The sequence below is a fragment of the Sylvia atricapilla genome, chromosome 5 (genome assembly GCF_009819655.1).
Source record: "Sylvia atricapilla isolate bSylAtr1 chromosome 5, bSylAtr1.pri, whole genome shotgun sequence".
Lineage (NCBI taxonomy): Eukaryota > Metazoa > Chordata > Aves > Passeriformes > Sylviidae > Sylvia > Sylvia atricapilla.
This window is the reverse complement of record NC_089144.1, coordinates 34,025,371-34,097,459: the sequence shown is the minus strand read 5'-3', so window position 1 is coordinate 34,097,459 and position 72,089 is coordinate 34,025,371. Positions and strand designations below refer to the sequence as shown.

The window sequence follows — 72,089 nt, the reverse complement described above, 5'->3', positions numbered from 1 at the left end:
ACCGTCAGAAAAATCTCTTTCATCATCCATGAAAGTTGCTTTCACTCACCCACCTCAAAGGGTGCTTTCCCCACAGAGTACCCAGAATAAACAATCTGAGGAAGGATGGTCATGCAGCAAGATGGTGTTTCCACTTCCACAAGAGGAAAAGGGGGTTCACACTGCCCCTCTTCCTGTTTCCTTTCGTTTTGCACATCACATGTCCTTGAAGACCGAGACCGTCTTTCTACACTGCATGAGACCTCTGCCATGACTGGCTTAACCAAGTGCCATTGAATCAAAACACTAGTAGCAGTACATTTCTAATAATGAGACTTATGGAAAAACTCCCCTTGCCTTTTACAAGCACCTTACTACCTGGACCTAAATTATATTAAGAATTTATATTTTCTTTCACTAGAGATTGTGAAAACCTTCAGACTTTGGAATCACAATGAATAAATACTGCTATGTGCTCATGAGAGGTGTGTATGCTCCTATACATACACACAAAGGCCCTCAATGTTTAGGCTTACCGATCCTCTTATTAAAAATTAAGACCAGTTTTTAATAAAGATTTCTCATCAGAATTCACCAATATCTTGAATTTATTTTAATATTTATTTAGAACAACTGTGACCTTTCAGAGGCTCACTCAAGAGCTTATTACATTTTTTAACCAAAATGAATTTTTTTTAATTTTAAGGCTTTATTGTTGTTACAAAGATGAGGAATGGCAGGGTACAATCAACTGTAATATGGCCGAATGCAATAAAAATGGTTTAGTGTAGAGGCTGACTGAAGTGACCCATGATACACAACACTGAATGAAAGCAAGCATTTTCCAATGGAGAGAATAACTAGCAAAGGTCTTCCAGCAAGTGAAAGAACCAGGGAAGGCACACTGAGTATTGAACTTGCCTCTATCACCTTCCAAAGCTAAGAAGGGAGAGGAACAGTGAAAGTTTTCATCTGAGGATGTGCTGTGGAAGCAGTATGATAGGATGCACATGCCATCAGTTTGACAAAGCTTTATGGACACCCTGGTATCAGCATGTCTCAGGTAGGTTTGTGTCAGCATTACCCAATTAGTGTACACAGTGAGGTTTTTCATTCGACGTTTTTTAAAATTTCAATCTGACTTCCTCTTTTTTTTTCAAAATGCAAGATCCTAGGAGATCTGAGGCAGCCTGGCAGAAAGGCTGCCAGCTTTCTGGCTGTGTTTTGGCAGAGGTTTGCTGACACATTTATGCAAAACCTTTTAGTTTTCCTGCAACATTGTTGGGTGGCTCTAACAAACAAATCCAGCTTCTTGCTTTCCTTGCTACTATCCAGTGATACGCAGGTCTCTATGGAAATACAGAGGGAACATACACTTATTTGAGAGCAGAGACTGTGATTCTTTTTTCTGAATACTTTCAAAGGAATCTTTTCTGGAAAAAAGGCTTTTGTCCCTGGAAAACACTTCGTTGTTGTGGGGAGCAGGCTAGCCCTAAGCAATACCTTGACCTCACCTCTGGCTCATTCTGTCAGTGCAGCAGCTGGAGACTCCTTCAGCCAGAGGGAACAGTTTCACTCCAGGGCTGGAGAACTGCAAGCATATTTATTCACTGAATATGAATAATCTCCATGTGTTATGCAGTTTGACTATCCAATGTCAGTACTCGGCACAGAAGGTAATAACTTGAAGAGACCCATCCCTGCCAAATCTAACAATCAAAAATTCGCTTCCTCTTCCATATTACAAACTAAATCCTGTATTTTAAAAACCTCATCTGTCTATCAGTATATTTACCACATTCTGTATTCATCGCATTGTCTGCTGAACAGTTACTTATCAAAGCAGTTGTCCATAAAGAGGTAAAAAAATGCATTTAATTTTGATCTTTAAAGAAAAGGGGAAATGCTTAAGTGTCAGACTGGGTTGCAAATAGGACAGAGAGCCTTTGCCCTTTGCACTGCCATCTAAAATGAGCAGCTTGTGGAGGTCTTTGGTGAGCTCAATCAAATCTGCAGCAGACAGCTGTCTGGACTGCATCAGGCAGATTGCTATAGGGCTGTGAGACGGCTGCAATCCATCTCCCTGGCTTCTTCCTAGGGACAGACTGCTCCAAACTGAGATGGGGCTGTTTGGATTAGCTGGGCTGCACTTCTACTGTGAAGGGGCTGAGTGGATTCAGTGAGAAGCCGGAAGGTGTCAGCCTCTGAAAAAATGCAGAGTTGGGGCTACTGCAGTACCTTTCCAGAGCTCAGCCTAGGGGTCAAGAAAGATCACAAAGAGAGCCTATGTGAAGCACACAGTGAGAAGTTATTGACAGAATTGTTATTGCCTTCTTCCATTTCAAAGCATGAGACTTAATTTCCTCCTTACACCTCTGATATAATTTTTCAGTGTTCAGCACTCTGTGGGGACTGTTGATATATAAAAAACTAATTAGATAAGGCTCCATTTATCCCGGAAAGCTGCAGCCTTCTGAAGACAGGCTCACATCAGAGCAGGGACTGCATGAGTTGTGTAACACACTCCTGGCTTTTGAAAGAAAGCCAGGCCAAGCCCTCTATCACTTTGTTGACTGAAGGCATACTTCTCCAAAAAAAATCAAAGCTGAAGTTGGATTCCCAAGCCTGTGTTTGAGCTTCAGAAGTGCAGCTGGATTTTCAATCTACCAATAGCCTTGAAGCTTGTGTGTGTTCCAAGTATGCTGGAAGTCAGAGGAGTTATGTAGGAGCCAAGGTCTGGCAGCATAGCCAAGATGTCCAGAATGCTCTTCAGTGTTTCAGAGGTATGCAGGAAGCCTTAGTTAAAAATCCCAGCCAAGACATGGGCAACCATGATGTTTTTCTTGACTTCCCTAATACAAGAAGGGTTTAGGTGAAAACAGTCCTCAGAATTTCTTGTGCCCTCATTGCTCTGAGAACTGTCCATCTCTGGTGAATCACATACAGGGTATGGTCTCTGTTTCAGACTCTGTTATGTTTCAGACTCAGCCCTGGGACTTTAGGCACAGAGGGTGGGAAAGGGGAGAGTTATGAAAGCGTTAGCTAAAGTAAAAAATTAGAAGAAAACTCTGGCAGCTACCGAGCTAGATTTGCCATATATTTCTCTGTCAGAGAAAGGATTTAAAAGTAAAAATTAAAAAATCTACAAAATCCAGCTTGAGAAAGCCTGTCTCCAATTACACATTCTCTCTGTTGCCAGAAAACATTACAGTGAGTAAGGGGAGAAAATTCCCTACCCCTAAAAAAGTATTTCTTACTAAAAAAAAATTGCTCTGATCATTTTTGGGGATTGAAGGTTGACAAGGAAGCAGCAGAGTCTTTCACAGATCTTTAAAGACAGGTCTATGACACAAGAATGTCTGAAATCAAGGACAATTTTTGTCTCTGTCTCAGTCCTCAGCAATGAACACAAATCAAAAGGCATTAGACTCAAACGATGTCTGCCCAGAGAGGTTTTTAAAAGGATCTGGAGGTGGGAGAGTGCCTCCAGACAACCTATAAAGACCACCTTTCAGAGAAGTTTTGGGAAAGAAGGGACTTACTTTGGTTTGCAGAAGGCCCAACAGCAGAAAGGCATCCGGTGCCTTCAGTACCAAATTGCCTGTGCTGTCAGAGCTTGCCCGAAGCAGCTGCCCAGGACCTGGCCTTATTGGCTGAGAGCTTTATAGATGAGCAGATGAAAATCTGTCTGCTAACTCTCAATTCTGGTAAAGAAGGTTATCTCTGCTGGATGTACTCTTTGCTGTATAGGCACTGAACATTCACTTAGCTATGATGTCCCCCCATGCCTAGTGTCCTGCAGTGCCTCTTGGAGCACTGCCTTCTCTTACCCCTTGAATGTTTTCTACACTTTTTTAAAATTTACTTCATAATGCTATGCTACCATGATGAGGATGTTTCCTGTTTTGTATCACTTATCATTGAGACAGAGCAAGGAAGTTAAAAGCCAAAGAAATACAAACCAATTCTGTCATAGCAAACTAAAAATAAATTGTATCTAGAGCTGGACACAGCTGGACTGCAGACTCTGCACTGGTAGCTGCCACAGGGGAAGCTGTAAGGATCCCACGCGTCCTGTTGGTTGAGGTGAAAATACTGATAAAATAAGTCTTCAACAAGAAGGCAGGTCCACCCTACAATGATCTATCTGCAAGATGAAGTGTATGCAATACTTAAAATGGGCCAAGATCTGACAATATGCTCTTCCCGACACTCCTCAGAAGAGCAGATGAGAACACCCATTATTTGCAGAAGCTGGGCGGGTGGGTAGATGGGTTTCACACTGAGACTGCAACTGTTGTGTTCCCCTCCCTGCACAGAGGTGTGTGATGGGGCAGGGGGTGTAGGCCAATGTTGTGCTAGCTTGGGGCTAGCACTGGGCCTCATGCAAGAGACAGATGGGCTGGAAGAACAAGCCATGTCACACAGCACCAGTTTGGCAGCAGTCACTGGAGCTTGGTGAGTGCAGAGATATCTTCTGGTGTTCACAGGATGTGCTGCAATGACTGCCCTGGCAAAAGGCACCCCTCTCCTTAGCGAGTCGTGAAACTTAGGGTAGACATCAGCAAAGCACCAGTAGCTGCTGGCAAGTGTCCTTTAAACCCTTCTGAAAAGAGCTTATTGGGCATGAAGGGCATGGTTTTATATATCCTTTCAGCCCTTATATTCTTCATTCAGTCTGCTAGAAAAGTTGACAAGCAGTTCCAATGACCTTGGCAGCTCTGTGACACAGGTGACATTATTGGACCGAGATGAAGAGCTGATTTCAAATAGTCCAAGTAGCCCTACAGTTAAACAACTTCCAACTCCACCAGTACAGACACAGCAGTTGGAGCCTGGTGCCCCATTGCATGCAAGTCTTACATCCAGCCTGTTTGTCCAAACACTGGGCATGAGTTGCCACAAAATAAAATCTAACTAGACATTGTGGTGGGGGGGTTGAAATCACCACAGGATGAATAAACACTAGAGTGGGTATCCAGAGGGGCTGTAGAGCCTCCACCCTTGAAGATAATCAAAACCCACAAAACAAATAAGCAATGTGATCTAAGTTGAATGAGGTCTGAGCAGGGGATTGGCACAGTCTCAAAAGGTCCATCCAACATAAATTATTGTCATTCTTCTATAATTTCTTGAAGACTTATGATAAAATTACCTAGGTCTAAAGTAGACAGCTTGGGGATATTGGGACTTTCCTACAGGAAAGCATCTCTTTGCATTTGTGAGTTGCAGCATTGGAGAGCATTTATGCAGTGCAGTCCAAAGGCAGTTACATGACAAGAAGGTCGTAGAAAGCTATTTTCTCCTGGAAGATTGAAAGATTATGTCAGATAGAGTGAATTTTGGCACTCTCACATGGATCTTTTGCACAGACATGGATGTTGTCAGGATCTATCCAGACAGGTTGCCCCCTTGTTGGTCAGTACGATGCAAGGGCAAATCACAGCCTGCGAGATGCACCACGAGTAATGCCAAACCACCATGGCAAGTATTAAAAAAAATGCATATATAAAATGATATACAGGACTCACAGAATTACAGTTATTAAATGCCTTCATAACAAAACACAGTATGAACAGTCCCTAGATGATGAAATCAATTCCAGCAGATCTGTGCCAGAAGGCTGACTGGGACCTTGATCAGAGCTGTTAAAAGCAAATCACAATGGTGTTTTATTGCTCACACCACCCTCAAAAGATCCAGCTCAGTTGCTGAAATTTTTGCAGTGCTCAAAGGGTGAGAGAATTTCCTTTTCTTCTGCAATTAAGGAGTATAATAAACAAAAGATGCTGTGTGCAATTGTCTCATTGCTACTGACATTGGATTCATGTTGTACTAGTCTACACAGGTGGCCTATAAGGTCTAGAGGCCTTTAGTCTATAAGGTGGCTTAAGTTTGGTTAAAAACAACTTTGTCAGGTATATTCTGGCATAAATTTCTATACTTCTATACATTTCAACAAATCAGAGAGGGTTATTTCTTTGTTGGTGCTGGCTGTCTAATATTTTAAAGCACTTATGTAAAGGCAAGTCGCCGAAGTGTAGTTCCATAGACTGTACAAGTCATGGAAATAATTGTGCTGCATTTTACATATGACTGCAATGAGCAACTAGATATCAGAATGATAGGAAGATCTCCCAAATTGGTTCTTCCAGTAGACAATAATATTCTATATGATTTTTTTGTACTAGCCTTACCATCACAGTATCTTTAAAAAGTGGTTAACATCTTCCATAATGTTGCTTTCCTTTTTCTTATCCTCTCCTAAGTGAGAGAGGATTATATTCACTGCCTACTGCTATGTCCTAACAATCATTACTTTTACTCTTGTTTTACATCTTACATTTACATTAGAGAGGCCAAAGTCAATTGGAGTGATCTGCAACCAGGTCACCCAGTTGGATTTGGAAGGACTCAAGGAAGCTGAAGGGAAATGCTTGGGCTCGGAGGGTGCAAGTGGAGCAAGTGGAGCCTGTCCAAGCTCCCATATCTGTCACCCTGGGGCAGTGAACACCATGGCTCCAGTGCTGGTGGCAATACTACACAGAGGAAGAAGTAGGTAAGTCTAATTGGATGTTATCCATTCAAAGCTTCACATGAAGCACTTTCTTTTCACATTGAAAACAAGCACTTGCTGACCACAATACCTGTGGAGCTGCCTAATTTAACAGATAAAACGCTTACAAACAGTTCAATATAAGACACAAGAGTAATGCTTTTATTACTCTGAAACATAATCCAAACCCTAAACCCTAGGCATCGTCTGCTTTGCAGAATGACATGCAAAGCCTCTCAAGTACATATCAAACCAGCCTTGAAGGGAAGAAATAGGTAATGAAATTATGCTATCGGGTGTGTGTGTATGCATGCCACACAAGCCAGTGTGCTGGCACTCTGCATGGCACTTCAAGAACCCAGTTTCTTCAAGGCACTCCCGAGAACACCATTCCAAATAAAACGTTGCACTACATTGCAACGTGGACTTTTGGTTTTTTTGTAGCAGCCTTCAAGAGCAGCATAAGGTACTGAGAGAGAATCTACATGACAGTTAAAACTGTTCAATATCTATTAGAGTACTTTATTAGAGCCTTCCTTAAAGGGAGTCTTCTGTCAAACATTTGAAATATAATATATTGTCTTAGATAAATATGTAATACAAATCAGGAGTTATTAATGCATCGTCAAAAATCTATTCCAGCAAAAGTGGTTACCTTATTATTTAGAAATAGCAATCCTGAAGGTTCTGTTATTTATATGATTTTAATTTAGTTCCAATTCTAAATGGAAGTTTAATTATAGTTGCACCTAATTCACCCAGAGAATGAAAGGGCCCATTTAACAAAGGACATTCTGCCTTCATTAAATGATTACAAAGGGAACTAGGAATTGATGATATTTTACTATATTGTTCCAAATCACAGGGGACTTGCATCAGATATGCGTCTTAACATTTAAGGAAATCCTTTCTGAAACCCCAGTAAACGAATCCATAAATTGCACTTTAATATCTCAAAGTGCTGCCTTCCTCAGATGGAATTTGTCACTCCCAGGATCAATATGGAGAGTACAAGGTTAGACAAGCTTTATGGAGAGCAATTCTTGATATTGCATCATTATACACATCAGCGTGTCACATTGCAAACATGTTCATATCTAAGTGAGCAGACATCCCATTCTTAAAACAAAGTCTAGCTATAAAAATTTTCTACAGGGTAATCGTGTTTTTCAGAGGAAATAATGGTAATTATTTTTTAAAAAGACTTGACAAATGTGTGGAGAAAAGCCACACATAAAAACGATTGAAGCACTTAACATTGTAGATTGGCTGTTGCAGTCTCAGTGCAGAAAAATCAAAATTAACACCTCTATTTGGCACGAACTTAGTGAAGAAATACCTCTCTCTGGAGAATTAGACTAGCAAAATTGCTCTCCAGTAATGTCCAGATAACATCAGCAAGTGAACAGCTTATTTAAACCATACAGAGGGAAAGGATTTGTGCCATCTCTTTGTTTTACTGCCCAGCAGGAAGAGCAGAGTGCCGTGAGGGATTTATTCATCAGGAGTATCAGGTCTGTGATAGGCACTCTCGTACTGGGACTTGGGCTGAAGTGCCTCACTTCAAAGGCATTCTGTGTGGGTAATGCTACAGCAGCTTTGATGAGGACACTGGGACCTGCTGCACTGACACCAAAAGTCAGAGAGCTGAGAGCAAGGGAGACGGATATAGAAACATAAGATTAATCCTATGCTGCAGCTAGGAAGTGCCAGTACATATCCACGTGTCGGGCCCTGAAAAGGATTTTATTTTCCCCCTGCAAATAAAGGAAGGGAGTATCCAGGTATGGAGAGGGAAAATGAGAAAAATCCTTGTTTCCTCTATTATAATTTTGTATTATAATAATCTCTCTGTTAGCAAGAGCCATGGTTCAGCAGTAACCTATGGCTGCTGGGAATCCTTCACTTGCATTGTAAGCATTTGGGGATTTTTACTGTGGACTGTACATAGTCCATGTCCTTCAGGATTCTCTGCACATGAGCTGGGGGGTCCTGGTTGGAGAACACCTGTCTCACTGACCACAGGAGCATCTTTCTGCCCTCCATTTCTCACTCTAGAGGGTCTCGCACTGAGGCCAGACCATTTCCTCCTCCAACTCATGCTCCTGGTTTATTTCTGCTTGTTTTGCTTTGAGTCGTTTACAAGCAATGGTTCAGTGCTTTCCTGAGGGCTCCCTGGCCAAGCTGAGGAGCAGGAGAGCAGTGCAGGTTGTGGTCAGTCTTATGGAATGCAGCAGCTAGGGGGGACCTCGACCCTTGCCCCATGCTGTGCAGGATCTTGCCACCACCCTGTGTTCCACCAGGATTGCACTAACCCTCATCCCTTGTTCTTCAAAGGGAGTGTGAATTAATGAGGCAGACAGCAACAGACACCACTGGGCATCACAGGAGATGGACAAAAGCTGGCACTGTGCTCCCTCATGGTACAAGGGCTGAAAGTTTCTGTCTTTGCATATACATCTACAAAACCGGCAATCAATGCTGGGTTTATTGCATAAAAAGCCTTGAGAAAAGCTCACTGGTAGGTTCCCAGCAAGCGACTTTGTGTACACACTCTGCTTCTCACACTCTGCTACTTGGTCAAGAAAACATGCTCCTCTTTATCAGCAGCTGACATCCTTTGCACAGGCCTCGGCTGCTTCTTGCTTTCTGAAAAATGGTACAGCAGCTTTTCCTCCTTCTTTATTTTCTAAGCTATACTGCCAGGGAAGTGATGCTCAGTTTACCTCGTGGTTTAAACGGAGTGATCTTGAAGAAATCAGAGTGAAAACAGTGGCTTGGTTGCCCTCACTGTAGAAACAGCCTGGACACCAGCTTTTAGCTACAGGCTCGTCCCATCATGTGCCGCAGGCATTCATCTGTCACGTCACTGCTTCTCATCTGGCTCTGGCAATTGCATATAACTGACAGGAGAGGCAGGCTTTTTTGTCTTAAAGAAGAAAAAAACCCTACAGAGTCTCATGGGGTTTTCCAGCCTCGTTTAATGCTACCTGTATCCAGCATGAATCCAGTAATAAGACAGAGCATTAATCCTGCGATCCGCACAATTCACCATAGTATTCTTCTATTCTTCTGTTTATTTTTGGAAACTGGTACATTACTACATGCACATTCTTTTTCCCTAAATCACAGCGAAATCTCTGCACACAAGAGAAACAATCATATTTTAACTTGTTATCAGATCAGAGAAATGCCTCCCTGTGAAAAGGTGAAAGTGAAAAAAAGAGAAAGCAGCAAACTCCCTGCTTTTGACAAAGCATACAAAAAAATGTAACATTTTAAGTGGTTTATTTTCTGATTCTCCTCCCCCACTTTGCTGAAAGGAGATTTTCTATGAGTTACTTAGCTAAATAATTGAAGTAGTTAAAGTGTCTCTCCTTTTATTCTCATAGTTGCAGTCTACATGTGATTATGAAGGAAAACAAAAGTATTTTGTTTTTTTTTCTCTGGGTCTGGATAGGAAGGAAACCTTTGATCTAAGACAATATTTAAGTTTCTAGAAAAGAAAGTTTCACAGATTTAGGGAACACAAAACTTACAGTGCGGAAAACATTTTGTATGTCACAGATAGCAGCTCTCAGACAACGAAAAAAAATGAATCCAGAATAGCACAAAACACGGGCTGTAACGAAGCAGATTGGCCTGGAGAAGCTATTCTGGGGACTGTGAAGTATGCACACTCAAACTTGGGGGCAGGCAAGACCTTTGAAAGCCTCTGGGAGACTAAATTTAGATACAAAATTAGAGACCATTTTTGAAAATATAAGACTGGGTGGAAAAATTTGTACTGTACATAAGCAATATGCCATTTTCACAGTCTTATAACAACTCATTCCTAAGCCCATGTTTATTCAAATACCAAGTTTGGTCTGGATGGAGTTATTTGACTAGTCAGAGTTCACAAAGTAAGGCAAACATAAACCCCAAACACAAACAGTTGCAGAATTATAGCCTTGTATGTGGAAAAAACAGTCACCTTATGCTTTCACCAAGAAGAGCTTCACCAAGAAATGATTTTAAAAGCAGTCCCAGAGAAACAGACATTAAGTTTACTTAGTTGAAGCACCACTGTTTTTCCTTCAGGAACTCTGAGCTGTGTGGGGCACGATGATTTTCCTCCTCCTGGAGAACCAGCCTCCGAGGTGCAGCTGCAGAGTGGCACCAGGTGATGCAGGGTGACTTAGCCCAGCCAGCAGGCAATGGTTTCAGTCACCCCATGGGTTAGTCCCTGGCACCTCTGGGAGCCAGAATGATATCCCATATTGGCACTTCTGTCCTTCCCTCACAGACAGATGTGTCCTGACTCAGACACATGAAATATTTTGGGGAGGTGAATCAGCTCCTAACTGTTGGCAAGTGACAGAGCTGATTATGTGATACATACATTGTACAACAGTATGGACCTGTGACAACTCACTCTCCTTGCTGCTGCCCAGCACCTCTCTGGCACTGTTATCCAGCATCAGTTTCAGTTATTGACACTTCCTTAATAACACACTTCTTTTTTTTTTTTTTATTTCCTGTGCCTCTCTTAGTTGGGTTCCAGGTAGTAGGAACAATGTTGTATTCTCCATTTACATTTAATTTGCCTTTATTTCTCCCCTGCATCATTTGTACAAAACCAATCTGTCAATTTCTCCCTCAGAGAGTTAACACTCAAGACTGTCTTCAATTTCTTTTGACCCCTACTATAAAATTCATTCTGATGAATTATTTATCTCTGGAGCTCCCCAAAGAATTATCATTTGTATCTTCTATAGTTTCCGCCTGTCACTGGCTATTACCGAATTACATCAGCTGGACAGCAGCTGCCAGTAACCACACCATGTTCCTCCTCCACCCTGGCTTTTTGCATCACCCAGTGTACACAAACCAGCTGGCTCCTAGAGCAGCTTGCTTTAAGAGCCTGGCCCTTGCCCATTTTGAAGGCGAAAGTCAAGTTGATTTTTTTCCTAATTACCTTGGTATGAAAGGCAGTAAAAAAGAAAAAAGGAAAAAAAATATTAAGTGGACAAATAATGTGAAAACCAACATCTATTCTAGCCTTGGACCAGAATTTAGTTGCACCTGGCTATGCTCATTCAAGTAGAAACACCTTTATTCTCCTAAACTGATTTAATCTAAACAGTATCTTTGGGAAGTAAACGTACCTGCAAGCTCCCTAAACCCTACCTGAAAAATAAAACAAACCTTTGAGTGTGAATATTGACTTGTTCAGCAGTGGGCCTTGGTTGTTGTCTCCTCTGTCATTCATGAAGCCAGACCATAATATTATCACGTTTTCCTGTCACCACACAAAGGGAATTCTTTTGGGCTTAAGGTCCTTATTGTGACATCTCAGAGCAATTAGAAGCTTTACAGAAGCCCTTTGAACACTATTTCTAATCCACCCTGGCAATAAGAAATGTTTATGGGTATTAAGCTAAACAGACAATAAAATCTTAGTAGGATTTGAGTTTTAGTCAGATAAAACCTCTCTGTACAGAAAATCCAAATGTAGATATGCTCCATTTGTTTAACTGATATTTTTCCAGCAAATTTTCTGTGTGTCTGAAAATGAAAGCTCTAGGCAAAATTTTTGCAGTGTTTTTAGTTTCATGTCTAGACTGACTTCCTCTGACTTCTTTCACTTTTAATCTGTTTTTGTGTTTCACTTTTAATCTGTTTTCTTCATTCTCCAGGTTGCTGTGGCACAAAAAAACAAACAAACAAACAAAACAAACCAAAATAAAAAAAAATAAAAAAAAAAAACCAAAACAAAACAAAAAACCCACAAAAAAACCAAAAAAACCCCACAAACAAACAAAAAACCCCAAACAAACAAAAAAACAAACAAAAAAAACCCACACAAAAAAACCCCCCAAAAAACCAACCAACCAAGAAACAAACAAGCAAAAAATCCCCAGCAAGGTGCTGAAAAGGAATGAAAAAAAAATTTCAATTCAGGAATTAAACCAAAAGAAAACCGAAGATTTAAAAATTCCTGCTTTTGATAATATTTCAAAATAAATATTCAAAATGTGCTTGAAAAACGTTTTTTTTTCCCAACTTTAATTCAGTCATCTATAACACTGTCTTGGGCTTCTATTCACTGCATTCTCTTAGCTTGTCCAGGGCAGGAAAGAGCAGAAAAAAAACCAATCAGAAGCTTTTCTTTGCAAGAAAACTCCATTCTTTGTTCACTGTTAAACAGTATACAGGCAGTGAACACCTACACTGATGCTTCCTCCTGGTCATCAATGCATCTTTGCTTTTTTTAGAGAAATCCCTACATTTGGGATGACCGCAGTACACACAGACAGCAGTAAGGGGCAATACTATCTAAACATAGATAAAAATACCACCTAAACATACCACCTAAGAAGACAAGCCTTCAAATCTTGTCTTAAACTCATGTGTGAATCCTACTCAAGCCTGAAACCTGGCATACCCAGCCATTCTCACCAGTTGCAACCTTCTCATGAGTAACACAGGAGTGGGGATGGCAGAGGCAGGGGCCAGCCCGTATGTGGCTTTCTCATGACCCATGATTGGGAGCATGCATTGCAAAGTTCAGTCTCATTATCAGCTCCTCACAGGCACTAAACTCATCTCAGCAATTTAAAATATTTCCTGCTTTCCATCGCTGCTTTAGTCCTATCATCTTCCTTGGGTCTTTTTAGAGTAGAAGAGTATACCTGAGCCCTCAGCATAAGACATTGAAATGCAAGATAGCCAGGTATGGCTCAGCAAGTCCCACCACTTCTGACTGGATGTCTCTCCATGAAGCAACTCTCAATTAAATGTGTAGAAAAATAGGATTTTTAGGTCAAATTGTGCTAATTCATATCCTCTGGTAGCACTGAAGACTCTGAATGCTCTGAAAACCTTAGCACTACTGCTACATGCCCTGCAAATTCAGTGTTCTAGGACTTAAACCTGCTTTCTTTTTGTAATCTGTCCGTTCTAAGTTCATAGGAACTATTCTCTGGATTTGGGGTTTACAACATACTTTTTTTCTGAAAATAAAAAATTATTTTGGTAAAAGTTAGAAAATTTAACTTGTAATAACAATTCTAGGAGAGGATTTGAGGAAAAACACTAGTTTTTCATGAGACTTGGCAACATAAGTTTTTTCTGGTGTAATGGCAACACTTTGATACGCCACTGTTAGTTAGAGCTGACTGCATCGCATCTGAAATATATCTCTGAAAAATGAATGCTGAATATTATTATTTTTTCCTCACAATCACATAATTTCTAATGTTTTCCTAAAAGTTCCAGCTGCTCAAATTACATATACTCATGAGAATCATGAGGTTTCATTTATCACAATAAGGCAATGGAAATCCAATCAAAGAAAGCCAAGTAGATACACACCAGCCAAGAGAAATTTTTACTGTAACTTGCACCTCATTATCTGTGCACAGCACAGGGAAGAAGAGGCAGGGGAGTAGCCAAATAACTGAAGAATGGCCGGAATGGAGTTGCTGGCATGACACAGAGAAGAAAAATCCTGGGATGCTCTGGATGAAGTATGGCAGTGGGCAGGGAGGGGTGTTTTTCATACTGTGCTTACTTCTGGTGGGACTACTAGCAGAATGCCAACCAGGGCTCTAAGAAAGCTGAACTGAAGCTAGAACAGGTGCAGACATCTATTAGGACAAGCATGGGGAGTAAGTTTTACTGATGAGACAAATATAGCTTAATAGCACTAGCCTAGCAAAGGAAAGGCTGAGTGGGATATGATTACACTTTATAAATATATGTCCAAATACCAGCATGGCAGAAGAATCATTCAAGCCATAAGACAACGTTGGTACAAGAACAAATAGCATGAAAAAAAAATCGACAACTATTTTAAGCTAAAAGCACATTCCTAACCATCAGAGAAACAGTGTTTTATAGCAGTCTTTCAACAGAAGCAGCAGGTGCTAGTAAGCTAATTACTTCTGTAGTTAACAGCATATTTACATAAGGGACTGTATGAAATGATATCTGCTGTGACACTGGATGGACCTTTAGGCCCTATGCTCCCAGTAAAGTTCCGCTGCCTTGCTTGGAAGATGGAAAAGAAATACACAAATATAAACTCTGAAAGCTGAGCTCCACGAGGGAAATGAAATAGTACTCCACAGGTAACTTCTATTTTTAATCTCCTGTGTTTATGTGGCTTTTATGTAGGTTTTTTTATACGTAGGGCACTCATGGCTCAAGCAGATGATTGTGTTTTGATTCCAAAATCCAATGCAATAGAGTTGGATGAAATCACCAAGAGGAAGAAAAGTGATCCCTTGTTTATTACTTACTGGACTCTTTTGCAACCACCATGCTCTCTGTCTCTCCAACCTGCCCACCTACAGACAGGGTAGCTTGCAAGGATTTCCTCAGTTTTGTCCAAAAGCGGAATTTGCCTGCCCAGCAGACACCTCACAGATCCACTTCAGTCAAGATGCACCTCGGTAGACACTGATCCACCTCACCCAAAGGAAAACCAAACCACTGGGAACAAAGAGTCCTATATTGATCCTCTGCTGCAGCTGAGATGGACTGTGTGCCCAACACCTTCCTGGCCAGAATATTTCAGGTGCCTGTTGTGCCATAATTTCATCAGAGGAGAAAAAAAACCCCCAAACATTTGTATCTCTGCAAAGTCCCATAGCAGCCTTTTTTTTTTCTATTTCTAATCTTGTCCAAGTGAGCCCACTCCAGAATCACCTTTTTAGCAATCAGACCAAGTGTCTTCTACCAGGTGAGGAAAGGCTTCTGCTTTGTATCCTCCAAAGGTAGAGGCACACTTGCCTTCAGCATCTTTTCACACAGAGTTCATTCAGGGGCTCTAACAAGGCTGCCAGCACCACTACTCCCACATAACAGACCATCAATAACTGCATGGGTAAGTATTCTGCTAATGGGCTTTGGAGTGAAAACCTGTAACTCCTGTAGTCATTGCCCATAAAGATAATTTGTCTGAGTCACTATGAGAAAGGAGGAAATTTGAGGTTGCAAGGTATTTGCTTCAAGAAGGCACCAGTGTGCTTTTCTGTGAGCTCTGCTGGCATTGATTTGCTGCAGGCAATTCTGTATCAACATATGAAGAACGCTGGCAGGAGTTACCTCCTAATTATAAATCATTTAGTCAATCAAAATATAGCTCCTAAGATACGCAGAGACCTTATTTCTTCTCAAGAGCCTTATATGGACAAAACATGGAAATGCTGTAGCAGGAGGAGGGAAAAAGCTTTATTTAAAAGGGACAAAAATGAAAGCGTCAGGATCCTGTTTGTGGTGTAGCTTAATGTAACTTAGGTACTTGTCAAAGCTAATTAAGACAGGCCATCTGCAAACGCTTGTGATTTGAAACATTCCCCCCTGTGCCAACGGAACAGTGTGTTACAGCTTCCTCACATCCCACCCTGACAGGTGCTAAGCTGCTCTGCCTGATGCTCTCAGTCCCAGGGAGGGAGAACTTTCCTCCTCCTCCTCCTCCTTCTGCAGCGTGAGAGCGCTCACCTTAAGTATCACACTTTGGCTCTGCTATGCAGCAAAGGACAGGAAAAATGTCCCTACCTTCACACACCATCAGGGACAGGAGCACCCCAGGAGGAGCAGGGCCCTTTAGAGGTGCACAGGGGGCCCACAGCAGTGGGCTGCAGCACCCTGCCAGATAGCCTGTGGCAGCAACTTCACCTCAGAAGCACCAGACCAGCTGCTCACTGCCTTTGGCAAGAAATCTGCACAGGGAACTGTAGGCAGTGATGGGCTAGCTCAGGAGGAATGAGACCTGCTGGTCCACCCCAACAGGGCAGAGATGGGCACTGGCAGGACTGGGAGGTGTCTGCAGAGGAGCAGGTCCAGTGGGAAAGAAGAGCTCACAGGACTGACACCCAGGCAAGGAGCAGTGTGGTCTCCTGTGCAGCGTGCATGGCCCTTGAGACACAAATGTTTAGTTTCTCCTTAGCAACGCTCCTCAGCAGTTTTGTCCGTGAAGCGTTCTTTGTACCTTGAGGAAGCCAGAAGTGCTGGAGGAGCGCCAGCCTCCCGGGACAGCCAAAAGCAATGCCATCTGTGAGCAGCCTGAACAGGGCTAGCAGTCGAGGGTCATCCTGGGCAAAGCACTCTCTGCACAGACCTTCGGAAAAGTCTTTCCAGTCTTAAAGGCCGTTTTATAACTGTCACAGCTGGATGAGACAAGTACTAGAATGCTTAGAAACCCATTTTTAATTCCAGCTGTGAACTTTACAAACTCTAAGTCAGGATCTCTTTCTCAACTGAAGTTTACAAAGCGAAGTCTAAGCGCATGGACTCAGGCTTTAACCACAAAGGAATTATTTCAGTTGCCAAGCAGGGTAAGCTACAAAAGAGCTCTGTCATTGAAGAAGGCCCACTTCAGAAAACGTGACAGGACCACCCGTCATGGGGGTGACACTTGACTGCTCACTGAGCATCCTCTGCCTCCAGCAGGAAAGCTGAGGTTCACTCTGTGCACACCCATGGTGAAATGAGTACCGCAGTGAGAAACGGCTTTGATGTGTGTGTAATGCAAAAACGTTGGACTTACACTGAAACTTCAAAGAGGCAAAGGGAAAACAAAACTACATCCCTTTTTTTGTAAAGCACTACAAAGAATGCCTGCAGAATTTTTGGGTTCGTTTTTCAAAGAGTCATATATGTGTACACACATGCATACCTATACATATATGTTATATACACACGCATTCGTTAATTTTGGGTCCTGCTTATCCATCAAGAGCTGGTATCAGAGTAGACATCTATACCTAGATGGTTTGAGTAAAGTGTATTTACAGTGTCTGCAAGAATCCACAACTGGGGGAAAAAAAAATTAAATGTGGAATTTTTACTGCCACACTGAATCTGAAATACAAATATTACTGTCTTTATTCAGACCACTTTTATTAAATTAAAGAGGTAGTCTTAAATTAATCAGTACAACAGTCAAAACCTGCTCAAAAATTTTATAAAACAATTGCCAATTATTTTTTGCTTCATGGAGATTTCTCGCCCATACTATGTTGAATCACAGTTTAACAGTTTACAGCAATGCTTTGCATTTAGACAGCCTGAAACGGATTTCAGGTACTGCAATGTCACGTCAGACGGTCTCATGTCTGAATGAGATCCTCTGGGTTTCCCAGTGCCCAGGTTAGTTATAAAATATTTCAATTGTTTGCAGCTGCTCCAGACAATTTCTCTAGGTACCTAAGGTATGCATAGCTATGTACAGCTTGCAGATAACCAAACCACAGTAAAGAAATGAAAACAATCTGCAAAACAGAGGAAACAGTTCCCCCTCTTGTTAGCAGGAACACTGAATTTGCCACTGCCCACGGTGTTACGCAGAGCTTCCAGTAGAATAATTTCTTAAAAAAACTTTCCCTATCTATCCCAGATCTATCTTCCATCTCCATCCCAAATTTTCTCAAAAAAGATGTCATGACCTTTCATTGTAGTCTTATTTTCCCCCTAAAAGTGATGGACATGAGCCATTTAATTCTGCACTTGGCATTTCCACCAAACTTCATGTGGAAGTAAAACAAGGTTAAAGCTGGTGTGGACCCAGCAGCTGGAGGTGAATGTGCTTTCCCTGTCTTAGGAATTTGGTACTGAGCTAGACTTTCTGTTTATTATTGGGAAAAAGCTAAAGAAACACTGTTTTTGCAGTATTCCCTATCCCAAAGTGTTTGATAGTTGGCAGAGATCCAAGACTCACCACAGCCAGAGGCTGGAAAGCACTTCTTAAAAACAAACAAACGAACAAGCAAGCAAACAGCAGACAAAATCAAAGAGGGAAAATGGCACAGAGAAACCTCAGCCTCAAGAGCAGCAAAGGATTTCTTGCAAAGGAACAGAAACCAATTCTACCAATGCCACTTTCACTCTGATATAACATATCTGATGGCTGGGAGATGTCTAGCACCACACAGTCGAGAAAAAGACAAGGAATGTTCTTCCTCTCAGGAAAAATAAAATACAAAACATAAGATTATGCTAGCAGCATAACAGCACTATAAATCACATTTTAAAAATAAATGCATAATAATGTTTATAAAGTTCTAGCTACATAGAAAAGGTTCTTTAACACTATCCTTTAATTATTAGTATAGAGTTTAAATTACAGGCTTTCAAAAGAATGTTTTTCCACTGAATTAGCAGTTCATCAATTGTTTAAGACACTGAGAAGCATTTAAGCATAAGACTTTCCCATTCTCAATCTGATACTGCTGAAATTCTTAAAATTCCGCTTAACTCCAGAAGGATCATGCTTACCCAAAACTTGGCCCTATTTGTCTTACAGGTGCCTTTTTTCCCTCTCCATACCAACTCCTGATGTAGGCAGTCCTATACAGACACATTCCATAGTACCTTTTTAATTTCTCAACTTTTGAGCAAGAGTAAAATTCCCGCTGGATCTTTCAATAAGCAGATCTTTAGAAAGTGGGACAAGACAGCATTTTGAAGAGAAGCAACAGCATCTGTAAGTGAACAACAGAGTACCTGATGGTCATTACACTTCTTGCATTCTTTACTGGGTTTTCTGTAAAAAACCAAGAAATGCACACCTGATATCCAAGGGGAGACAGATTTTTCACAGAAGGAAGCACTGTGGAGATAACAGCAGCTACACACTATCATTCAGGGTGGGATTCCAAGGGTGCCATTTCAGGGAGGGTTCTGAGCTCTTAAAGACTAGGAAGGAGGTGCTGTCAGAGGGCAACACGAATTCCCCACCAGCTACTACAAGTCTCAGCAAATGGCACAGGCCAAAAGCTGACTTCTAGACAACTGAAATGAAATAAGATGGCCCTGACCCTTTACAAATGAAAAAACAAAAGTGACAAAAGAGTGCAAACGTTGGCAAGAGGATTAGATAGCTGGAGTTAGTACATCTTTTTTCCATTAAAAAAGTTTAACTAACTAAAACCAAAAAAAGGCCTTTGTCCTCAGAAAAACACAACCACAAACAAATAGACCACAAAGATCTAGTTTTTGGCTCACTGCTTTTTGAGGCTGTAAACTGTATTTACCTATATTTAATATTGATAGGGCTTGTGCTCTAAAATCTCCCAATGCTGAACATGAACACTAAAACAGTCCAATTAAAATCCCTTGATTTCAGCCTGGGCTCACACGAACCAGAAGCTTTTCAGAGAAACAGCTCTGGGTGCACACAGACATAACCAAGTAGAGAATGTGGCCAATCACTTACAAGGCAGTTCTGTGCTAAATGGTGAAATTACTCTGGGTGTATTTGTGAACAGAACTTAGCTAAGTCTAGCCTGTTTAGTATGTTCTCATTCTCCTGGGACATTACAAAGTCTGACAAGCTCTGAAAACTCAGTCTTGACACAAATATTCATGCAGAAATCTGGATCTTTTTAAAGCAGATTTAATAAAAAGAATACACACTGTACCTGTCTCAATCAAGTACTTCTCATAAAATCAGACCTACTGTTATTTTTAAAGTCTTTCAAAAGCAGCTTTAATAAGTTAAACCAGCCATGTCCACAAAATTCCTGCCAAAGATCTTTTCTCTCGAATAAATATACAAATAAAATACAAACCCATTATTTTCTAAGTCCTGAGAAGAACTTTAGAGACTTCAGGGCAAAAGCAGCCTTTGGGCAATATTCAAGGCTGTCAAGACACATAAAGTAGTAGAAGAGTCATCCTCCAGCAATGGGTGATTGCTATACACAGATACCAGCATGCAAGCCTGCGGACAAAGGCACTGCTGCCACTGACTAGGCAGGCTAGGAGAAGGCCTTTCCACATTTAAGAAATGTCAGCATTCCAAGGGCTGTCTTTAGGACTACAAAAAAACCCAAAGTACAGTGGAGAGAATTAAAGTAGGACATAAAATTTTATTCTGAAATGATCTCTGGCCACAACAATAAAATGTAACAAATATTCACTAGAACAGTCTTAACTCCTGTCATCAGCTGTACAATACATACAGTATCATAAAACTGGCCACTAGGATTAAAACCCACTTCAACATCTTTAATGTTAAGTGGCAACAGCAGCATCTCACAGAAAATTATACATAAATATATACACAGTCCACATTCAATCATTTTTCACATGTTTTCAGTACACACAGTTGCAGCATATTACAGTCACGTGTCTAAGTCATTGCCCAATAAAAACCCAAGCTACTGCTTAGACGCAATTGTAGCAGTTGAACTGAGTAATTACAATTTGTAGCAGAGATGTACAAGCCCCTAGAAACAATAATTCACAAATGTTATTTTATTTAAATGCTACCATAGCATTACACTGGGCAATATTCTAATCTTTGCTGACTGTAGAAAGAGTTCTTTTTGCATTTATCACAAATATTACTGATGGAAAAAAACCTAACAAATGGAGAGCATTAAATAATGCACATCCTTTTCTTAAAGATTTCAATATTGCCCGATGCTACTTATGTCTTTTAAGTGTTTTCAACATTACCATGAAGTCATTTATAACTCCAAACCACCCAACAAATTAAAAGTGGCTTAAGTGCCTTGCACCCAAATTGTAAAAATCCCTGGTCACTTTTATAAGAGCCAGGCACATATAAAAGGAATGCACTTTGGTTCATACCAAATGCCCTGGGATTAAATCACACTAAAAAACTGAAGAGTTTGAGGTAAATTTTTACAAATACAGTTGATTTCTGACTAGTGTCACTATAAGAAAAAAATATTTAAAAAAGAAACGAATTTGATGTTAAAGTACAACCAATGAGGAAGGGCCATCTTTAACCCCTTAATGAGACGGTACTACAAGAACAGAGTGTCCTCTCCACCCTAGCAGTGTGATTGCCTTATTGTTTCTATTAAGGCCTCAATCATCTACAGGATGTTTTAAGACAAGTATAGCACTTAAAAATAGATTTCATCCCTACTAAGCAGTGTTCCAAGGGTTAAAGAGGCCAAGATGCATTTGTAACAAAAGGCACATTGTTAACACCAAGGGCACAATCCATCCTCTATCCTTAATCTACACATCTTGCATCACTCTCTTGTTCCAACACTTAAGTGGTAATGAACACACCAGCGGTGCAAGAAACTGAGCCAAGTGAGACTGCAACCAAAGACAACACTGTGCTGTTACTAAATCTGAAAATAGCTCAGACATCCTGAGACAATGGTAACATGTGAGACTAAGCACTGTTTCCAAGCCAACTTCTATCAGCCTAATTATCAGAGCCCTTAGAATAAAATCACATCAAAGCAGGAGGCAATGTCCTTCCCCCCTCCCCCCCCCCCCCTTTTTTTACAGGGATAAATAAGCTACAATAAAATGCAGCTACATCACTTAAAAACTTTGATGTAGCTGCTCCTTTAGTACAGAGGAAGTTGCACTGTATCTGGGTTAAAAAAATAGCTCTTCACAATATATTCGGGCCTTTAAGTTTCCGGTAGCATTTATGAAGAAGGTGGATCATAAATGCATTATTGGCATCAAGAACTGGTTACACGAAAAGAAAATTTAGTGGTTGTAGCCCATTAATGACCCATGAACATCAAGAATGTTTTCACCTTAAGTTGCCACAAAAGGCAGGAACATGTATCAATGTGTGCTTTAAAAAATACCAAGGGAGATGATTCTTCTTTTGCCCTTAACATCAGCATCCCTATTTCCTGACTTTGCAGGAAGAGTTAGGTAGAAAGGAGTGGTAAAGACAAGCAGGTGGTGGAGGAAATAAAGATTCCCTGTTACTGTAGAAAAATACATAGTATTGTATTCCCACAGTCACGAGAGTTAGTTAATTTTACATTAAAATTAATATACCTCTTTTTCAGACTTAGAATTTACTGACCATAATTTACTGGATATTCATATTCTAAACTCCACTTTTCTTAGAAATATTATTATATTTCATTTTTAACATGATTTCATACATGTTTACATATTGCACTTACACATACTGTATAAAGTTGTGAACAGTTAACACTAAATAATTAATTTGACTAGAGGCAGGAAATTATCTTTTTATTTTAAAAAGAAAAATGGTTGATTGACAGTCTAATTTTTACATTTATCAATCAACAAATAACATCCTCTACAGAGAAATTATTTTCGAGCTTCTTTAGGTGTTAACTTTTTGGCAAGAAGTTCAGTGATATGTTTCCTGAGAATTCTGTCTTTTTCTTTTTTTTTTTTTTAATATCCCTCCCTCAGTCTTACATTAAATTACAAGTAAAACAAACCAACAAACAAAAATTAGGCTGTTAGTGGTAAATTAATGAATATGAAGGAGAACTTAACCGGAAACTTTCTTGGCCTCTCAGGGGACCATGCTTTAAGTAATTTTCGTAATTTGTACAAGTAACTCAGTAAAATCTGTGCATATAAATGTTGTTTATAAGTTACTGAGGTTTAATGCAATCCATTATAGTATATCTTGTTCTAACAGTCATAAACCCTTCTGGATTGTTCTACTTTGTTTAAAATTTCCTTTTCATATGTTTTATACATCCAATGTAGACCACAGCCATTGCACACATTAAAATACTCATCTCAGATTTCAAACTGTTCCTGTTGAAAACATGCTACAACGTGTGAATACTTGCCTCATAGGTCTAGATACTATTCTTTAGTAGACCATCTTTCCTCCATGAATACAGTTAAAAGTAAAAAAGAAAAACCAAGCATTAGCACACACACATGTGAACAAATCCACACATATCTCTAATTGTTCTTTCAAAGTTAATTTTCACCTATAAATGCCAAAGATTAAATCAAATTCCAAGCACTTAGCTTTCCTTTGATAATTTTCCCTTATTAGAAACTATCTAGGATAGCTTTCCACTGAGGATCTTTTCTTCTACAGTTAAGCTGTCTAAGGTGAAGTACTCCTGTACAGGAAGCAATGTAGTGTCTGCCCCTACATGTCTGCCCCTACATGCAGATTTGATCTGAAGTGTAAATGTACCACAGAAGTCATAGTCGCTCAAACATTGTCAGAGGAAATAAAAACAACCTTGAAATCGACATAGTTTAACAGTCTGGAAGTTACAGCGTAACACTGACAGAATGAGCACTTCTGCCTATGTGATTTTGGGAGATCAAGCTGCACATTAGAAAAACCAGAGGAAAAGAGATGGAAAAGAAAAACCAGAAAGGAAAAAAGGAGAACCTGTGTGAATGCTCAATGTTACAGACCTGAAATGAAGTTCAGAACACTTGCTTTACCAACTAATCAGCCACTTCCTAATTGAGAGAAACAGACATACTGCCATTTTCATGCTTTCGAAGACTAGCCATTCCTTCCACTCTACCACATAGCATGCAAGGTAAGAGAGTTATTTTAGCCCCGATGTTATTTTTTGCATTATGCTTAAGTTATCCTTTTAATCAAAGCCCATTACTTTTAAATAGAGAAATTATTTGACAGGAGTTGACAGTATCTTTAGTGATATCATGACTTTCTCTGGGCTACCACATACTATGGCTCCACTTTAAACTACAAGTTTACAAGTGCTTAACTGTATTCTTTGAGTATTCTCCCTGGAGTCCAGTCAGTCATAAATTTGAGTGTGCACAAAATCCAGACCAAACCCATAAAATCCAAAAGGTTTCAAATTTACCCCAGGTTAAAACTAATACGAACCATGGAAGAGAAAGGTTAATACCTTTGATACCACACTGCAATGAATGAAAGTCACGTTGTAACCAGTGGCCTGCCACTGATGTTTATTACTGTGTCACACTAGTTACAGTAAGGCTAATTGTACTGTAGAAGACAAACATTTTAAAAAACAAGTAGAAAAACTTAAAGCATTGTCCCCGTATTTTTATAAAAACAAAATTAACATTTTAAATTACATTTAAAATGAGTGCTGAAAGATACAAATGAATAGATTTATTGAGCAAATAAAAATGCATATCTGAGCTAATTTTTCATACAAATAAGGCTCAGCCACATTGTATCTCTCATATTAACAGCATTGGGTTTTTCAAACTCAGCTAGCTAACAAGTTTTGGCAACACTGTTCTTTGCTGAATATTCCCATTGGCATCTGTCATCTGTGCCAAATTAGTCCTCAGTTTTGAAGCTGAGCTTGAGGTTGGAGGTAACTTGGAAATTGAAGTTATAGCACCAGTACTCTCTGTAATTCTCTTTGCTGAGGCCTTTTCCCCAGTTGGAGGTTTTGGCAACCGTCTCCTTAGCCAGGGATGCCGCAAAGCCTGGCTCGGTGTCATACGGACAGCAGGATCCCATTCTAAACACTGTTTTAAGAAGTCCAGGAAGAGGGGATCATCACACCCCTTTAATGCATTACCCCACTCTCTGCTCTCTGGGGGGCCACGCAGTTTTCCCCTCCGAGAGCGTCCACCATTAAGTATTACAGAGCCATCAGACAAGGTTGTGATGCTGCAATAGCGGGGATAACCCTTAGAGCTCACAAAGTTTTTTGCTCGCTTGGATGCATCTAAGAGTTTTGGAGAAGGCATGCCCAATAGTTCAATCATACAAGCCAGCTGGTCTCCTTCATCTTCTCCAGGTAAAAGTGGATAACCGGTCAGAAGCTCAGCTAGGATACAGCCCAAGCTCCACATATCTATGGGCATCCCATAACGAGCACCAAGGATGACTTCAGGTGCACGATAAAACCGTGACTGAATGTAAGTGTAGACACGCTGATGCTCGTAACAACTTGAGCCAAAATCAATCACTTTAATACCACTTCTACCCTGTTGTTTCAACAGAATGTTCTCAGGTTTAAGGTCACAGTGAATGATTCTGTTTTTGTGCAAAGCATCCAAGCACTGCAAAATTGAGTGGGCAAACTTCCGAACCAAAGGTAGGCTAAAGCCCTGAAACTTGTTTTTCTTTATTAATTCATAAAGATTCATGCTCAGCAACTCAAATGTCATGCAGATATGGCTGCGGAATGTGAAGTTTTCCAACATGTGAATAACATTCATGTTGTTATCCTTATCTTGTTTCCGGAGATGTTCCAGGATCTTAATTTCTTCCGCAGCTTGGCGGTGGAAACGTTTTTCATTTCTCACCATTTTTAGTGCCACATGCTGATGCATTTTGTGATCGTAGGCCTTCACCACCTGCCCAAAGCTTCCTTTCCCTATAACTTTCAGGACTTCATACCTGTATGCAATATGATCGTGGGGTACTTGTATGTAAGACCCTTGGTCATCATCATACCCACAGTTGTTTGAACCACCAATCACACCTTGCCGCTTCTTTGCATTTGGACCCAAGAAGTATATTTCAGGGTAGCTAAAAATCTCATGATGCTCAAAAGATGTTAATTTTTGCATGTATTGCTTCATTGCTTGCTCTGGTGTGATAACAGAGGCTTTCACCTTCCCTGTTCCATCTGTAGATTTTAAAGAACTGGAGCTCCCTTGTCGCCTGTGGGCACTCTCTGACTGTCTGTCCTGAACCACTGGCAATCCAGATTTGCCTAGCGTTGTAAGTCCATTTGGCTGCGTTGTCAGAACCGTTCTCTTGTTACTATTATCTTCAAAGAGCTGCTGAACCTGGATTTGTCCATGGCTACCAACATGTAGGTGCTCATTCATTGTGTGCTTACTGCTTCCAACCTAAAATTGAAAATAAATACATACCCAGTTAACAAGAAAGACATGAACTCCATGCTTCAACATTCACTCTGCAACCCTCCATTATGCCTAAATCACCTCAAAACAAAGTGTCTTCTTAGATGTCAATTGTTTACAGAGAACCTAAAAAATACAGCATGTATACTGTGATAATGCTGGATGCTATTAAATTTCCTCATTCTTGTTTCTCAAATGCTATTTTCATGACTCTCCAAAACATCTGCAACAAGGCAATCATGAATGTGCTATCGTGAGAAGCTAATAGTATCTCCAAGGAGCCTTCAAGGCAGCAGACCTGTAACATCACGATGCACGCCTGAGGGACATCCGACTTTATAAAAAATAGTAGCATTTTTACAGATACTGAAAATAACGTACAGTTATGTTATCTCTAATGTATGTATAACATGCATTATTGTATGTGCCTGCTAGAACTTACATGGTCTATGCTCTCATCACTTGTTCTCAGAAATCAAAATGTTAACTTGTTTGTAAATTTGCTGTATATCAAAAGTTCCAGATACATTTTTAAGCAATAAGGAATGTGCTGTGACATGCACAAAGAGGAAAAGAACCCACACATTTCTGAAGTTCAAGAATGTAACTTACTGCTTGCAATTGAGACAGTCACAAATCAGCAAAACATTCCAATCAATGAAGAAAAAGCATATCCTTTAGCACTTTCCCAAACCAGTCTAACAGTAACTTTTAACCAAAATGAGATTTGGGGGCTTATGCAGACTTGAGTAGAGAGTAAATCTTTGCCTTGAGGAACGTACAGTAACTTTATTTTAAAGGAATGGAAAAAAAAGCATTAATAGATTTTAGAAATTAGATTTGCTCTTGACAGTGTGTATGGGAATAAACAGCAGCATTCAGCATTTTCAAGCAAACAAACAGCTAAGAACTGGAGTGTGAAAACAACTATTGCTCCAACTCGGTTATTATTAAGAAGAAACAAGAAATTTGCAAGCATACTTGCCACTGAAATAGCTGTTTCAGAATTCCTCATTTGCTCTCTAGTAGAGGCTAATTAGTTTGTCTTCTGCCTGGTCTTACACAAATGTGGGAAGAATTCCCCTGCTGTCTCTCCAGCTGATTCACCAGTCTTAATATTTATGTCAAATTACTAACGAAAAGTTCACTGATACTGTCAGACAGATGATCAAACCAGAGTTGAGAGCACTTTTCATCTGAACTGTATTTTTTTTCTAGGCAGCTAAGGATAACACACTCTCTGTTCACTTAAGGTTGCTGAAACAAAATCAGAAAATGATAGTTGTGTGCTGTGATATAAGGCAATGAAATCCGCGCTGCAACAGCAGAAGCACTTCCTAATGAGAAAACCCAGAACATGCAAGGCAGGCTCAAGCATACTTTGTGCTTCTGTTAAGGCACCAGTCTGATGCAGTAGAAGCGTATTTTTGTAAATTCAGTAATTTGCTCCCTAAGACTTGCCAGCTGGACACGAACTTCACCTTTGGACAGTATTTTGAAATTTGCAGCTCTGAAACTCACACAATGTAAGAACGAGGGCTCTCAGGGACTGTTTCTGCCAAGCTGACTGCTCTTCTGATTCCACTCTGACTGATGCTCAATACCTTGTTCATTCATTGTTGCAGTTTGACTGTCTGTGTTGGTTTGCAGAGAAATTCAGGCTCACACTATCAAGTTTGACCAATCCCATAGAAAGCACTACCCTACAAGCACAATTCAGAGCAAAGATGTTTGTAACACTCAAGCACAATGAACATATACAGGAATTAACCAAAAACACCCTTCCTAGTTTGATGTCTCAAAAGCATCAGAAATTAAATCATTAAGAGGACTTATCATGCCTACAGGTAATTCCTTCAGGTCAAGTTTGAGGCACTGCAGTAGCAGTTTCCTGAAGGTTCCCCTGATCCTCTATATAAACAGCAGTTGCTGCAAAGAAAAAAAAAAATTGCCCCGAGAGCTGCAGCACTACAGAACAGCAAGAAAGGCATAATGAAGCAGTAGAGTAAACATCCAATTCCAAAGACTCAAGTTAGGAAATTCTAGGTACAAAAATTTATTCTCCAACGCTAATTGAACAAAAGCAGAACATATCTAGACAAACTGGGAGTAGGCAATACTAACGTAGATAATGCAGACAACTGTGAAAGTAATCTTTAAGAAATTTTTAACCCAAGTACTCATTGCCACAGTTCACATCTTGAATTTTTTTTTTCCTCAAGTCACCTGTTTTCACAGTGACCCTCCCTAAACACTCCTCACTTCAATGTATGTACTGAGAAGATCTTCAGGGCTTGGAAAAAAACCCCATATATTTATTCCCTCTCAACAGGGACTAACAAGTTCTTTTTTCTAAAAGTGTGTTTGTGAACACATTCTAAAGTGTAAACCATGTAGCTCTGCTTCCTGCATCTTCAGGCAATTCATGGCTTCTCTTGCTGCTAACAGGTTGGCTTTTTTTTGTAAGCAGCAGAATGAAATCACCGGCATTATTCCAACTTCAATCCAAATCCTAAGTGACTGGTTTTGCCAGTTTCAGTCAGCTGTTGCTTGGGAATGCAAATGCAGATGCAGACAGTAGCACTGGTTTTTCTTGTAGAAAACACCACATTATCACAGGCTGTATTCCAAAAGCTGTGCAGGAGAGCCCACTCTTCTTTGAAAAAAGCCCAACAGGAGTTTTAGAGCTATCAGACACAACACAACCGTAAGTCCATATGAAAAATGGACTTTTCCTAATCTATTTCCAACCTGGATGAGGGTTGGATTTGCACCAGTCCTTTGCTCTGCCTATCTCCTTCTGGCTACTTGGGTGTCTGAGACTGCTGTCAAGCTCAGGCTTGCACTGCTCACAAGCTCCACAACCTTCAGCAGCAACACCATAAGTTTCTAAACCACAACTAATGGGCTTGGCAAGCAACAAAAGACTACAGCCTTCTTAGTCCAGTACCAAACTGTTCTTAGTAGACAGAAGCCCCATCAGCCTTTCAACCGAAACCACAAGCCTGAGAGGCTTATAACATGTCTCCATTTTGCTTCTGCATATGGACCTGTAAATTCCAGAACCAACAACCTATGCAACTGATCACCTGCATGCACTTATGAAGCTTACAGATTATATATTGTATTCACTGCGCTCAAACCCACCCGCAACTTCCAAGATCTACATATTTTTGCAGCACACATATACAAAAACCTACAAAATGTGAGTCTACAAAATATATTGAAATAAGTCAGCTTGAACTCGTCTTCTTGAATCTTCTGACACCATCAATTACATAACAGCAAATGTTACAATTTGGTGCTTCTTTTCTTTCTTAGTAGTTTCTCATAACTTCAAAATCACCATTAAGATTTTACTTTTACTTTGGTATGTTCATTTTATGGAAGTTGATGACTATGCTGAAAACATTCCCCTAATCTTTGAAGTAGATACACCAAGCAAAACAAAACGACAGCCTAAACTATGATCAATCAATAAATAAAAAAGCAACAAAACTTTAATTTGAGGGTAGTAATATTTGGCTTTTCGTTTGTTTTGCCTTCATGAATGGATTTAGGAACAGAAGTAGAACAGTAACTTATTATACTCAGGCTACAGACCTCTAACAACACGGAAGTAGCATAAAAAATGAATCCAGCCTGCTAAAAAGGTGGCAAACCCATTTACAATTCCTTTGCAGTACATTCACCCAATTCACTGATCTGTTTCAAGACCTTTTACAAGACTACTTTATAGGACTGAACCCCACAGGAGCATATACCTCTTCTCAACTTTATCCTCCATAAGATATTATGCAATCATATCATATGTCATCTTTGTAACAGTCACTTGGTGTGATTATTAGCACCCTGTAAAACTACCCAAGACAGATACATGATTCAGCTATATATTATCATTTTGAGCAAAATTACAGAAAAAAGATTTTGCTGTCAATCAAAATCTAAAAAGGTTTGTAAAATGAATCTTAATAATACAGCAATCATGATGGCCTGCTGAAATACTGCACAGGAATAAGATGTCATTACCTGCTATTACTTTGCACAGATGAGGACAAAGGGAGAAACAGCGTTCTAAAGTAGTAACTTAATTAAAGAATTACTGTTACACTATATACCCCTTTCTTTACAGTATTTCTGGGTGTGCAAGTTTCAGCCCTACTGTGTCAAACACACAAGAGGCATATGGTATCAGGTGTAGCATGTTTTACTGCTGCTTTTGTTGACTACAAAACAAAAGCCTGAGCAAATGTACAAAAGGCCTTCTTTTTCCTTGATAAACTAATTCAGCAACATTCCTCCATTCAGAACCAAAAATACTTGCTAATTAGTACAATGATAATAATACTGGATTATCCCTAATGGTTTTATGATGAGTATGGGTTTTATACACCAAAAAAGACTAAGCCTTTGTTGAGCTTGTGGCTCAACAAGAGTGGTAGAAGGAACAAACGATTTGGATTTTTGCTGTTGCTGTATCTGGTCCACACAAGCTTATTTTTTTAGAAGTCAACCTTAACTTCATACAGCAAATACTTTCACAGACTGAACTATGCCTCAGGAGTGATACTGACTCTTAATTTTTTTCATTCTGTTAGGGGTGCAGTGAGTGTGAATACTTCTGCATTTGAATACACCCTGCATTTATTACACATGATGAAACTCAAAAGGACAGTCAATGCACACTAAATTGAACCCCTTGGGTTAGATGAACTATATAGATACGAGAGATGTGCCCAAACGTACTGCAGTCCCCACAGCACCACAGTCACCATCTGCTGGAACCCAAATTTCACAGCTGATCCCCATAGCCCTTGAAAGTTAAGACAGCCCCATATTCCCCGTAGACACAATTTTTAAATAGAGGAAGAAACATCCAAAGAAAACTAGATATATTAAAATCCAGGTCATGACTGCACAGTTATTTTCACTCAAATGAAACAGCATTTCTGCGGCAATTTATACATGAAAGCACCACAATAAGAAGGTATTTGCCTTGGTTTTACCTGTTGTAGAGCAGATGACAACAGCAAAAACTGGCAGCATGTGACCTACAAGATCTTTGTATTAACAGAGTCCAGGAATCTCTGTTCCCTTATAATGTAAGTCAATTTTAAAAAATCAAATTAAAAAAAAATCAAGATTAATACAATGACTGATGCAAAAGTATAGTGGATAAACATTCAACACTGGTGGCAAAACAAAATAGGTTTGTTGTACAGAAATCTTAGACAGGGCTTGAAGGAGCGAGGGCACTGAATTGTGCATTGTATATGGGCTGTTTTACAGTACTAGACAGACAGGATGATAAAAACATTAATACTGCTATACTGCGAGAGAAACAGGAACAGTGCAGAATGCAGGAATACATGCCAAGTAAGAAAGAACAGTGATAGAGCTAGGCAGAAGCCAGAGACAAGTCTGCAAGAGGGACTCAAGGACAGGTTGGGATTTACACAAGAAGAGCAGCAGCCAAGCAAGCTAATCTCTACTGCAGCCCGTCAACTGGATTTAAGAACACCATAATGAAATAGGAGAAAATGAATGGAAAAAGGTTCCAATCAAGGCAAGAACTTAAGGCTTCCAAGAGAAAGCAATGACTTTGGAAAGGAAAACAAAGAGGACAAGAGGTTGGAAATAGGTTCGTGTTTTCCACCATGAGGCAAAGAAAACAGGCAGGGATGGAAGCATACACAAATAAGCCTAGGATGAAGGCACATTAAAAAAAAAAAAAATAAACAAAACCTTTCCCTAGTACAACACACAACTCTGCCTGCTTAGCAACAAAGGCTGCTGTGCTTGCAAAGGCTGTCACCAAAACCTCTGTCTCATTCTATGAAGCTTGTGTAAAACATCTTCTTCTCCCCTTCTATCCATGCTATTTATAATCTACCAAACAACGAAATTTCACTTGACAGTAGGAGACCACAGTTTCAGCAGAGGCTGGATCACACAAGCGAGAAATATGACAGGTAGCTGATTTCTTCCCTGTCTGCATTAAAGGAAAAACACTTTAGCTTAAACAAAACGTAACTTCAACCTGTTTCTCTCACAACTACTACACATACTATGCACACTTACATATAACACCAGCAGTTCACCCACTTAAGCACACCATACCTTCTGAAAGTTTGAAACACAAACAGAAATACTCTGTTTTTAGCTGTTACAGAAGCCACATGGATACAACAGAGATGAAAGCAGGATGAACAAATGAACACAAAGCAGGAAAATAATTTAAGAAAACTGAAAGGACCCATTTTAAAGGGTCTGATTGGAGGAAGTGGTGGAAGGCAAAACCAATGATTTCAATCTGTCAGTGTCAGCTGAGGTCAGCAGGCCTAAGTTTACAGAACAGATACTGCTTCCTTTTTTTTTCAGGTTAAAATCCAGCATTCTGGTGTCATATCTGATCCTTACCACAAAAAGTTATGTTAGCCAACCACAAAATAACCACCTACAAAGGCAGCATGAGGCACTTCTGTAATAGCACCCAAGGCTAAATAAACACTGTAGAGTAGGGACACACAGAAAGGAAAAGAGAGACTTTGGAGCAGTCAGAATCTAGAGGGACATGATGTATAGCCATATAATGCTTGATCATTCCTACGTGCTTCCATAAGTACACATATATATGCTACATATAAACATATGCACACATACACAATTGTATACTTGTAAAGATACTTGAAACGCAGAAATGCAACACTCAAACACCCCGTGAATGCTTTTATAAAGACTATATCTCTACACACAAATACATCTATGCACAGACACTATATGTAATACACAAACACAACAATTTTGTACAAAAAATACCAAAATTCTGTACTTCCAAAATTAGTAAGTAGTCACAGATAAACAGCTAGACCACTGTGCTTTCACAAATCCTGAACTAAGTCTGGACTCTGTTACATGTGGGCCCCCTGATATTTGTGGGCCCTACTGTAAATGCACTGGCATGACTGGTGCCCAGGCTGTTTGTACTATGCTCCTTCTTTTATGATTTTATCTAAAAAAGCCCCTAAGCTGTTTCCCCAACTCAAAAATCAAGCAGCACTTAACGATACACAAATGTGAAAAAAAATGGCCATTTATACTAACACACAATTCAGACATATACTCTAGCTACATAAATATACAATGAAGTTGATCACAAGTATGCAGCTCCACCTTGAATTTGCAGAATACTCCTCATTCCTTCTGAGAATGTCCTATATATATATATATACTGAATATTTTAAATTAAAGACAATTACTGCTATAAATGGATTTGAGTAAGATGTTTTATCCCTGAAGTTACATGGAAAGTCACTGAAACACTAACATCTAAATGCACAGTTTCACCTTCCACTAGCCCATAATCACATTACCATTTAAAGCTCTGCCATATGTTTACAAAGATAGTATGAGAACATCCTCGAAGAACTCTAATTCTATGAAAAGTATGCCATCAATGCCTTTCAGGGTCAGGATGAAATCTCTCAGAATTTAAAAGGAAATGTATGCAATAAAAATTTCAGATATTTAGTGTTAACATGACAGTATATAGACCCCTCTCTCTACTCTGTCATGCCTTCACGAGAGAGATACCTCCTCTTATCCATATATAGTGGCATACTTGGGAAGTTTCATTCCTAGTAGATTAACAAGGAGTGGGAGATAACGTGAGATATCACAGAACCGGAAAATAACGTCCTTTTCGTGCCACCAGCTGTTATTTCTTTATAGGTAAACTACTGCAGCAATAAAGGCAGATTCATCCAATCATTACCCCTGAGCACAGTGATAGCTATTTCTAAGGAAGACTGCGATCAGCCTGAGCTAATCAGACATGTGAAGGAGAGAGCAGCCTTCATTTTTCACCACAGTTCATAAGACACTTAAATCACAGTGACTAACCTCATCTCAAAAAATGCATTCCCCAGAACATCTCCTTTATGCGAGTGTGAAAGATCGAATTTGTCACTGAAAATGAGACACAAAACCAGACTGAAGGGGGGAGGAGGGGAGCTGGGGAGGGAGAAAGCAATGTGTGCAGTTACAGGGTCCCAGCCTCACAACAAGCATGCAAATTTCATCGGAGCCTGCAGAAATCAAACGCACGTTTCCCCAGCACCATGCGCGCTCGGTCCCGCCACTGGGGAGAGCCGGCAAGCAGCGCCGCCAGACCCCGGGGCCAGACGCCCCTACCCCGCTCCCCGTCCACACCCTCCCCTGCCCGGGCTCACCGTGTGCGAAGCGTTGTTGGCCCTGAGCGGCGGCAATGCGAGGGGCGACGGCGGGCCGGTCCCAGCTCCTGCCCGGGAGACGCCGGCTCCGGTGCCCGGGGAAGACGGCAGCGGGCGGCCGCTGTCCCCTGCCCTGCCTGCGGAGAGCAGAGGGGTGAGCGCGGCGGGCAGCGGCAGCCCCTCGGGCAGCGAGCCCGTCGGGGCGGCGGCGGCTCCAGCGCTCGGCCGGCACCGCCGCCCGATTTGCTTCGGGCAGAAGCCATTAAAAGCTAATCACCGCCGCGGAGCACACACGCACCGATCCGGCTAATAGCGCGGGCGGGCCGTGCTTGCCCGGCTAAACCCTTCATCCGAGATTAACCCGCCACCGGCAGGCGCCTAACCGGGAGAACGAGCCGGCTCTGCTCCGCGCACGCCTCGGGGCTGGACGGCTGCCCGCGCCCCCCGCCTCCCCCCGAGCCGTCTGGCCCGGCGAAATCCCGGCGCCGCCGGGGACCCGCCAGGAGTTCACAAGTCTGCCACGGCAAGCGGCGGCGAGCACCGCTGCCCCTTGTCAAACGCAGCCGCTCCGGCACTCGCGGCGATCCCCAGCTCTCCTTGGGTCCTTTCCCGGCGCGATTTCCCTGGGCCCCCGCTCACCCCGCCCCGCTCCCCCGAGGCGAACTCGCCATCCCGAACAACAAGCGGCTCGCCGGAGCCCAGCGCGCAGCCCCCGACGGCCCCCCGGGCTGGGCGGCCGCGGGGGGAGGGCGGATCATTGTTCGACACACACGGCACCTCCGCGGCGGCACCCCCCGGCCCCGTCCCCCTCCGGCGGGCCTCCGCAGCCCGGCCCAGCGCCGGCGATCGCGGCGGCCCTCGCTCGCTCTCCTTACCGGCTGGGTAGGCAGCACCAGCAGCGGCGCTAGCCGAGGGTTTTCTCGTTAACATGGCCGCTGGAGAGGAGGGAGAGGAAAAGGCATGTCAGGGTGGCTCTCCTCCGCTGCTCCTCGGCCTCTCCGGGCGGCGTCTGCCTCTCCTCTCCGATCAGCTGCACCCAGACCCAGACACGTCCTGCGCTGCATCCCCCTGGCACCGGGCCGGCCGGACGGACCCTCCAACGGCCCGGCGTCGCCTGCCGCCGCAGCAGCAGCAGCCGCGCCGCCGCCGCAGCCCCCGGCCCAGGCTCATCACCTCCCCCGCCCCCGCCCCGGTCGCCCCGGTCCCCTCGCACGGAGGAGGGGGCAGCAGCAGGCGGCCGGACAGGACCCTCCTCCTCGCGCGGCGGAGCGGGGACAAACAGCGCACAGGATCGGCAGTCCCCGCCCCGTCGGCCGCGTGCCCTCCTTCCGTCCCTCCCCGCCGCTCCCTCCCGTTCCCTACCGCTCCGCCGCCGCGGAGGCGGCGCGGCCCGCGGCTCCCCCCGGGCGCCGCACGTCCACCCGCCCACCCGCACAACGGCCGCGCCGCCCGCGCGCACAACGGCCCTCCGCGGGGCCAGGGCGCGCCCCGCCGTTTGCAGCGCGGCCGCACGGCCATGGCGGGCCGGGCACACGGGGCAGGCTCCGGCCGCACGGCCATGGCGGGCCGGGCACACGGGACGGGCTCCGGCCGCACGGCCATGGCGGGCCGGGCACACGGGACGGGCTCCGGCCGCACGGCCATGGCGGGCCGGGCACACGGGACGGGCTCCGGCCGCACGGCCATGGCGGGCCGGGCACACGGGACGGGCTCCGGCCGCACGGCCATGGCGGGCCGGGCACACGGGACGGGCTCCGGCCGCACGGCCATGGCGGGCCGGGCACACGGGGCGGGCTCCGGCCGCACGGCCATGGCGGGCCGGGCACACGGGGCAGGCTCCATCGCACGGCCATGGCGGGCCGGGCACAGGGGATAGGCTCCGGCCGCACGGCCATGGCGGGCCGGGCACACGGGACGGGCTCCGGCCGCACGGCCATGGCGGGCCGGGCACACGGGACGGGCACCGCCCTGGCAGCGCCCGTGTGCGCGATGGGAAGGGGCGATGCCCGCGGGGAAATGGGCGTGTGTGGGAAATGGACGGAGAGGGGCTGGGGCATGGCCGGCCCGTCAGGCGGCGGGGACCACTCTGTCAGGCCGGAAGGACAAAGGTGGCCCCGTGGGACGAAGGATAAATGACTTGAAATGCGTCGTGTTTTAGTGAAAACTTAAAAGGAGAAAGAAGCTTTCGGGGTTGCCCTGGAGGCGTGAGTGCCTCAGCCTAGAATGAGAGTGCGAGGGGCTGCATTGGCCTTGTTTTCCAAACTGCACGACGTGCTTTGTGGAGTACAATGCTTTGAATTCCTGGTTTGTCAGCTCGAACGTCATTACTGCCAAAAATAGAAGACTAAACATTTGCCCCGCTTGGAACAGCGTTGAAGTGAACTGTCCTACCTCTGCTCAGCTCTTTTTGAAGTCAGTACAAACCTCGCAGGCTTTTCTTTTTGAAATAGCTCAATAGATGTATAGACAGACCTCCCTTCATCCCCTTCCACAGGAAAAAAATTAATCTTCCCTTTTCCTAGGTCTAAGAGAAGAGGAAAAAAAAAATCAATCCATGCCTTTGCCTCTTCCAGTGCCACCGATAAATGCATAAGCAAAGACGTTTCCTGTACTGGTACAAAGAAATAAACAATTTCCCTAGCCCCTACTGCCACATAGAGAAAAACAGTCATACCTTCTTCTGTCCACACCCACCTAGTCTTTTCCCTTCACTGTAGCTGAAAGGAAGCTTTGTCTTCCTCAGTATGCCCCCAGATGTCCACAGGCACTCCCAGTGTCCCTTCCCATTGGCTGCCAGGTGTATAAATGGTGGGGTTTGATTACGTTCTGTATTTTCTCATCGTTTTCACAAGCAGTGCATGCACATCAAAGGTATCTGCATATCAAACACTCTGATAACATTAGTCTTCTGAGATACCTTAAATGTTTCAGGAATCCAGACAGAAAATACACTTTCCTAGTTAGTCCAGGGGGAGGGGAGGAGGGGAAGCTTGTTCATGCTCAGGCTAGATTAAAAAAAAACTGTAATTGATAGCAATTATCTTTTTTGTAGGGCTTGCAGGAGTTCTTCATCTTGAATGATGTGTCTTTTCTGATTGTCAGTGTCACAGATGTTTCACGTGTGTTCAGAGGTTACTTGCACCTAAACACTGAGATAAGACAAAGCCTGCTAAGTGTCCTGTTTCAACCCCTTTCCAGCTGAGTACACCATGCACTGTATGCTTTCGACAGTTTATTCAAACACTCTTGGACTGCTATGAAGACTATGTAAAAATGGAGCTAGTCAATCACGTAGTAAACAGTATTTAAATTAACTCAGTGGGAACACATTATATTGGTACCTGTCCAGCTATTCTCTTTCTAAGACTGTGTACACTGTAAGCATTAGTCTTGAATCCTGTGAGTGGCCTTGGGCACGCTTGGATGCCTTTCTTTCTCTGTCTCCTTCTCCACCTGCAACCCATCCTGACTTTTGCTGTCAAGGATAATACCTGATGGAGTCTGAATTGCAACTCAAGATAAGGGCAAGCCTGCCTTGATTCCTTCTGAATGCAATGCAAGAAACTTTAGTTTTAAAGCTCCTTTCATGTAGAATTTAGATTGATAAAGAGGAGGAACATGCTAATATAATCGCAAAATAGCTTGGCTGCAAATAGCCATGCCTTTAACAGCCCTCTTTAAAGTCATAGAGGCAGATATACAAAGAAAAGAAGAAAGGAAAACCTAAATACTCAAGGACAAAGCAAAGGTTAATTCTTTCATGCCAAGTCTTGCACTGAGAAATCTGAACTATTTCTTGTTGGGTGTCCACAAAACTTTCTTCTTTGTGATACTGGCCATAGTGAGCATATTGGCACCTTCCAGATCAGTGCTACATAGGATGAGATCAACAGGCTTCAGTTCCCAGGACAGAAATAAGTGTTAGGCACCTGACAGGAGAAAGCATACAGTGCTCAGAAATCAGAGCGTAAAATGAGTCAAGATTTTATTGATCCTTTTTCTTGCTCACTCAGCTTTTATTACCCAAAGGTGTGAACTAACCTGTAATGATAAAAGATTAGTCTTCTCTTTCTTGCAAGCAAATCCACTGAGTATTCATGAGTGACAGACTACTTAGAATCATAGAATAGTTTAGGTTGGAAGAGACTTATAAAGGCATCTAGCCCAGCCCCCTGCAATGAGCGGGGACAGTTTCAACTGGATCAGGTTACTCCGAGCACCATCCAACCTGACCCGGAACCTTTTCAAGGACGGAGCATCCTCACCTCTCTAGTGGCACCAACTGTGCCAGTGTTTCATCACCCCTGTAAAAGATTTCTTTCTCATATCTAGTCTAAATCTACCCCCTTTGAGTATAAAAACTATACCACTTGTTCTGTCACAACAGGTCCTACCAAAGAGGTGCCCATCATTCTTTTAAGTCCCCCTTAAGTGTCAAAAGACCACAATAAGATTTCCCTGAAGCCTTTTCTTCTCCAGGCTGAACAACCATGCCTGTCTCTCAGCCTGTCTGCACAGTGGAGGAGCTCCATTCCTCTGGTCATTTTTGTGGCCTTCCTCTGGACCCACTCCAACAGGCTCGACTGGTACTTGCCAGGGACTTTTAAGCTAGTGTCATCAAAGCTGTTGTTTTTAAGAGAAATATCTGAAAACTTTCTTTCCAGATGAGTGTCCAAAAGGCCTGTTGACTGGGAAGTGCCAGCGCAGTGGGACAAACACAGTAACTGGTTCTGTACCACAGTGGGCACCTGAGGAAAAAGGTGAAGGGGCAGTTGGAAGTGCTGGGGACAATCAGAAGGCTCCTTTCCACAGCTGTCTTAAAGAGGCTTAAAGAGGTTGGTCTGTTACAAACATCATCCTCCCATGATAAACTGCACCAAGTGTTCTGGTACAAAAACTAACAACTATTTGGTAAAAATAAAGTGGCAAAATCACAACCATTAAATGAAAAAAAATTAAAATTCCTAAAAAAAAAAAAAAAAAAAAAAGCCCAACAGAACCAGAACATTCTAGAATAAAGCCTGCTATCTGTAAAACCTTGTCTAAAAGTGTTCCTGCCCACATAGTACATTAAAATGCATTATTGAAGATATTATTCTAGTACAGTGTGGAGAGACACAGAGCATGCTGTGTTTCTTGAGCCGTTCAGTCAGGGCCCTTGTGACCAAGATATTAATTCTAACCAGACTGTGAGGTCTGTTTTGTCAGGCTGCCTGGGGACCCAGTGCTTACCTAGTTGCCCTGTTAGAGCACTGTACCTCCTTTGCAACCCTGTGAAATCTCCTATGCCAGTCCACTTACCTCTCCAAAGTAGATGGGTCAGGGTTTAGTTAAATGGGGCTTTGGTATGTAGTTGTAGGGCCAGCAAAGCTGGCTGGTCAGTCACAAAGCATGTCTGCCACTGTGATATTAGCAAATGCTTATGTGGTCAGGCACCAGGGAATTCCTGAGAAGCCATGCGTGTCCAAAGCTGCAGTGATGACACTGTGGGTCTCCCACTGTGACAGGTGCTATGATTGCTCAGCACCTTGCTATGCTTTGTCCATTCTCACCAGGCACAGTAAACTATTTTGGCTGTAGATAAAGCACCACTAGGTGAAGCAAATAAGGGGCTCCTCAAACATCAGGGAGTTGAAGCACATGGCACTTAGTGACATGGCTTAGTGATAGACGTGGTAGTGTTAGGTTAAGTTTTGGATTTGATTAACTTAAAGGTCTTTCCAACCTAAATGATTCTGGGATTCTGTAAAAAATAAAGGTCAGACAAGCCTAGAACACAGAAAGTAAAACCAGGGTTTTTAATCATACCCTCCTACTAATCAGAATTTGCATGAAGGAGGATCTTTACTAATTCTCAACATCTTTTAAAATGTTCTTGTGAAGCAGACCTTAGATGCTGAGCTAGAGACATTAAAACACTTAGAATATGTCTCACCATTTATTAAACATAGGTCCAAGCCTGTTGTCTCAGCCAATAATATGTATTTTAAAAGTAAACCCTTAAGCCCAGTAAGTGGTTGCTTCAGGATGGCCTGAACACAGTCAGCACCAGGTTCTCGTTAGTTTGTTGTGGATAATTTAAGCATGAGCAGGGCTGTGTATACTACAGTGTTGTCTTTCAGCAGATCATTCTGAGAGCAGTGTAGGCACTTTAAAATACTAGCACTGCAGTTGGAAAGCACACCAGTCAGGACTTGACTAGCTCTCAAACATGCACTTCACTATGTGGTACACGTGTAAGGTTTGCAACTCCATGCTCTCTCTCTGCTGTTCCCAGAAACAAAAAATTCCCAGCAGAGCATCTTCAACATAGAATAAAATTGTATTTCAATGCAATTATAAGAGGTAAACTTACGTATTCAGAGCAAGAGTGCAGAGAGTTACTGCCACAAGTCAACTTGCTAGTACATATTCATACTGACATGAGAGTATATGAAGCTAAACTGGCTTGCCAGGTTCAGATGTTTGTTGGCCTTCATTCCATTGTGTATTCTGTTGAGGTTAAATTTCATTCTGTGTTCAAGGGTTTAAGAACTGCTGTTTAAGAACACATAATTCACGATTTCTATTACATTACTAAGACACAACAAAGGATGTTTTAGTGGTCAGTGAGTACACCCTGAGAAGAAACTCTGAGATCCTGTAAGTCTGCAAGCATACAAATAATTTTTACTCTTCTGCTAATACAGCTATTTTGTATTATCTCACAATATATTTGTATTTGCAGTCAAATTGCATATTAAAATGCTTTTCCTTTTCACTAAACTATGTCAATGTATCTAAATTTCTGTATTATATATTTCCTATAGAACTTCTGGATTTTTATAGAATTAATGTCATTAGAACATTAGACTTATTTCATTGTGTATACTCCCAACATGTCTAATAGGAGGAGAAATATTCCTGTTTTCCTGTCTCATACAGGAGAAGCAATTCTGATGGAGTCACTGGAGTAGCATTAATATAAAACTAATCTCAGGGAAAAAGCCTAATGCTGGTTGAATCTTTTCTGCTGATGCACACCCTTCTTTATGCACTCAGTAGAAAAGTGAACCTCTGGAAGAAAAAAGGAAGGAAATGATGTACGTGTTTTTGGCTCTTCTTCTTCTGTGGATCCTTCCCACCACGTTGTGAAGCTTCTCTGTTCCCCCAGCTACACAAATAAGGAAGGTGTGATAATAGCAGAGACGTAAATTAAAACTACTGGCTGTCTTGTCTCTTGAATGTTAGTCTTTGCTAAGAAGGTCCTACAAAACAACTGTTAGTGCAAATTTAGTTTGCAGATGATACGTAGGATTTCTACCAAACTGTTTCAGAGAGAAACCACAAACTTGTCAAACCTTATGTCATTTCTGAATTCAGTTTCCTATTATAACCACCTTGAAAATCAATATAGAAGCTCAGTGTAATCTTTCTTGCACTCATTGTGTGGGCTACTCTGCTTCAAAACCAGCTGTTCACACATGGGGTTAGTCCCAGCTGTTGAAACCCTGGTAACCTTTGCTCATCCAATTCCACATGTGAAATGAAACAGACTTAACTTTAAAGGGTTTATGGGACTCAGCTACTTTTCACAGAAGTGTTTCATAGAAGCTGGGATTTAATTCTGTCAGGTGCTTAGAATATTGAGTCAGGGAGCCCAATATCTCATAGGGTGTACTGAAATTGAGAAATTACATATCTCATTCACCTGTAATAAAGCTCATTAAAATTATTAAAATCACTGCCCTATGAAAGCACAAAACTGAGGCATAATTAAAAGATAATGGGTCAGAGGAACTCAGAATCCAGAAGGAACTCTGACCAAGTTATTTTCCTCACCCAGGCTTTCTCTGGGCAGAATTTATTTGTAATAAAAGGAAAATGAATCATTAAGTCCCAGGGTCTGAGTGTTATATTATTAACTAGTATAATCTGCCATCAGGATTTACATCGTGACTTTTGAGCTAAACCATGAGCCACCTGCTGAAAAGCAAAATTAAGGCTACATGCTGGGAAAGTGCTTTCTCATTAAAATATAATCAAGTTTTGTTAGGGCAACAAAAAAAGAACCAGCCTGATGTGCTGAACTAAACTGAGTAAGAACTGAAGGTATCAGACAGCTGTGAAGTGTTCTTCAGCTCCCTCTTTTGCAGGGTGTAAAGCCTGCATGGGCTAACCATGGGAAACACACAGACTGCATCTCTTGAATGTACGTAAAAGAAGCCCTGGCCATGTTTCGTAAGAATAGTATGTGCAACATATATGGTACTTTTTCTTCTCTAATGAGCCTCTTTACCCTTCTCCATTGATCTCAGAAGTGTAAAAAAGAATTTCAAGTGAGCATGGTCAGGCTGATATTTGACTAACAAGCAGGGATGTGCAGGCATGTCTTTATAAGTGTGGAGGAAAAGTTAAGAGGGATCTCAGTGCTCCCTTCAGTATGTTACTAATGTTTCTTTAGTGTGGTCGTACCCTAAGCTGTCCAGCCTCCCATTTACATTGCTGTGTGAGTGCTTGGAGGATGTGTGTATTCAGGTGTGTAGGGTGGGAAAAGAAGAACAGAAAATACATGATGTGAAAATGAAACAGAGGCTTTAATTTACTATCATCATTTGCAATCTCCTTTCAAAGGAATAAATGTGCATATTAAAACACAAATAATTCACAAGAAATTCAGAAAATTGAAACTTAAAATCATAGCATAATTCGGAAAATTAAGTAAACAAAGGAAATTCCTGTGGGCATTCTACAGATAGAGAAAAAGAGAAAAGAAGCCCAAGGGGACACTTAAGTATGTGTGCTATTTTATTAGTAAAATGAATCCCAGTGATTTCAGAAAGACCGTTCACACACAGTTCACACACAGTTAATTAGGATCCCAGCTTTAAATTATAGAACAGAGTTTTTGCTTAGCTGAGATATTCATTTTAATTTGCAGAAAGGCAGAGGTTGCTACCTACATGTAGCTCCCTATAAACAGATTTAGCTGTGTATGAAATGGGCAACATTAACATGTGGGGCTAGGCCTAATAAGTAGGTAATCACACTTGGCAGAAATGATAGGTGCCGATGCCCATTCTGGTGCCTGGCAAAGTATGCTGGGGTGTCAAAGCAGAGACAGAAACCATAGGTGACACAAATACCGAGGAGATTTCCCCCTGCACAAGTTGGCCAATTCAAGAATATCAGAAGATTCTTTAGAGGAGAGAAGTCACTGTCATCACAGAGTCCTCTTCTGTACAGTAAAATAATGGCAAAAGCACTCATTTGGCAAAGTTCAGTGCATTAGACCTTCAGCCTCTGAAGGTGTGCAACAAACTACAAGCTGCTGAATCTGGAAACAGGAATTAATGACTCACTGGGTCAGAGAGAGAAAGTGTTTCAAAGAGAAATTAAAGATGAGAAAGACTACTGCTGTGAGGTTAGACTTTAGAAGTATGTTTTTAATGTTGCATAAAGCACAGTAATGTTCTGTTTCCCCAGTCCAGTCATGCAATATGCAAAGTTTTGGTGAGTATTTTGAATCAGGTGGGTATTTTCAAATAGCCTTTAACTTCAGTTTGTAAAGGCTAATGATCTATTTCTGTAAACATGAAACACACTGAAAAACAGGCAGTAAAAAGTCAAGAGGCAAGAAAGGAAGAAAACAATGGTAGGAAAGATAACATGAAAAAGATTATGAAAAGTCACATATAAAAAGAAAAGAGGATGAAGCAAAGCAGCAAAACACAATCATCTTTTATTTTCTGACATTAGCTCCCTGGTAGCGTGACCTTTGTCTTTTTCTGTCTCTCCATTCAATGCTGTTTCCACTTGTGCTCTCCTCTTTTAATTCAATGTTTCGTCTCCTTCTGGTCTTTGCTCTCCTAGTATTGTCTTTCTGTCAGTGAGGAGGCTGCAGATGGGCCACAGCTGTCTGTCTCCCAACAAGTGATGTCATTACAAGGCTGTTCCCTTCCAGGAATTAGTGGGTGAAGATTGGAGTCCTGCTGTTTGCAGGGCATCAGCTAAGGAAAAGGAGAGCTGAAACTGTGGGATAATGACTAGACAGTGTCAGTGGTCTTAGAAGTGCTGAGTAAAGTTTCAGGGGGTTTTCCTGAATGAAAATAACCTGCCTTTTCAGTTTCTTTCCTGAGGACTCTGTGCAAGTCCTACACCTTGAACTGCAGAATTTGTGCCTGGGGCATTTACCCATGAGATTTGCCACAGGAAAAGAAAGCACAGGGGAACGAGAACCCAGCTAGTGACAACCTGTTGGCAAGGGAATTGAGGCCCTGATAGGTAAATTAAAAAAAAAAAAAAAAAAAAAAAGTAATTTTAAATTTTCTAATTAACTGATTTCTTCAGGTCAGTCAATTTTTGCTAAATCCATATTTTGTTTTATTCTATTGTCCATTTTTCTCGGTGTCCTTTCTACCCTCCCACCCAACTTAATAGATTTATCCAGTGTGCTATTGTAGGGTGGAGTTCTTCCCACATGCTCGAGTCCTCTGCTTCCACTGCTATGCTTTTTGTTGGCATGGAGGACTATAAAATGAATGTGACCCTGGCAGCTGGCTGTTCCTTGTTGCAATGACACCTTCCCAGTTAGCCTTCTGAATAAGACTTTCACCTTGCATTTCAATTCCTCTGCTCAGTAAGGCGCACCAAGCTTCTTGCCACTGTGAGATAAGCGGGATGGCATGAAGGACTCTACATTCCCAAGAAATACATATTGCATATTGACAACAGTTTAGAGCTTCTAAACCTAATGACACCTTAAAAGGGCATAGTCAAAGAAATTAAATCTTGAACCTCTGTATACATAAAGATTCATTCAGCTAGCAAAAAGGTGTCTTCTCCTTCTGGAAGTTTTAATGAGGTGCTAGACTGGTAACTTACCTAAACTGCAGTTTCAAAAATATGTACTAAATGGTCTATTTCTAAGGTGTAACATAGGCCATGTGATGTGAGGCTACAACATATGTCTAACTAGAGACATCTTCCATACGGGGGGAGTGCCACTAAACAGCAAGGTAATACATACCTTCTGCCAAAACAAAAGTATATTTTTCGTAGCAAGTGCTCCTCTCTGGCTTTTTGATGAAGTAATTCAGTATTGACATGTGCCACTAACTTTTTCTTTATTTGTTTCATTTTAGAGATGAAAGTCTCTGCTGGCAAACTGTCAGAACCACAGGAAGCAAACCAGAGGACCAGAGGCACAGGAGCTGATAGAAGGAGAGCACAAATCTCCCAAGGATAGATGATTATTTTTATAATGTATTTTTAAAAATAGTTTTCCTCTTTTGGCTTGTAGCCAAGGTTGTGTTTGCTGCCTCTAAAAACATAAAATAGAAACTCCACATGGCTCCACACCTCTTCCCAACTCCTGTAAGAATGTAAAATTCATACATATCCTAGGGTTTTCCCATGACATTTATTTCAGAAGAGCTTTCTCTTTTCAGACTGAAAGCTGAAGTACAAAGCACACCGCTTCATATATGTGCATATTTTTTTAATTGAAAGATAAGTGATCAAAATGCATTTATCCCTTGAGAAATAAGATTTTCTGAGTAAATATTCAACTGTCATACCATTAAATGTGCTGAAACAACATCAGTTCAATATAACGACCTTCTCTGCTCACTTTGAGGAAGTGAATAGTAGTGGAGAGGAACTTATTTGACAAAAAAGGCCATTCACAGTGGCCATCAATATCGGGCAGGACACTTGACTGCTTCATGGTCTTTACAGAGAAAGACATAAATGTTTAGAAGTTTTGATATGCAGATTAGTATGGAGAGAAGAAACTTCCTATATTTATTTTCAGCTATCCTGAAAATTTGAACCCTTTGCCACTGGAGCAAAATCCTCCACGATCTACATGAGAGGGCAGCCGAGGATCAACAGAATATCTCAGCCATGAAACATGATGTCCTTTGAGCATATCTCCAGGAAACGTTTGCTTGGGGAAAAAACCCAACAGTTAACCTCAAGCAAGCAGATCTCACAGAAGGGGGTGTCTTCATTTCCCATGTTCCCCAAGCATTGTGATGTGAAGTCTTTGAAATGACACTAGCTGCAAAAGACAGAAGCTCAGGCAGAGAACATGCCCTAGGGACATGTTGTGGCTTCAGCAGCTGTGAGGAAGACTCAGCTTAGAAAACACCACCCAACACAGCACCTCTGCTACAAGCATCAAACAGAAGAAGGCAAACCTAATTCCCAAAAATTCAAGCCATCTACAATCAATGCACTTACTAGTAACTTGTGGAAGAATGTCTATTAGTTGTATAAATGCTGTTCATACAACTCACTGACTAAACCAAAATTGCACTGACCACTCATATAAAAGCTTAAGGCATCGGGACATCAGGTGCCTCACTGAACTCTGGACTTCACATGTTCTCAAACACTGCCTGAGTGTTGTATATTTTATCCAGAAAATAACACTGAGGTCCAGTTTTCTTTAAGAGCAGATTTAGAATATGACAACTTCTGCTTTTGAAATTAGATTGCTTTAGACACCTCTGGGTCTTGCTCTAAATATAAATCACCCATGCAGTATGCTTGTCAGCTTGGGCCAGACATGTCATACAAGGGTTAGATGCATTTGGGATTTTTTCTTTTTTTCACCTAGATATAAGCAAACCTTAATGTAGAAACTTGAAAAACAGCCAGACTACTGTCATCTTCAGCTGAGAGAAAGAAACAAAAGCACTCTGCTTGAGTCCTTTTTTCCCATATGGCTCATAGTAAGTCAAAACTGCCATTTTCTTCTCCTGAAGTTATTTTGAGGGTAATTTCTATTTTGATACAGATCCTGAAGGAATACATAGAACATCCTGGCATTGCTTTTTTCCTGTCAGAAGAATGACCTGTTATGACACTGACTTATATGTACCAGACATCATGGCAAAGATGGAATTCTCTGTGCCCTGAATGGGAGTGGTTCAATACCAGCATGGTAGAGTTTTAGATAAATGTGCTCTTCATCCGGGTCTAATTAGGAAACATAACTTTGCTGTTCTGTCCCCAGTGATATCAGACCAGATAAACAGAACTACATTTCTACAATCTGCATCTTTAAAACCTGTTTCAAATCAGTGGTTTGATGCTTCTTAATCATTGGTTCATAGCACATATCGTCAAAGCTTGCAAAAAATTTAGCTTTGTGTCTTTAAGGTTTGCATGTTTCCTTTGAGACTGACACTAATTTTAGCAGAGCCCTTGGGCAAGAATAACATGAATGCTGCAAGCCTGCATTGGGCTCTCTCCTCGACAGGGCTGTGGATGGAGGATGTTTGCACATCCATGACAAGCCCTAACCTTTCCTCCCACTCTCAGCTGTCCGTGACTTTACCCCCTCGGGCTATGATTGCCCCATCTTTTCATTTTTGAGGCTTTGCAGACTTTGATGCTGTTGCCACACAGTGCTGAAAGCCAGGAGCAGGGGAAGGATGTGGTAAGGAAGAAAGATGTGTTGAGATTGAGAGGGAAACCAGGGAATTCAGTATTTGACATGGCCTGTCAGTATCAAGTGAGTGCACAGCATGGATAAGGAGGTGTGGACTGAAGAAATAGGTGGAAATACTTGTGGAGCAGAGCTCTGGGAAGATGGATATCTCCATGAACAAATAGACTGCACAACACAGCTAAGGTTTCCTATTCCGTTTAGTAATACCAAGGAATCTTCATCGGTTCCTGAAGACTTTTTCACAACATATTTGGTATGTTTATGTATGCAATATGAAAGAATCTGGCAGGCACAAACAAGTGTGTCAGAAATTACTACTTTGTGGGAGAATGGATTGATACCCTAAACACAACGAGCTCTGAGAATGGGTTGGTAAGACTTATTCTCACTTTTGGTGTGAAGGGAACAAACTACTTGTATCTCTAGGAATCTCCAGTCACACACAACTGACACAGAAAATTGACAGCTCTATTTGGTAATTTAGATCCTCCTGTAGGTTTTGTCTTTCTAGCCCATCTGTCAAAAAGATGCAAAACCCACACATCTAACAAGATGGTGAAGTGAGAGCAGTTAAGCTGTAGACAAGAATTAGTCAAGTGCATGCTACCTAGTGACTTTGATCTCCTTTCTCTTACCTGTCCTTTCACTTAGCAAGCTTTCCTAGTCCATGCTCTTTTATCAGAATCTTGTCCTTGTTTTGTGTTTGAAAATCAACTGAGATATCCTTCATGTAACCAATCTATCAGCCAGATCTAGATCAACCATTCTATTTTCAGCCCACAGGCATTTTTCTAGACGACTTCTGCATTTGGACATTCTCTTTGAGGTTCACCTTGTACAACAGCATCTGAACGACAAGCAAGAGAAAAGGATATAAGAAAATGCAGCTATTGTGAGAAATGGAGGCAGCTGCAAAAGTGGGTCAAGAGACTATTCTCCAGCAGAAGCTCTAAACCTATTAAATGGATCAAAAATTAACCCAGAACTTTCAACATCTACCTGGGACAAGTGCCCATCAGTACATGGATTTCAAAGTTGTTTCAAGATGTAGTTTCATAGACTTTGAGTTCAGGTGGCTCTATGATGATCACCTAGTCTGAAATCCTGTATAATACCTGCCCTAGGAGTCAGTAAGAAAAATCCTTCTTTAGACCCCACACCAGTATTGGAAATAGAGGATCTATTAAAAACAGTCAACCATATTCCCAGTGACAGAGAATTTTTCATAAGCCCTGTGTGACTTCAGTGACTATCCCCACTATTACAATACTTTGACTTTATTTCTGATCTGAATTTGTCTAGCTCCAGCTTCTCAGCAATTAGTTCTTGTGTGAAGCACTTTGTGTCTGATTTGAGTGCCCTGTATTACATAAATTCAGCTCCCTGCCTAGATTATCAAAGGCTTCTCTTACATTTGTATTGCATATCATCTTTGTGAGATAAGTAGACAATGTAAGATTTATTATGTATACATTCAATAAAAATAATAAATATTTCAATACCAAATAATAAAATACTACAGGATATATTTATTTTTTTCAGAATGAACATTAACAGTTGTCAGTCCTTACTGCACAGTCAGATTTTGCTTGCTGACAGCAATTTGTGTTCTGATTGCTATTCTGTAGAAAGACCTAAGATTTTTTCTTTTGAATGCAAAAATCAGGTTGTTTTGATTCTTGAGAAAAATCACTTAAGAATGAAAAAAAACACAAGCCAAAATCTCATGTATTTGTCTGACTGCTAGATTATATTTCCAGAGCAGAAAATTAGTATGTAACTCAGAAAGTAACAAGTGACAGAAATCTTGCCTCAAAGAGCTATTAGCCATTTAGTTGTGAGCATAACCTCATTTATTTTTGTTACCCTTAATTTGATTTCAAAAGTAATGTATAATGCTGTAGCTAATTTCATCCTGATACCAAAGCTAATTTATCTTGCCTTTACATGCAGCATCACGTAGCCAGAAAGATTATTTTATTTGGATAGAGTTATGGCAAAAATGCTTATTTTATTCTGCGTGTGTACGGGGCGTTTTCCCTGCAATTTAGAACCAGTTGATTCCATTCTGTGCCTCCCTTTTTCCAGGTCCAGTCCTATTGCATTTTATTCTGTCTAACGACAGCAGCATTGGAGGTTTTAGGCACTACATTAAAAAACTCTCAAGCAAGGGAAATAAAATACTCGTTTGTACAAAATAAAGTTATTTGTTTAGTTGCTATTTTATATTTAGATTTCACATACCACAGTCAAACCAAAAAGATGTTGAGGGTAAAGGTATAAAATGTGTGATATACATGATATAATTATGTAATTGGATAATGTACATTCAAAAAAATCCAGCCAATGGGAGGAAATGAAATCTTTCCAAGGAACACATAAACAACAGAAGCATCTTTCCAACATCAGAACATAAATCAAAGCAACCTTTGAGAACTATGCTAAGTATTGTATTTTTATTTTTCACTGCTTCTAGAAAATCATTATGTAATACTGAGATAGTTTTAGGTAAACAAGAGTTCCAGAATACAACAAAAGCATTTTCTGCAGGCTCTCACAAGCTAAGAGCAATCAAAAGCAGTAGCAGTAGCAGCAGCAGTAGCAGAAAAAAAAAAAATAGTGTGTCTATCCCTCATGCTTCCAGAAGCTTTTTTAACGCAGAATAAAAGAGGGATGAAATTTAAAACCAAGTGTTTAACAGGTGAAAAATATATTAACACACCACGATTGCTTGCTAGTGTTTGTGGACATGAATGGGACCAGATAAAGTACACCGAGACCACTTTGTGTGATTTCACACAGCCATGGCAGTGAGAAAGGACTCACAGAGACTATAATCATTATTTATTACCTTATTGAGACCTGTCTTCACAGCCAGGGGAGAGATTAATATGAATGAGAGTTAGGCTTGCAGATATCCAGAGGTATACTGGGAAATATGAATTGAAATAAGATATGTGAAGGAGAGGAACAAATGTGTGTATTATAAAGCATTTCAGATCGGACAGTTACAAATTAATAGTGTGGTATTGCCTATTCAGGCATTTACTGGGAAGTAACGAGAAACCACGGTCTCCCGATTGCTCAGCCTCTCCTCTTCCTGTCCATAAGCCAGGCATCAGCAAACTCCCAGATCCAGAAAGGCACCATCATCTCTTTGGCTTCCTGCCAGAGCTTCTCACACTTTGGGGAGAGGCTGAGAGCAGGAATGGAGCAGAACGCATGCTAACACACCAAGAGCGCATTGTTGCATGAGAAAAAGATCCACAGGTCTCCGGAGGGAGTCTCAAAGTTTTCTTAAAGGGCGTGTTTCTGGTTGAGGTTGGCCTGGTCTAACCAGGCTTGGCAGGGGCACAGAGCAGGGCTGTTGAGCCCTGGCGGCCCTGGAAGCAGTCTGTCAGATGGACACAGAAACTCACGGGGTCATGAGCTCTGAGGGCTGGTGTTCAAAAGCATGTTCTGTGCCTGTCATTTTGTCTGTTGGGAATGGGTAGGAAGACTTCTGCTTATCATTGAGTTAGTCTCTGGGGCTTTGGCCCAGCACACTTGTAAATAATCAGTGGAAGAAGTACATGAAGATTAGAGAATCATAGGCTGGACATCAGAATATTATGCTTCTAAAGGAAGATGATCATTAGGGCATGCTCTTGATAGCAGTGACTGCCAAGGAGATCCCTTCCATTTTATGTGTTTTTAATTTTGTTTCATATCTAGAAACTAGCCTTAGGAAAATGAAATCTGCCTGATTAAGCTATCACAGGTACATATACAGCAATTATGTTTTAGCTTCAGGCCATGTCTATCAAATCTCAAGTTTTTTCTGCAAGTGTGGACTATGGAATTTCGTTTTTCCTTTGATCTTCTGGTACCAAAGTCCATCAAGGTCAATCAGCACAAAGTGGCACTGCTTGAAGAACCAGCATGACTGACCGGATCATGGCAGTAGTATGTGTATCATTGGTTGAGTAGTAATTGAATCTAGTTGTATAAAGCAAAAATGTTTGGCAGTATTTAGTATAAAAAGTTGGGTATAGGCAAAATTCAGCTTTTTGGCTTTATGCAGCCACTTTCTGGGAATGTCACAGTTACAGGCTGTTGTAAGGACCATCTATTGAAAACCGTGTTCTCTCCAGAATCGTCTTCAGGAAATAATTTTATTTTGATTGCTTCTGTTTTGCTGAGCAACAATGTAAACTTTTTGCATGGAATATATCCTGTATCTTCCTGATAGAGAGATGGGAGAGCTGGAGTTTTTCTGCCATAATTAGCCATCTTAAAGTTTGGTTCCCAGTATAAATTTACTTTTTTTTTTTCTTTCTTTCTTTTTTTTTTTTTTTCCTTCTCTTATCAAGAAAGAGATACATACACCTCTAGAGGACCTCCCAGTACCTGTCTTTTTTTCTCATTTAAAAAAGTTTATTTAAATGTATTTAAATGTGTCTAGCTCAGCAAGTATAATGAATCCGGAAATACCAAACAGCAGTTTTGAGGAAAAGGTTGGTTTGATTTTGTTTAGGAAAGGAGTATCTTCTTCTTGAGCTTCATGGGTTATCATATAAAATATAGTCTGCAAATCAAAAATGTTTCCAAATATAGCTTTGCTGTTGGCGTGGAGGGAGGTTGTAACACTAGATTACTATATAGATGACATAGAGAAATGTCTTATTAAAAGGTGGCAGTTCCTCACAGAATGAAATACCAAAGATTAAAACTAATTTAGCAATTCATTTTGTAGCATAAAGTAGTTCTTAGCATACAGATAAAACTGTATATTTTTTCAACTAATGTTAGGTTTTCAGGAGGCTGGCTGGGGAGTTTCATATCACAATATATATTTAGCTGGATGCATTTTCTTCAGTTAAGCTGCCAGTTTGTAAATTAGACCTATGTTTGTGAACTAGTAATCATTTGTTACAACTTTAACTTTCTGGTTAACTTCATGGTTTTGCACATGAAGTTTCTGACAAAGTTTTTGAAGTCTGTTTTCTTTCTTGTCTGTGTTTTTCAGGCTAGGCATGTTGCAGCTAAAGTCTGAAGTAGGTTTTCTGGGACAAGCTATCTGGGACATTTAATTTTATTTAAACTTACTCTTCCAGTCCTATAGTCTTAGTACAGTAAATTCTTAATAATTGTTCTATATCCATAATATCAGCCATTTCCCTGGTACAATATCAATTTTGTAAAAGACTTGCAATTCTCCAAGCTGTTTAGCCTGGGATCAGTATTTAAATGTACTCCGACTGTGGACTGCTGTACACATTCATCAGTTCTGTACACTCCTTCCACACATAGAGCTCTTACTGCTTCAGAGCAGCTGGTCATGCATGATTATAAGCAGATCTAGCTCTACTTTCATCCTGTCTAAAATCTTGACATATCTGCTGAAAATGGGTGACACAGCTCCATGACAATTCAAGTGTCATCACGCTGTGTTAACGAGGCCTTCACAGCAGCATCAGGAGGAAATGTGTTGACACCTTGTTTACAACCATTCTCTGTGAACAACCAGAACCTACTCGCCTTTCACGCACATCTATTTTACATTGGCACCATTCCACTGGGTTTACAGGTATTTTCCTGATAGCCGGCTGAGAAGAGTCAGATTCTTAAATCTCTGGTTTTGCTCATTCTGGAGTTGAATGTCAGTTTAAGATCTCAGACTTGCAAAATGCTTTGAATGACTTCGTGTGAAATTGTTTTAAACATTAAAGTGTAAATGTAATAGTGTCATTTCAAATTTTAAAGAGAATGTTTAAAAGTGAAACTGTGAACATACTAAGGCATAAGCCTAATAATCATGTGAACAATATTTTTTTTTATCCTAGAGTGCTGAAGGCTAGCTGTTTGGTCCAGCCTTCTCATATGGACTAGTGATTTCAATTTTAGGTCCCTGATATTTTATAAGATTGGGACTGAAAAGAAATTCCAGATTATTTTCTAAGTGATTAAAATCTGTTCTATTTTTTAAGTTTTATCATGTGGGTGAAGTACATCTAGAAATAAGCAGCAAAAATTACAGATTCCTCTGTATCTCTGGTGTCACTGCTATCATAATATCTGGCTTCAGAAGCTTCAGCACCCATCAAGACATCCTCACTACTTGTTAACCATCTGCTTAATTGTCTTTTACTTTTCAATTGATCCCAGACTCACTTAAGTGCCTTAATACCACTCTTGATGTAGCCTTTGGGGGTTTTGTCTTTCTTCTTTCAGACACTGTGTTTGCCAGTCACAGAAATCTATCATTTCATTGCTGTAAGTATTCTTCTCTTTTTCTCATGTAGCCTTTCCACATTCGCTCTGCTCTTCTGACACCTTCATTCTTCTTTCATAAGGTCTGTTCCTTTGTGCATTTTTTTCACCCCTCTCTCTTTTTTTTTTTTTTTTTTTTTTTTCCCCTTTTCATTTATCACAGCCATCCATATTATTGCCACAGTAGGGATTTGGACCCATTCCTTCACTCCTCCCTATAGGATTTTCTTGATTCTTTTGATAAAAGAAATCAGGGAGGAGGGAGAAATGGGCATCTGAACTACATTCTCCACTAGCATGGCTTTATTGTCCTCATCTTTTCTGCATTGTACTACCTCTATTATTCTCTTCTGACTCATATAAACCATGCCTGGTAATATCATCTTCCTTCTGCATCTTGCCAACCCCATCATCCCCTCAGTATCACCGTGGCTGTGAGTTTCCATGGCCTTACATTGAACCAGAGAAAACCTCTTTGCTCATGTTTAATTTTGCCTCTTCTCTCATTGCTATAGTGGCATAGTCAAGAAGAAATCAAGTCCAGCAGTTTCTAGTTTGGGGAAAAAAAGTGGTTTTCCACTACTCCCTGCCCAGACAGGAATGCAAGTGAGGAATTTGCACAGCTCTGGCTGCAGCTTCCTACTCCTATCCCCAGCTGCTGCTGCCCCTTTGCCAGCTCCATCTCCAGCAGCCGGCTTTGCCAGGCTGCTCCTACCTTTGAAAATCACCGATGCCCTCAGGCATCGCAACCAGTCATTCACTTACAGCTCAGGGGACTGAAAATACCTGCTTACCTCTAAGTATGTACACAGGCACACGCTTACACATATAAATGTTTGCATATTATTTTTTCTCATGTGTTCATATACATATATACATGTCTACGTTCTCACATGGAAGCAAGTGACATCCTGGAGACGTCACGTCTCTCCATAGGGCGTGTAAACAGGCTTTTTTTGGAATTGGCACATCAGTTTTATCTTCTGGTTTCAAATCTATTTTGGAGAAAAATTGCACCTTTGCATGCGAGTATGTATGTTTGCATCGTGTAGACTTGGCTGTAGCAAATTTTTCCAAACCCGTTTCATGTCCTGTATTTCCCTCAGTCTTTGCATTTTTTGAGGCAGGGCTTGGCTTTTCATATCTGTGGGCAGACCAGAGAGGCTCCAAACCCTACTTGTGCTGGCAAAGTATGTTTTAAAAATAAATTATTTCTAAAAATATAACTCTAAAGAAGAATTACTGCAGACAGCTTCTGAGGTCCCAGGCTTTTCAGAATCCTCACCACTAGGTAGGAAAAAAAAGAAAAAAAAACCTCAGCTGAATACATTACAAGTGTATTAAATGCAGCTTTAAAATTGTTGTGCCGTGGCCAACATGCTGTAATTTTTCACAGGCATTGCTGTGGTGTGGGAAAGAAGGAAGAACACATTTCTTAGTGCAGGAGGCTGGGTGTTTTTCAGCAGCTCTGTCCTCTAGGCTGTTCCCTCTCAGGCTTGACTCTTTGCCTGAGGCTGGCAAGAGGCAAGTCTCCTTCTCTTTCGTTCCTTGCTTTCTCTACAAAATCCACTGAGGAGCTCCACCCCTGCATTCTCACGCTTCTTAATGTGGCTATAAACAGCGCCTTGTTTGCTGCCAGATCAAGTTATCTGCATAGGTTATTTCAACCTAACTTTTGCGCCAATCCCATTTTAATTCAGCCAGAATACTGGCAACAAGCTTTTCCTTTCCTTGGATTGCAGGAATCCTGCCAAAAAAATTATCTACTATTTCAGAAACAAGAAATGGCTTAATGTTAGAAGCCTGATCTCAAAAGGGATGAAAAGGGATTTTTATCACTGAGGGGATTAAAAAAACCCCCACCAAACCAAAAAACTTGTGTTTTTCTCAACTGCACAGTCTTGAGGCTGTGTAGATGTAAAATCCCCTGTGTAGAAACAATTGATATCAGTATCTCTTTTTGTTGGACAAAATCCCAAGGCAGACTAGGACTTGCCCAAAACAATTTATTTGAACCCTATATACCAGGAGACCTTAGCTAACAAAGCCAGAAGAAGAAGTAAACATCTATTTAAAAAAAAACGAATTCAGCTCTCCTGGCTATAACCTAGAGCCTGCAGATATGACCACATCATAACTGATGGTTTCATGCATCTTCGGAAAAATCCCAGTGAATAAACTGACTCATCCCTGTTACCTCTGAAGCCCTGTCATCAGCAGAGACACTCCCTTCTGGCAATGAGAGTCTATAAGATTGCAGCTCCTTATTTGGGACATAGTTCTGCCCTCTTAGAACAAGAAAGGGACCCCAGGGTAAGAGGCAACTGCGTATTTGCTTTCCAGAGCAGCCTGTGTGCGGGACAGAAAGTTGTGTGTTTGACCCCTTACTGTCCAGGCTTAGATTAAAATAGTGCACCTTGACCATGCCATTGGGATGCTCCGGTTGTACTCCTCTCTCTTTACCTACTCTTGTTCATCAGCATGTTTTGCCTTATACATCTGTCATCTCTATTTTGAATGGGCTGCAAACCATGAGTGCCCTTTTGTCTGACTTTCCCTGGTAAAGGCTGCGGCTCTGTACGGCCATCACACCAAGAGCCCAAACCACAAGGCTGCTAGTCTCTCTTTTTTATATCCAATCCATTGTTGCAAATAATTAAAGAGAATCTGATTATTCGAATCAGGGTTAGTTCAGGTGACCTTCCTGTCAATGTGTTTAAGGTTTTCAACAATTAGGAGCCACACTTAATACCTCGAGTTAACTCATATGAGTTCTCCTTTCTCATTTTTTTACCAGCTCCACCTTTGTTACATGCTCCCCTGCTTCAAGTTCATTTGAAAGCCCTGAGAGAGGGAGAAAAAGACATATTCTCACAAATGTTTTTAGCACTCTGATGGGAAGAGGGGATCCTGTTTATGATCCTGTTTATTGTAAGGCTTGTGCTCTCATAATGCAAGTCAGTCAGATAAAATGGTACTAATGATAAGAACACTGTAGCAGAGAGAGACAGTGGTGATATCTGGGTGCTATTTTGGATTCATCTTCTTGCAGGTTTGAGCAATCTGAAAGTGTCAAACATTTGCAAGGTAATAATAAGGTTGCGAAGGAAAATTGTGGTAAGAGCTCTTAAAACAATCTTTCCAGGAATCTTTATGGCCTGAAGAACTCTAGGGGCAAAGACAAGCCACAGCCAGGAGACAGGAGGTGCAGGCATGCCTCGTACCGTGGACAGGAAAACAATGAGTGCACTCTACTGCAAGCCCTTGCCCTGGGGAAGATTAGCAGAAACAGTGTACACAGATTGTCAGTGAAGAAGCAAAGGGATTAGTTATGATAGCTGTACAGTTAGATTTTCTCAGGGCTTAAATATGGTAAAGCTTAGATGGGCTTGATTGTTGGACCCTGACAAGCTGCTTCAGATAGAAGCTGCCAGTTTGACCTCCTCTGAACTTTCCATCTAGCCATATTGCACTCTGTGAGTTCTTGCAGTTTTTTATAGGTGGGCAAAAAATCAAGAAACCAAGGAATCAGGGTGTAAAGTTTAGCTTCAGGAGCCCTGTCTGAGGCTCACACTTCAAATGAGTGATGCATGATTATATTTCAGGTCTCAGCAACAAACAACTTGATTACTAGCTGTTCACATTAGAGGCCAAGGTGTTAGACTGGGATTACACTGCTGATGTTTTGGCAGTACGCTGAAGATGACAAAATTTAAGTAAAATTTAAAGAAATGCTTATTTGACTGATACAATGAACACCAACACGGGGGCGGGGAAGCAACAGCAACTCAAATTGGAAGAGGAAAATGACAGGTTAGAAAATAATTGGACAAATTACATATGTCCAGATTGTCTTTACCTGGTGAATTCTGCCCCAAAATAGTGAAGGAGTTGGCTGAGAAAAGCCTTAAAGCTGCTTTCAATTGTTCCAATAGAATTGTGGCAGAGCAGTGAGCATCCCTGAGACTGAAAGGAGGCTAGGCTAACACCTAATCAAAGGAGAAAGCAAGCTGCTGAATTGTCAGGCTGGAAAAAATGAACAATCAGAGTCTTTGTAACCATCTCAAAGAACACAAAGTGGTGAGTAACAGCCGAGGTGGATCAGAGCGAATCTGATCTAATCCAGTCTAAACAACCTAATTTCACGTGATGAAAAGTGGTCAGCTTACTGTCACTTCTCAAACTGCTGTCAGCTGAGGGAGGCAACATATGCTGACTCACCCCATTTGCAAAGCAGACCTGTGTCTACAAATAAATATTAATTGATAATTCTTTTCTTCACAATTTGTGGGAGGTAAAAAGGCACACAGATAACATCTGTTCAGAATTTTTAGATTTTTTATTTAGAGAACAGAAGATTTTTTCCCATCAGTTGCGGCAAAGAGAAAAAGAATAACCTGATCTCCATATGTACAATTCAAAAGAAAAGAATAGTCAGAGAGATCTACTTAATCTGCAAAAGGAAGAAATCACATTATATAGACCAAAGCTCTCTGATCTTAAGGATCATTTAGTGTTGGATTAGATTATGCAAATGCCCTAATTTGTTCTTCTTAGGAACTGATGAGACAAACACATGCTAAGAATCACATGATTATTCCTCATACTTCCGGTTTTATTTTCTCTGGTTTTCCATGATTTAGAAATACTTGTGATCTCTCCTAGAGCTGATTAAACAAACAAAACTTCCTCTGTTCGAGGAGTAAGGTGCTATGCTCGTTTGTGGATTTCTAACTACCAAAACAAGACTGTTTCATGACCAACCAACTACATACCCAAGACTGTTTCATGACTCTTTTTCCTAGATTCAGTTCCCAGTTACAGTCAGTTCAACTTCTCTAGCTTTTTTTGCTTTCACTTTTGCAATGTTTAAAGCTGCAGTAGCTGGCAGCCCCATGCCATGCAGAACACTGTGTTTAGGGCAGCTTTCTGGTGTTTGTGTTGTGATGAATAAGGTAGAGGGATTCAGAGCAGTGTAACACCTGGAGGAGAGAGTGTGTTCTCATGTAAGCACTGACCTTTTTTTGGATGCACAAGTCTGCTCCATGGATGCTCAGCAAACAGTGCTTTATAAAGCACTCCCTGCCTGCTATGCAAGTGCTACTGGCAGGACAGGGCAGCCCCAGTCAGACAGGGAGCCCTGGGCAGAAGCTTCATGTTCTCACTGTGCACCTTCAGCATCAGCTTCTTTTTTTAGGTCTTTCTAAAAGAGGCCCAGAGAGCTAATGAACAACAGTTGGGTCTTGTGAAGAATACAGCCAAGACAGCTGTAAGGGCTTGATTCAGGAATCTGTTTAGTCTGATGCCTATTTCCATCACCCACTATGGACTACTTTGCCCCTCACCCCCAGCTTCAGTGTATTGTTTTTTAAGAAGCAACAGGTCCAGTTGGAGGCTGGAACTCTGGGCAAAAAAAGTAACCAAGAAATATGTACGGCAAAACCTTGGCCTTTGGCATCTAACCTTTATTTTTGTGGGCAAATCTTTGTAAAATCAAATGTACTCCAAAGGGTTAGCTAGAAACAGTCTCTAGAGTTGAAGTGGTTGTGTTTCCTTCAGAAAATTCCAGCTGAGAGCCATGTAACTTCTGTTCTACTAATTTCAAGTGGAAATCAGATTGTAAAACAAGTAATCCATTTAAAATTAGTGTTTACATATTGGTCTTCCAGCAGAAAATAATAGAAGAAAGAATGATCCACAGAGACCAGCAAAGATTCCTCTGCAGCCTGGTGGAATTCCCATTAAAAGATGACAACTCTCCTGAGTTAGCAATTGCTGTCTTTGGCAGGGAGAAGCTCATTTTACTGCTACAGCCCTGTCAATTGCCAAACAGATCATTCAAAAAAAAGGGTCAGTAACTGGCGTTTAGGTGAGAAGTAGTGCTGAGGAAGGTGAATAGAAATGCTTTACAGAAGGGAAATTGAAAACACGGAAAAGCCTGTGCCAAGGGGAAAACCTGGAACAGGCTGTTCTGATCAGCAGCAGGCAGAAATAATGGCTTGTAGAGAGGTAGGAGATGCCAAGGAGCACATTAATTTTCCATTGCTGGAAATGTACCTACCAAAAACCAGCCTCAGTAACCCCTTCTGGCCCTTACATGTTCCCAGGTAACAGTAAACTTTCACGTCTGAAGTTGCTCTTTGTCTTAGATTTCATCCTTTTCTCTCCTTCTGCCTTTTAAATTCTATTTGAAAGGTTTCTCTGAAGGGTGCTCAACTTACCAGTGTCATTGTCATTTATATTATCTACAGGGAAAACCAGAGTGTGAACAGCTGCTTCCACTTGTGATCTGGTCCTCTCTTTAGGCCTTTTGCTGATGACCTCTACAGTACATGTATTGAAATCTAAAATACTTATCCATTGGAATGACACTGTTCTTCTAATCAGTGCAAATGATGTTGCATGTCTTTCTCCTCTGAGATAGCATATGTGATCAGCTGTGGCAATAAATTTGTTTTCTTTCTTCCCTTCATTCTCTCTTTCCTACTGCCATGCTTGAATCTGTTTTTATTCTTGGCTGAAATCCCTTAAGTTTAGCACTGTCGCATTTACTGAGTATCTCAGATTAAAACTTGGTCATATTCTCTGCAGGGAACCAAGTAAACATCTATATAATAACAGCATGGCTAAAGCACGAAGAATAGCACAGAACCTTCAACCCTTTCAGAGCTGAAGCTGTGCTTTTGAATTTGTCTAGGATGCCAGATGTGGGGTGCTGCTCCTCCAAGTGATCTTGTACAACGGTGAGCAGGTGGGTTGGGAGTAAAGCAATGTAAGCCATTATGTTAGGACTTGTGCTCTGGAAGGAGCTCAAAGCCCTGCACCGGTTTGTCATTTTGTGAGCTGGAGCTTGATCTTTCTTTCTGGCTGTGACTCAGAACCTGTCTGAACTCTGTAATTCCAGAGAGCCTGGAGCCCTGTTCTAACTTAGGTCCTTGTAAGCTCTGTGATCAACCTGGAAAAAAACCCCCAGAATTGGCTTAACATTGCCAGGTGTCATGGGTAATGCTAAATTGTTTTATAACTCTCCAGAAGGCTAAGAGAGAAAATAAGCAGATCTGAAATAGATGCCATTCCAGCTGCTCACTGAAAAGTGTTTTGTAACACTTCCCTCAACACTGTGTAAATATGAAATCCCTCTGCCAGTAACCCTTAGAGAGAACTAAGCATTCTTACATTCAGCTGAGTAAATTGAGGCACAGAGGAGTGAGATGTCTGGAGCAGACCAGTGCTGGAGGAGGAATCATAAGCCTTCCTCCCTCTACCTGCTCTGAGCACCCCATGAGAAGGTGCTCTACCTTCCAGGCCTCTATTGAAACACAGTTTTTGATTAGGCTGGATTTAAAGCAGCTTGAACATCTCTTCCCTGTGGCACAGCTTAGGGCAGCTCTGTCTCTATTTCTCTGCACAGCAGCAGCTTCCCACTGCCATGGATGGCCACGCTGGTGCCCATGGGCTGGCGTGGAACAGCAGTGAGACAGCCGGCCTTTGCTGCTCCAGTTCAGCATTATAAAGGCACAGAAGGTGCTGCTTTCTGCTTCTAGACCTTCCACTCTGCTCTGGCAGAAGCATATGGTGATTTGGTTCTTGATTTATAGGGCAGATTTCAGCAAAGTCCATTTTAAATGCTGTAGTTGAACTGACTTATTTAAGTCAGCCAGAATTTTGTGAGTTTTCTCATTTCCACACTGGCTCGGTTGAAAATTTATCAGCAAATTCAGTCAACCTTTTTGTTCCTGTGTTAGAATGTACTGATTGTGCTTTCATAAATTACAGCATGTGCTCCTTCACCAAGGTGAAAGTGTAGCAATGTTCTTTTTCAGGACTAATGCTTGGGCAATAATAATTTGTCACTAGGCAATAATTATGTTTTCCTACAATCCTCTGTCTGCCCTACCTTTCTGATGAAGGGTTCTTTTGCTGGTGCTTTATTCTGCTTTTTTCCCCACCACTTCACGCACGTACCTTTCAGCATCTGCATTTGGCCAGGCTGAGAGGAGGGATAGGGGACTGGGCTCCTGAGCACTGCCTGGCCATCCCAGGATGCTTTGGATGGCACCGGACAGGGTGTGATACCAGGGTCCAGCAGGGTCGATGGTGCCACAGGGCTGTCTGCTGGGCCCATCCCGGCTGACACAGCTAATCCCCTTGCTGTCAGGGACAGCTGTCAGACCGTGCCTTCTTTTCGGTCACTGCCAGCCCAGACCAGATTTAAGCTGGTGTCCTGTGGATGGCCTTGGATACCTCATGATCACTCCTCTGAGGGACTTTCCCTTTCTTTTTTACATTGGAGTTTATTCTGCAGGGTAGGCAGTGCCGGTGTTGGCTATAACTAGTTTGCTTGAACCTGGAGAGCTGGGAGGCTCTTATATAAATTATATAAATAATTATATATAAATATGTCAACCAGCTTGACATATTTTGATCTTCAGGCTTTAATCAGAGCCCAGGATCTGCACCGATGCCTGTAAAATACAAACAGAAGGGTATGTTCAGCAGTCACTCCAAACCACATCCCTGCTTATTCTAGTTCTGGCTGCAGAGGTCATGAAGCACTCAGATGAAGGCTACTTCTAATTATTATCCCATTTGAAAAAAAAAAAAAAAATCCCACAGTGCAGTCATCCATGAAGAAGTGAAGGGTGGCAAATATGTCTTATATAAGCAGCACCTTTGGGGATTTTCTTGACATTGTGTGTGCATCTGTATGTGTAACATTTGGTGGAAAAGGCTCTTTCTGTTGGAATGGATATTATTCATTAACATGGTTCTAGTTAAGCTAATTGCTCTTGACTTTGAAAAAAGAAGGGAAATTTCTAGTAAGCTGAAATTCCTTACTTAGACATCTTTGAAATGAAGCATTTTGAATTCTCATTTTAAAAGAAAAAATTGCTTGATCATCAATCTGTTTTATTTTTTAAGAAAAAAGACTTGAGGTGAGGTAGAAGAAACTAAACAACAGAAGGAAGGAGCTAACCTAATACTAAATTTGTCAGATATTCTAAATTTGGCCATCTGACTGAATGAATCTGCCTTTCACAAAGCCCCTTCTCAGAGGAGGTGAATTGCCATCCAGCCATTCAGGGTGAGCCTTTCACTCAAAAGCTGCTTGATGGAGAAGCCTCTGCATACCACAGAGAGGAAAGTAGGCCAATCTTTGTCCTTTAGAGAGGCACCTGAAGCTGTGTAATCATTGAGGATTAAAATCTTCTGGGACTCTCGCCTCCAAGATGGACAGATGGCAACTTCATGTAACAATAGAGGCATCCTTGCAAAATAAATGAAAGACAATTAGTCACTTCATACATATCCAGAGGACCTTATTACAGACAGCAAGTGTTGGGGATTTGAAAGGGATCAAAAAAGCTCTTAAGCTATATCTTTTCTGTGGCATATGGACGGTAGAATTTAGGGCTGTGCAAATAATAGGAGTGTTGGGGTTTTATGTTCTACAACTGAGTGAAAAAATCAGAATAGGAAAGTACAAATTGGATTGAATGCTAGATTTTCACCAAAACAAGACTTAAAAAACAATTACCTGTTCCCAACAGATCCCATGTATTTCGTCTTCCTTTCAGCCATTTAAAAAGCTACACCAAGTAATGGTCCCATTAAGAAAACATTGTTAATACCTCTGTTTTATTGTGGTACTAGTGATTACACTGTTGGCTCAGGATGTAGGATACCAACACTGAATACCCTACTCTACAGAAGGGTCTTTCTGTGCACTTTTTGTGGATAGGGCTCATTCCCATGTGTGTGCCCTGGAGCTTGCTCTGCTGACCTTACTCTATTTATTTTTATTTCCAAGCAGACACTGGATTTTGAACAGCACTCCACAGCCTCAGCAGGAGTACAGTCCTGGGATGATGAGGGTTAGTGCTGGTCCCTCCTGGTGGTGGGTTAGTCAGGGATGCCAGGGGGGTAGTGACAACTCTGAGAGCAGGACAGAGACTTCAGCCACATGACACTGCAGCCAAGCACCTTCCAGCTCCACTTGAGCTTTGAAGTTAAGCCTTCCTAGGACATTAGGAAATGCTGTCAGAAGTGTTGTGGCTTCTCCACCAGTGTGCTTGTATTTGCTCTCCTGGCTTTCACAGTCAACATTATCATGGCCAAAATTTGCCTGAAAATGCAGCCTCTCACTCCACCAAGTGCCACTACTTTGTTTCTCTGTAACGTTCTCCCTTCAGTCTTCTCCAGCTTAGCCCAAAGTCCTGGTACCAAAACTGCTTTTGTTTCCCATTGCTCTGATCACACTAGACGTATTAATTCCTTTATGTACCCAGAGGTGTGTGCATCAGGTTCATAGTGTCCTGTGTTTGATTCAGTGTCCTTGTGTTTTCTGTAAGCAATTTCATTCCGCTGTCATACCTGGTCCTCATGGCACTAGTTCAGCCCCAGAAACCTTCCTCACTCTGGCCTTTGTGTTACTTCATACTGTTTGCCAGGCCCTGCTCACGCCACATCTCCTGCTCACGCCACATCTCCTGCTCACATCCATCTCATTCTCTTCCACAGTATATGGCCACGCTGCCTCCAGTCCCATCTCTTAGCATAGTTAAGGAGACTTTTTACACTGCCCTTGCCCCAGGAAGCCTTAAGCAAGTCACTTCCCAGAAGTCACGTCTTTCCTGAGATTTGCCAGGTGCATGGCAAGGCTGGAAGAAAAATTTTGATATGTATTTCTTTCATACTTCTACCCCTTCTCACTGCACTCAGTGCTGTGTTTCGCTGACTTTCTACTCCAAAGCAATGAGGGAGTAACTTCTCTCTGCATTTCTTCCCTTCTCTGCTCCTGGTTGTTCAGCCTACAAACTGGCTGGGACTGGTGTTTCCCATCACTTTCTAGCATAGATTCTAGCACAAAGGGACTCTGATCTCCACAGATCTAAGCGCTGCTGTATCAATAGCTAATTAAAGTTTCTTCCATATTTAGGACCCTAATCATCCCTTTACTGACAGCTCTGTGAAATTGCAGTGACTGGAAATCAGATGCAGTGATATTAAAAAGTAACCGACCAGACTGAACACATCAAACGTTTTCTGACCTGTTTCACTTTGTCTCCCTTATCTGAGCCACATGGGTGGAATTTAGCGCCTCTATTTATAAACCTTTAACTTAGGCATTGACCTCTTTACTGCAGCCACTCTACGTTCTCTTTGCAGTCAAAGAAAAGAGAGGCACTTCTGGGGTGCAGTTTGCATGCCCTACTTTTGGGGTCTACTTTAGGGCAAGATGAAAGGGACCCCAGAAATGCCTGCTTCTTCTATTCACTGACTGTGAACAAAGTCTTGATAGTCGTGCCACATGCTTACAGTGACAATCAAAAGCGAATCTAAATGCTCTGAGTTGCCCTTTATACTCCATTGTGCACATTGTTAGCTCTAAGTAAACGGATTTATAGCATATAGAGTTCTGTATGTTGCACATGTTCTGTATTTATATACATATAATACCAAATCCATGCATTCATCTATTACTAGGAAGCTAATCAAACAGCTCTACTTATCACTGTAACATTTTTCTTACAGCTTCTTGGATGAGAATTCTATCTTCCAGCAATTCAAAGCAGTATTGATACTAGAGGAGTGCACATGGGGTAGAGATTTGCAAGGTCCATGTCCTTGGCAATTCTTTGCCTTCCTGACAATGTCATTCCAGTGCCAGCCACCAAGTCAGAGCCATGCTGTGGGAAGTCTGGCTGGGGATATTTCTTTATGTCCTATCAGAACTGCATGGCAGCTCGCTGGGGAGTTTAGCTGGAACTGAGACTACTGAGTGATAGTACCATACCCCATGAACCAATTCCTTACCCGGGCACTCCTACCAGGGACATTTTGGGAACAAGGACTTGATGTGTTGGTGTGAAAAACCAGGCTGTCCCCATTTTTTTGCTGCAGCTGACCAAAATTAGGTCTGGAATTTTAAATTTACATTTGAATCTACATGTGGGTCACTTGATGCTGAGACCCACCATAAGCAAAATGAATAACCCATCAATGCCACTGGATCTCCCTGATGGATGTTGTTAGCCACTCACTGCATTGCAGCCTTTGAAAGATGGAGCTGGCACTTAGAGAAAAGGATGTTTTAAAGAGCACTCAAGATGCTATAGCCTCTGAACGAACTTTGCTGCTACGTTTGATGCAGAAAATGAGAGGATTTCTGGGAAGGCAGGCCACATATGCCTTCTTATGGATGCCTGAACAATATCTCTGAAGAAAGTTTTCATTTCTCTGTTCAAATCCTCCCAGGAAGTAATTATTTGACTTATTTATCCCTCACTATGCACCTGAGAACTGGTATCAGTCACAGCAGGATTGATGCACAGATGAGGGCACACACACTACCATACATATGAACTATGTGCATGTCCTAGGACCACGTTCTGACATCACTAATTTGTTTAACCTGCCTACAAGATAATATAAAAAATGGAAGAAAATAAGCTGCTGATATCACTTTTCAGCAACAGTAAGTCATTTGGTCTTGAGCACAAATATTGCAATAAAACCTCTTGATACAAACACCATTTTGTGACAGACAATTTCATTTATTTCCTTGAATCAGAATGCTAATTAAATCTATCACACGTTCTTCTGCCAAAGTTCTGCTCCTACATCTATGGGCAAAACTATATTTAAATACCGTTCAGAGTCAGTAGTATTTCATTGATTTGATTTATGAAAGGAGCATAACCAGGTAAAATGTATTCTGTTATCGTCTCACCTAGGAAAACAATCTGCTAAGCAGATCCTTAAGTGAAGACATCTTTTGCTGATGGGTTTAACTCTTTGTATGGCAAATGAAAGTCTTATGAATAATACATTAATGTTTCAGTGTCTCTCTTTACAGTGATAAACTGCATTAAAAATCCATAGCAAAATATTTTCCCTTTCTTCTTAAGAGGCATTGTAGCTGTTTTCTTTTATGCTCGGTGGAGCCTGCAGAAGTTATCCTTTGTGTGCAGCAATCCTGGCACTCTCATGTACCTTTAAAAGAAAATTGGCCCAGCTGTACTGCATTTCTTGTGGAAAGCCCTAGAGATCAGTATTCTCTTTATAGCTCAAAAGGAGCCCGGACCATCAATCAATATCCCACTGCATTTAGGAAGTGGGGATCCCTGAAGGAAGAGGACTTGATAGGCTTATTTGCATTTCCCCTTCCTATACAACTGGCTTTATGCAAAGTCTCTGAAAGATGAATAGTAGGTACTTCTACCTCAGCCATGCTGCAGTACTGAACTGCAGGAATGCCTGTGCTCAGGCAGCTCTTGACAGGGCACTCCCAACCTTTCCATGGGGTCCAGAACTGTGGACCAGGTCCCGTCTTCTCCCTATGGCAACACATTGTTACATAAAGCGTCTTACAGGATCGCAAGGGACTGGGTAACTTTTCCTGGACAAGCAAAGTGGCACAGGGTATCCACACAATGACACCTGTTCTGTGAATAGAACAGTTGCAGCAGCAAGGTGTTCATGAACATGGATCTTGGAGGTCCCAGACATTCTGGCCCCTGTTGGTATTGCCAGGACACTGACATGTTCAAGGTGCTTGTTCTATCACTGTTACACTAAGCTGTTCATGGGGCTAAACTTGCAGGTTGTCACTGAGCTGTTTCTCTCTCTGTTTATAGAAAGGTTACTCCCATCCTGGGAGCTTTTCTGGTCTTACAGGGGCTTTCTGGCTGCATGCACTTTGTAGTTTACGACTGCAAGAAAGTATGTGCAACTGGAGATTGAGGCTGGCCAAGGCCCTGATGTCTTTCCTGTATTTAGGATCTTCAGAATTCTGTGGCATTCTGGTAGATCAATACAACCTGGATGTTCCCAGTGCAGCCCAAGTGTCTGGCACACTGTGACTGCTCCTCCAACCTTTCCTCCTGACCCAGGTCCCCATGAGACACCCCTTCCAGTGAGAGGGCAGAGGGGATCCCAGGGCTACCGCGGGTCCCTCTGTAGTCTCCAGTGCAGCATGGGGGGCTGTGGGTGGTGTGGGCTGAACTGAGGAAAGACACATAAGCCAAAGCAGCAAACACAGCGGTACTTTGCAATATTATTTCACACTTGGAAGCAGTATTTCACCACTACAGTAGAACATATGTTTGCATGTGAGCCCAGAATAGCACCTTCAGAGCAGCGGGGAGGAGCAGCGCAGTGGTGGCAGCTGGCTGGTGCCAGCCGCCTGCCATAAGAGGTTGATACAGACACAAGACCCTCGCTGCACCTTAGAATGTTCCTGATATGTAAATGGAAAAGATCTAATTTTTCAGGACAACGAAAGCACACCTGTCAGGTCGTGCTATTTGGGACTTGCATGGACCTACAGCAGCTCTACAGTGGATATAAAGAGCTCCTCAGCATCTCTAACTGATGCTCAGCTTCCTCCTCACTCCAGCTGCCAAAGCATGAGGGGGCTCAGCTGCAATAGGTAAAATCTTTATGCTGAAAACCTATAGCAGATGTCTGAGGGCAGCTCCAGAGATTTCACGCTGCTCAGAGATCCTGGTATCTACCAGCATTAAGTCAGAATTATGGACCCTTAATGAGACAGGGTCCTCAGACAGGGTCAAGACAGGGTCCTCAGAGCAAAGGTCTGCCTTGATGGCAAGTGTGATTATTGTCCTTAGATGGCCATCAGCTATGCAGACAATGGATCTGTGTGTCTGGCTAACAGCTTTTATCATGTATGGGATCAATATGTCCCTGCTATGGCCCAGTATTTTTAAGAAGGACGAGAGAGGTGCAGAAGGTTGCATGCAATGTGTCCTTTCCCTATACCATCCTTGGTCATAGGTTACTGGGTTATTTTAGCATCTGATGTATCTAGGCTAATCCACTGGAAATAAATCAGATTAGCCGGGAATGGGCATCCAGTGATGACAGATTGAATTAATGGTCTTTATCGCTCATTGGGTCTAATCCTGGTATTTCTGCTGTGACATGCAGAACGGAGCACACATGGGAAAGCACAGACAAGGTAAGTGCAAAGATGCTTTTAACTTCTCAGAGACCTGTATATATGAGTGGGTTGATGCTGGAATAAACAACTTGTCCTGTATTTTTAGTAGAAAATCGGGACCAAGCAACTTATGTTTGTATCTTCCCTCATATCCCACTGATAGCATTACTCAATGATATGTACCTACTTCCTCATCAAGATACACACATTTTATTTATAGAGATGTTCCACTTTCAGTCTTGCCTCCGAATACATCAAGGCTTTTAATGTTATCACACCTCTCTAAATACTAGTATTGTCATACATAAGTGCTGTTGTGGTCTGAGTTTTGTGTTATTTTATGTTGTGTTAATTTAAATATCAGTTAAACTAGATTTTTTTTTTCTTTAGCATTACCAGCTTTCTGAAGGTGATGCAGTAGAAAAATGTAGTCTGTATTTTCCCTTGTAGACTTCAAGGTCTGTTCCCCAAAGATCAAGAGGTAATATTTTTAGTAATAATTGAGGATGTCTTGAATTTTGATTTTTCAAGGGAAGTTAAAAGAATTACCCAAAACCAGACAGTCAAAGTCACCAGTCATCTTTTAAAGACTTCAGCACGTCCATGCAGCTTTATCTGTAATTTTTCATTACAGCTATTATTTGTCTTAAAAAATAGGCCTATATCCATTAGTATAAGAAGTATCAGTGAGACTGCTGATACAGGAAAGGTCAGCAGGATCAGACCTTAATATTTTACACATAATCCTATGAATATTAGGTCCCATATGCCCTGCTAATTCCAGCTTTATCTCTAATACATGGCTTATTTCTTAGGATTAGGTTTAGAACAGCAATTGGCTGTTCAACCAACAGTGCGCTGAAGCACCCATCTTGCAGCTACAATTGGCTTCTTCTGCTGGGATTGTGAAAAATAATTCTCCAGCTCAGTATCTCAGCAATTGAATCTCTGTGATGAAATCTGTGCCTCCTAATGGCCCGCACGTATGTGCAGAAGAATTCCCTGATTTGCTGGCAGTAGTTTTCAGCCATGGAGAAATCTGGGATGGCAGTGGTTGTCTGAAAGCAATACCCAAGCCATCTATTTCACTTGCCAGAATATTCCTGCCTCTGTCTCTGTGCGGCTGGGGTTGGCTGTGCGCTGCAGCCGCTCTTTGCCCCGCACCATCACTCCCTGTCACAGCCAGGATGGGCTGGCCATCGCACAGGCTGCCAGCTTGGGTGGGAGCAGATGGTGTTTTGAGCTGGATGGGCAGGAAAGTGAGCACATGAGGCTGGGAATGGTGCTGGAGGGTACCTTGGGCACGGGGGACAGCGGCTGGGCTGTGCAGTCCAGGGCGCCTGTGCCTCCCACTGCAGAGCCATGCTGCCTGCTGCAGGAGGCTGCTGCTGCATCCAGATTTCAGGGCACTTGCTCCAGTGCCTGGGGCCAGACCCCTGCAGCCACCTCTCCAGGCTCCACATCACACCCTCAACCGCACAGCAAGCCAGCTCCCACCTCCTTTTCTGAACACCTTCTAAAAACCCATCCTAAAAATAAGCTTCTTGGCTCATGGACACAGTGAGAAAGAGTGAGAAAAAAGCAGTTAAACAAACACAGGCAAGGCATGAGAGTGCACAAAGTATTAGTTCACTTTCATGTCATCTAATTAGTTAATTTTGTCCCCTGTCCTTTGAATCACATGTCTGGGCAGTTATTTAAATGTTGAGGTTTTTCCTTTACCTTTTTGGCCTCCAGGGTAATATTCCCTTCTCTTGGTTGGCTGGACTCACTGTCTCTTTTCCAAGGTCAGGATGAGTGTGAACCTCTAGCACTCTTGTGACCAGCTTTTTGCTCTGCCATCAGCTCAGAGGTCTCCCAGCTGCACACCACGTAGGTCTCGGACACATCTTTCTCTCAAGCATTCATCAACCTAGTGAATAAAGATGCAAAAATGTTCTTATGCTAGAACAAAATTAAGACATCCATGAAGACACTGCTTCAAATAAAACCTCCTTACCTGCCAGAAGTCCTCCAGAAGCTTTGGTTGCTCCAGTTTCGTAAGTTGATGAATGGTTGGAAATTTTAGTGCTGAAGATGTTTGTGCCTTCATATATGGAACAGATGATCTGATGAATGGGTGCCAGAAAGACAGAAATAGCAACATATTGTTAATCTGGGGTGGGTGACATCTCCCTTTGCTTCTGAGAAATACTGCAAGTGGCTGAGAAGCAAGGAAAAGGGGTACCTGGCCTGTGGCCCCAGTATTACCCACAGCTTTTAAAAGACAATTTCTCATCCTTTTCCCTGTGGTCATCCCCTCTGGAGGCCAGGTGGCATTACTAGATCAGTGGTCCCATGAAGGATGGGAACCACAGAGATGAGATGTCCATCCTTTTTCAGGTCTGGCATCTTGAGGTGGCCATGCAGTGCTGCAGCCCACTGCATCCCACGGCTTTGCTAATGCTCAGGACAAAAAAGCAGTGTCACATCCCCCCCTTTCACCTTTCCTAAAACTTAAACAAAGTCCTCAGACTGCTGCCCACCCTCAAATTAGACTTAAACTGGCAAGAAGGTTATAAAATTAGTATTGCACTGGACTGCAGCACACTGCTGAATCCCCACACAACCAGCATCCTCACCGAAGACTGATTTCTTTAGGGAACCAGGCTAAAAATGTAATTAACCAGGCAGAGCTGCCAAGAGAGGCTGTGCCTGTAGGGTCTGGCCAGGCTGGATGCTGGCTGGAAGCCCTGAGGCATCATTATCAGAGAGCTGACTCCACACACACTCGTGTGTGCACACCCTACACAGAGCACAAGGCCCGGCGTGGGGTGGGAGCCAGCGTGACAGGGCTGTCACAGGGCTGTCACGGTGCATGGGCAGAGCTGCAGGCTCTCCTCCACTGGCTTGGGACTGCTGCAGAGCTTCACAAACAGCGTTTTTTGATGCACAGACGGCACAAAAGAAAAATAAAGACATTTTGTATTCATCTCAACTTTAGCCAAAAAAAGAAAGTGTTGGGTTTTTTTAAATTATTCTTATGGAGGGACAAATGCATTTCACTTATCCAAAATGCAGTGATTTATTTTTTTAAGTAGCCAAAAG

General features: G+C 41.8%; 1 protein-coding gene across 2 annotated transcripts; it reads right to left on the bottom strand.

The window, feature by feature from the left end:
- Positions 1–20,377: 20,377 nt before the first annotated feature.
- Positions 20,378–35,515, bottom strand: DYRK2 (dual specificity tyrosine phosphorylation regulated kinase 2). 2 transcript variants are annotated; one of them, XM_066319136.1, is made up of 3 exons: positions 35,220–35,515; positions 34,345–34,481; positions 20,378–26,098 (listed from the first exon to the last, which is right to left on the bottom strand). In XM_066319136.1, exons 1-3 carry the CDS (start codon positions 35,272–35,274, stop codon positions 24,497–24,499), a joined length of 1,794 nt encoding a protein of 597 aa, XP_066175233.1. In that variant the 5' UTR covers positions 35,275–35,515; the 3' UTR covers positions 20,378–24,496. The 2 variants fall into 2 exon arrangements, with proteins under 2 accessions (XP_066175233.1, XP_066175234.1); XM_066319137.1 differs by lacking the exon at positions 34,345–34,481.
- Between the last annotated feature and the right edge of the window lie 36,574 nt (positions 35,516–72,089).

Coding starts and splice junctions, on each gene's coding strand:
- DYRK2 (XM_066319136.1), bottom strand. CDS start 35,274: ATGTTAACGAGAAAACCCTCGGCTAGCGCCGCTGCTGGTGCTGCCTAC. Junction 34,482..35,219: donor TGGTGCTGCCTACCCAGCCG/GTAAGGAGAGCG, acceptor TGCTCTCCGCAG/GCAGGGCAGGGGACAGCGGC. Junction 26,099..34,344: donor CCAACAACGCTTCGCACACG/GTGAGCCCGGGC, acceptor TTTCAATTTTAG/GTTGGAAGCAGTAAGCACAC.